General features: G+C 44.1%; 1 protein-coding gene across 2 annotated transcripts; it reads right to left on the reverse strand.

The window, feature by feature from the left end:
- Positions 1–9700: 9700 nt before the first annotated feature.
- LOC126203460 (serine protease inhibitor I/II-like) lies at positions 9701–60476 on the reverse strand. Of its 2 annotated transcripts, none has more exons than XM_049937776.1 (4): positions 60341–60476; positions 41725–41826; positions 33523–33672; positions 9701–9919 (listed from the first exon to the last, which is right to left on the reverse strand). In XM_049937776.1, the coding sequence occupies exons 1-3, from the start codon at positions 60414–60416 to the stop codon at positions 33557–33559; spliced, it is 294 nt and encodes a 97-aa protein (XP_049793733.1). In that variant the 5' UTR covers positions 60417–60476; the 3' UTR covers positions 9701–9919; positions 33523–33556. The 2 variants fall into 2 exon arrangements, with proteins under 2 accessions (XP_049793733.1, XP_049793734.1); XM_049937777.1 differs by having other exon boundaries at positions 9701–9948.
- Between the last annotated feature and the right edge of the window lie 11613 nt (positions 60477–72089).

Raw genomic sequence — 72089 nt, forward strand, 5'->3', positions numbered from 1 at the left:
TGTGCCTCCATGGACCAATATCTTTCGAGAAATGCTGTTCTGAACTGTAGGTAAGACGTACAGGTAGCCGCGATCTTTTGCATTACCTCTGCTACTGTCCCTGACATGTGTACACAAATTAAGTCAAGTTTGTGAGCTACGTTCCAGTGGTTTGGTAAGCCTACTTGAAACTGGTCGATGAATGTGCGTGCATGGAAGCTACCGCCTTCTTCCTTGAAATGTTGAAATTTTCTAACTGTAAGGAAGTGGTCTGTATCATATCTACTCATAAATCCGGTTTGTGGCTGATTCATGGACTCAAATAATCTGCCACTGCTTGTGTCGTCGTGTTGATTCTCTGGTAATCTGCTGCCTGTCTGCCTATTCTCAATTTCATGACTCATATCCGCGTCTTATCGCATCACTGGTGAACAAGAGTGCTGTTCGTGTGTTTCTACTCTCGTCGTTCGCGGTATAGTACCTGTGCTGTTCAGTTGCCTGTCTTTCGATTGGTATCGGCTGAATGTATGTGTTGCGTTTTTCTAGATAATGTGCCTGGTCCTGTGGCATGTCACGTATTACTTTAATCGGGGTTTTCTGTTTCGATTTCTGCACGAGTGTTACGTCTAGCCTTGGTTCTACTTGAACTTTCTTAGACGGCGCGTGTTCGTGTACTGAATTAATGCTTGACGTGTCAGTTGTTTCGCTACAGGTGTAATCGGTCTCGATATTTTCTTCGATAGTTCGTATCAACTCTGTTCGAAGCTTTTCAAACTGATCTTTGTTTCTAAATTCTATTTTATTGATCCGCTGATCATATTTTTTCAGTGCAACCTTTGCGACCTTGTTTTGAATTGGCTTTTTTCGTAAAACGTTCCACCATTTTGTCAACGTTTCCGATGTCCAATTGGACCTTGTCCAGCGTAATTGCTGCTGACCTTGTGTTAGTACCTGAATTCTCTCTCTAGATTCTTTCGTCTCTTTCTTTATCTGAGTGATCTGACTATAAATTCTAACGATCCCTTCTTCCATCTCAATTTTGGCCCTCTTGAATCTGTGTCTTAATAGCCTGATTATACTGTTTCAATTCCTGATACTGTTTTGTCATCTGTGTATTAATAGCCTGATTCTGTTTCGTCATACTAGCGTTAATTTTTTGTAACATCTCCATAATCGCGTCCTGTCCTGTAATACTCCCTTCTGCTGAACTATGTATTCTCGATCTATTGTTTTCTACTCGGTCAGTTAATTCGTTAACTGGGCTATGCTGTGGCGTTTCTTTGATAACTGCAATAACCCAAATGTCTGTGTTGAGGACTACTTGTATTTCTCATTGAACCATTGCGTGGCGCAAACAACTCCTCATTCTTCCCTCTCTGTTGTGTATGTCTTGTGTTTGCGGGTACAGATGCGTCTGTTACGGAACCTTTTCGTGGCGCTCGTAACTCCGCAAAATTCTGTGTCTGTTTTTGGGGCATATTTAGAATGTGTACGATAGGTTCGACGTATTCTAAATGTTCCCCCTCTTCCTCACTGTCTACTTCTCTTTGAACGTTAGCTAACTGCCGGTTCATTGACTGTACTGACGCGTATTCTGTCCCTGAATATGCGGCACACAAACGCGTTTCCTGTACTCGTTTCGCTTCTAATCTTTGCCATTTTCTACGTGCGCTGTTTATTTCTGGCTCAGAATGTGCCCTACCAGAAATTTCATATTCTGGAAATTCGATGTTCTCGTCCCTTTCATTCCCATCTGTCTGATCTGACTCAAATTCATACCAGTCTAACTGAGCCTGCTGATTCTGCAGCTCCCCGACTGTCCTATTCTCTAATTCACCGTGCCGGCCGCGGTGGTCTAGCGGTTCCAGGCGCTCAGTCCAGAACCGCGCGACTGGTACGGTTGCAGGTTCGAATCCTGCCTCGGGCATGGATGTTTGTGATGTCCTTAGGTTAGTTAGGTTTAAGTAGTTCTAAGTTCTAGGGGACTGATGACCACAGATGTTAAGTCCCATAGTGCTCAGAGCCATTTGAACCATTTCTAATTCACCGTGTGTCCTATTCTCAGGTTCACCTTCTGTCCTATTCTCAATAAGCTCGTTTACTTCCTGTCTAGCTGATTGATTCTCCCCCATCTGGTCTACTTGCTGTCTCTCACGTAACCTTTTGGCTTGTGCTCTCGTTAACATGCAAATTCTCCCAACACACCACAACCCTATCTACAAAACTGTACGAGCACTTACCAGTTGGTTGAACCAACAACAACAACAACGTCGTGACTTCTCGGCTAATGTCCTGTCTGCTCTGCTACAGTCTCCAATCTCCACCTGTTAGCTTGCAAAGGGAGAAAAATGTTATTTCTTAATTCTGACTTACATAATGCTGCGTCACACTGCGTCTCTGCGCCACTCTGCGTCTGTGCCTATCACCTGAAAATCCTATGCCGTAACAGCTACACAAAAATCGTAAAAAAATGCAAAAATTTCCAACACAATAACACACGCCCTTTTCCCTACAATTCTGCTTTCTTCACTAATTGTATCTATTCCGATCCCAATCTTTGCAAATAGCTATTTAATACATGAAAGAAAATTCCTCAAAGTGCTACTGCTGCAACCTGCCGTACCTAACTGTCCTGACACTTTCCTACCCTGGTAGCTTACCTATTTTACCTATCCTGGCAGGGTCGCAATTTGCTGTGAGCATGGGGGATGATCTGCTATCCTGTTATTCTGCACAACGGATTAATCTGAGATGTACCCTTTACCCTGCGGCTCCTGCAAGATGCGATTTCCACCCTCACACTACTACACAAGTCAGACAGATGCTCCTAACGTTCTAAAGAGAAATGCCTGGAAAACTTTCAGCAATAAGTATCTTCTGGAGTCGTCTGCTGTAAGGAAATGACACAAAAATTCACAACATTTCTTATGTAACTAGTGGGATACTTGGGTACTGGAGTAGTGCTAGTTAGTGTAAGAAAAACGTGAAACTAACGAAAATTATTATTTATTTTGCAAAAATTCTGAGAAATCACAATGGCACTTTTAATTATGAACTGAACGAGTTATTTCCAGGTTCTTTTTCTGGAATGTGAAGTTACCTCTTAAGGATAGGATTCGCTAATGAAATTTCTATACATTGTTTAAGATTGTCATTGACTTGGCAGAATAGTTGACAGCCGCGACTACTCAACTTGAATAATTATCTGTTAGAATGTTGCTAGGTACGGTCGAGGCTGTGAAATGCAGTGAAATATATTGTTGTGGAGGAAATATGGGGCTCGCAAGAGCTGTAGCACACAATACCATAAGCTGCGATGACTGCTGTCTGCGCCGCTCGCTGCTGATAAATAAGATAACTCTCGTTCTATCTGGATTGACCTTTGCCAATCAAACTCTCCCTATGCCTTGATGAAGTGAAGGACTCTATTCGCCACTAGTCTAACTATTGGCGTGGTACACCAGTCAGATAACCAGTCCACCGTGATGCCACTCAAAAATTCGCACGCAGGCGTTTAACTATAAATCTGTCTGTTCACAACACACAATAGGTGTGGCGGCCAACACAGCGAACAACACTTAATCACAAGGACTCAATATAGAGTTGCACTCCAATTCGCTCTCGACAAAGGTGCTCTCCCAGTGAAGTACTGAGGAGAGACTTGTTTCTCACTCTTTGAGTACACGTATGAGCGCACACGCTCTTGTTACATGTTCTCGCTCCAAGAGCAAGCACGGAACGGCCCGTCTCCACGCCAGACATGAAGGGGTATATCTTTCGGTCTGTTCCATTACTCCTTCAGCTCGAGGTGTCAGGAATATCATCTGCCAGTCAGCATTGCTCTTCTAAAACGAGAGAATGACGTTTCGTTTAAGGCAACCAATCCGGAAATCTGTAGCATTGGCGTTTGGCGTTTGTTATCACCCTGTGAAAACCTCTGAAACTGTGTGCTATTTTTGTAAAGAATGCGTAGGCTGGGCGCTCCCACACAATGTAGCGGAATTTGCTTTTAAGCCAAACACGGGGTCGTTCTCCCCTTTCACTCGGGCAAACGCTGTCCGCTCCACGGGCGGTCACCTTCCGACGTAGATAGGCTGAATCTTCCTCTGAGGGGACTGGCCTCTCGGCGTGCGGTCCACCTCTCCCAAACTAAAAGCTCTTGTGACTGTTATGTCTCGAATGTGTGTGTGTACACCAGCCTCGAGTGTCTCAACTCCGATGCGTACTTGTTATTTGTGTATCATTTACATGAATTCATACAACATTGACTTTATCTTATCGAGTTTGGTTTCGAATGAAGCGTCTTGATGTGCGGAATATGATTGTGAGGGCGGAATATGTAAGCAATGAAGGTCAGGAGACCATGACGTCTTACAGTACAAAGAAGATAACTGTGAAGACTCGGTGGGTAACAGAAAAAATACTTCACTTGATCGATGGAGGAAGGAAGATCAAATATGTTCAGGGTAATGTAGGAATAAAGAAATACAAGTTGGTGAGGAATGAAATAAATAGAAATTGCGGGAAAGTTACGATGAAATGTCTACAAGAAATATGTGAAGAAATCGAAAAAAACGATTGTCGTACGGACTAGCTCAGCACACAGAAAAGTCAAAACAACCTTCAGTGAAATTTAAAGGAAGGGTGGTAACATTAAGAGTACAATGGGAATTGCACTCTTAAATGCAGAGGCGAGAGTGGATAGGTGGAAAGAGTATATTTAAGGCCTCTATGAGGGGAAAGATTTGTCTCATGTGATAGAAGAAGAAACAGGAGTCGATATTAGAGATAGGGGATCCGGTATTATAATCAGGATTTAAAATAAGTTTGGAAAATCAAATAAGACAAAAGAGATAGATAACGTTACACCGGAAGTTTTAAATCGTTAAGGGAAGTGGCAAGAAAACGACTATTCACGTTGGTGTGTAGAATGTATGAGTCTGGTGATATACCATATGACTTTCGAAAAGATATCATCCACATCATCCACGAAATGTTGAAGACTGCAAGAGGTGACAAGTGCGTGAATTACCGCACAATCAGCTGAACAGCTCATGCATCCAAGTTGCTGAGAAGAAAAATGTACAGAAGAATGGAAAAGAAAATTGAGGGTGTGTTAGATGACGATCAGTTTCGCTTTAGGAAGGGTAACGCACCAGAGAGGCAATTATTACGTTGCGGTTCATAATGGAAGCAAAACGGAAAAAAAATTCAAGACACGTTCATGGGACTTGTTATCGCGAAAAAAGCAATTCACAATGTAAAATGGTGAGAAATGTTCGAAATATTGAGGAAAACAGGGGTGAGCTATAGGGAGAGACGGGTAATATACAACATGTACAAGGGCCAAGAGGCAATACTAAGAGTGTACAACAAAGACAGAAGTGCTCGGATTAAAAAAAGTTTTAGACATGGATGTAGTTATTTGCCCCTACTGTTCGATCTGTACATCGAAAAATCAATGATAGAAATAAAGGAAAGGTTCAGGAGTAGAACTGAAATTCGAGGTGAAAATATATCAGTGATACAATTCGCTGGTGACATTGCTATCCTGAGTGAAAGTGAAGAATATTTGCGTGATCTGCTGAATGGAATGAACAATCTAATGAGTACAGAATATGGATTGATAGTAAATCAAAGAAAGTAATGAGAAGTAGTAGAAATGAGAACAGCGAGAAACTTAACATTAGAACTGATGGTCACGAAGTAGATGAAGTTAAGGAATTCTGCCACCTAGACAACGAAATAACCAATGATGGACGGAGCAAGTAGGACATCAGTTGCAGAGTAGCACTGTCGTAAGGACATTCCTGGCTAAGAGAAATCTACTAGTGTCAAATAGAGGCCTTAATTTGAGGAAGAAATTTCTGAGAATGTACGTTTGAAACACAGAACATGGACTGTGGGAAAACCGGAAAAGAAGGGAAGCGAAGAATTTGAGATATGGTGCTACAGAAGGATGTTGAAAATTAGGTGGACTGATAAGGTAAGGAATGAGGAGGTTCTGCGCAGAATCGGCGAGGAAATGAATATTTGGAAAACAGTGACAAGAAGAAGGGACAAGATGATAGGACATCTGTTAAGAGATCAAGGACATCAGGGAATAACTTCTATGATACTAGAGGGAGCTCCAGAGGGTAAAAACTGTAGAGGAAGACAGAGATTGGAATACATACAGCAAATAATTGAGGACGTGGGTTGCAAGTTCTACTCAGAGATGAAGAGGTTGCCATTGAAGAGGAATTCGTTGCAGGCCGCATCAAACAAGTCATGAGACTGATGACTCAAAATGAAAAAAAAAAAAAAGAAATTTCGTGTGAGGACCACGAAAATAAGATAAGAAAAATTAGGGCTCGTACGCTGGCATATAGATAGTCGTTTTTCACTCGCTCTGTTTGCGAGTGGCACCGGAAAGGAAATGAACAGAAATGGTACAGGGTACCCTCGGTCATACACCGTGCGTTGGCTTGCGGAGTACGAATGTAGATGTAGAAGTTTTATTACGCCAGTATGACATGGCCTTCCTTCCGAAACAACCTACTAGGAAAAGAGGGCTTGCAGTCGACCTCTGAGTTGCATAAGTAGTGGAAAACTTCAGAAAATTGTACCAGAAGCACAAACTAAAATATGACAGACGCTTCCTGTGTCCATTTATATAGTTCACAGCTATAATTAGTTACAAAAAGTTCAGAAATCGAATTCAAAGAAAACATGTATCATGTCCGAGAAATCCTAGCCTTTACATTCGTATATTTGTAAACGACACTTGGCAAAATCTCGTTTAGCGGAACCCAAAGATAACAGTATAGTTGGACGAAGCGCACTGGACTCGGAGCGAGAGGAAATAAGTCACATAAAGTATGTCAGCGAGAACAAAAAAAAAAAAAAAAACGAAAGAATGCATCCATTTGCTGATGCGTGTGAAAGTCAACGAGATATAAGACAGCTGAAAAGCTTGCAGTGATCTATCACCTTAATAGTTATTGCAGCAAAATTTGTATAACATGTGGTACTGGGAGAAAAGCTCAACGAGTTGATCGAAAGAAAAGTACCTTATTACGGTTACACATTTATCAAAAAGGAAAAATAAAAGCTAATTTTACTATAGGTGACAGGTGGTCGATATAAATTACATTTATAGAACTGACTCCAACAAACGGAACGTTGGAGAAAGAAAAATAGTATTATCCGTAATTTCTGAATAAGCGACCTGATTGTCTCTTTTTACTGCAGTCGTAGTGCATCCTCGAGCGTCTACAACGTCACGCTGCAACAGTATTACGATGAGCCTTGTGAGAGATGACTATGGTCTACGAATCTCGGTGGATACTTTTCTGCTCGTTTCCATCCATCATGGGTTAAAGATATTAAATATAACGTTATGTTACCTTTGTATTACGGCGCTTCAGGGACGTTATCACTGGCGTTAAAACTGAAGACCGCCATTACAATAACGATTGCAAAGATTCAGAACGTTGCCCCTTTGTCAGAATATTCGTGCGATTTAAGTCGTGCCAACACATCTTTAACGGTAGTATGTTAGGTTGTGGGACTGTATGCTCCAACGCTCTGCCGACCGGAGTGGCCAAGCGGTTCTAGGCGCTACAGTCTGGAACCGCGCGACCGCTACGGTCGCAGGTTCGAATCCTGCCTCGGGCATGGATGTGTGTGCTGTCCTTAGGTTAGTTAAGTTTAAGTAGTTCTGAGTTCTAGGAGACTGATGACCACAGCAGTTGACTCCCATAGTGCTCAGAACTATTTGAACCATTTATTTTGCAACGCTCTAATGTGCTTGAAATCGCGTATGTTGATACTGGTATCTGAGTTTAACTTATAAAATATTTTGGAAAGTGACAGTGGAGAATAAGTTAGAAAACAACGACTGAACAGGGGAGAAAGTTTTATATATTTATATAGTCGATATAGGTGGAAAAGTGGCGACGCTGTGTCGGATTTGCTCCGTTTTCTCTTATTCCTTTTGAGTATGAAGCCTAGGTTGGAGGCGATTTCCAACGTTAGTGGCATTTTAAGGTTTTGTCCTATGACTCAACTCCACGCCAGTCGGTGTATTTACTTTGGAGAATAAATAAGCAGTGGTCCAGTATACTCGCGTTAATATTTGCTTGTGCATTTGAGAGGATGTAACTTAGATTAAGGTGTAGCTACATCAGTAATTCATAGCAGTCAAGCGTGAATGAATTTCAAAATACAAATTAAAAATGTTATTATTTGTGCAAATTGTTGTGATGTGTAATAGCTAAACAAAAGATAACGCTCTACAGGCTAGAGGCACAAACAAAAATAGCCGCTCTCCAGAACCGAATCAGGTGTCATTGAAGTCAAATCTGTAATTTATTCACCTTTACTAAAAGAAACCAGCGCTGGTGAAAGTTTTGATGACTGTGGGTAATATGAGAACGCATAGCGCTCTGCTTATGTCGTCAATGGAGTAATAAAACAAAAAAAAATTCCAAGTGAGTTTTCCTAGAGGAATTAAGTGATTATGACTCGACGGCTGGAAGTTTAATATTTGAGGGATTTGAGATTCCTGGTCTCCATAGGCGTATCACTTACCACTTTCGAAAATATATGGGGCAAAATGTGACAGAAACTAATGCACGTATTGAATATATATATATATATATATATATATATATATATATATATATATATATATATGTGTGTGTGTGTGTGTGTGTGTGTGTGTGTGTGTGTGTGTGTGTGTGTGTGTGTGTGTGTTTGTGTGTGTGTGTGTCCAGGTCCGACAGGATTCGCGCTCTTAGAGTTCCATACAAATAATTGTGTACGAGCATATAGACAGTTAATCCAGGCCAGGAATCGGGAATTTCGACTGGCAAGACGTCAGTTCCAAGAATGGCAGGACTTTCGAGAATGTTTTAATTTTAAGAGTGAAGTCAGACAACAAATGGCAAAAGAAATATTTTTATGCATGATATAATTACAAATTAAGATATTACTGAATTTTTTCCTGTACTTGTACTGTGAAACCTTGCTTCTTGTCAACTTTCATCACTCAGGGTCAACAGTAAGTACCCGATAGGTTTTAATGACTGAGTTTGCGTGTGTCAAAATATGTGAATTAATGACCGTGTCTTTTGAGTACAATGTAATAGAAACTTACATTGATTACGCCCCCAAGGAAATGCAGACTTTAGTATGCGATATATATCTCAACTTGATACGTGTATCCGCTCCCGAGAAGGACAGACAGTCGGATAACAAATGATAAGGATTTATTTTCGTGTGGTGTGATTACAAATTAACAATTTTCGGATTTTTTTTCCTTTACTTGCAATGTGGAACCTTGCTTCTTGCCAAATTTCGTGATTCCGGGTTGACGGGAAGTTAAGCATAGATTTCATTGAGTGACTTTGCGGGTATCAAAATAAGTGACGTAAATGGCTGTATCTTTGAAATGCATTGGCTCAGAAGCTAACAGTTTAACATATGAAATCAATTTCAACTTTATACCTGTACCCGTTCCTGAGAAAAAAGTATTTCTGTCGTTGTGACAGACAGACAGACGGACAAAAAAGTAATCCTACAAGGGTTCCGCTTTTACCAGTTGAAACATGGAACCTAAAAAGCTGTTTCTCGTAGCCTCGTCACAGTGTCTCCAAAATGTTGTCGTCGTTCAACCAGAACAGGTCGTTGTTGACAGCAAATGGCAGAAAGGGAATAAATTAATAGTCCAACAGAGTTATGCTTGGCTATACTTTATTTATTTATTTATTTATTGCGACTCTGGAAACGTTATGTTCTGAGCATACACTTCAGCGTGCTACAAAGAAACACATCGCCGTACAGATCTCCCATAACTGCGACGGAAACAGGGAATGACTGCGTGAACTTCTGGCAGCACGACTGCCAACTTCTTTGGAACAACAGGTTGTTCTTGAAGATTGTGGTGCCTAGATCACTGCAGACACAATCCAGATGAAATATTATCTGTCAGTAAGGGAAAAATTATTACAAGTCGTATACATATAGACATACATATACATTAAATACAAGGAAAGAAAACATCAGAAAACATGAAATAATACGTCCGACAGCAGGGAAATTTACAGGACTGCAGAAATTAAAACTGATTTAAGTCTATGAGAGGTGTGAGAGAAGCTACGAGAATGATTTTCTTATGTACTAATGAGAATGATTTTATTGTGTACCTAAATTTTTATTTAAAAAAAAAAACAGTACTGTCCCCTTCAAAGTAGCTGCCTTCGGCAGGTAACCTCGGCGAGGTTGATATGAGTATTGGCATCGGCGCTGAAAGACTTGAAGTGGTAGAGCCTTTGGCATGGTCACATTCTTTTGAACCTTCTCCAGTCTCTCAACATGTCCTTTGGAGACTGTTCGCAATTTTGGAACTTTGATCGGTAAATAGAGGGACTGTGGAACAACAGAAATGCCTTTTGAAAATGGTGGAGTGGTAATGTAACGTGAGGTGTTCTCACGATTCAGCACCCACTTGTCTGCAATGTCCAGTCTCACTCGATTCGCCCTTTCCCCAAGCCTTTCGAAGACATCTTTGTAAAACACTTGGTTGACAGTTTGTCCTCGACGAACAGTCTCAAAGGAGCACGCAAACGTCGGTTCTTGAAGCTGAGGGTCTCCATCAGCGACGTTCATCTTTATCGTCTTCTCGGCCGTCCAAAAATTATTTGTGTAAGCGAAACACTTGTGCTGTAGGCAAGGAATGTTCCCCACAGGCCTGTTTCAACTTTTTTAAATCACGCCCTCGCGGATTCCCCAAGTTTAACACAAAGCTTGATGGCATAACGTTGCTCTAAATTCCCCTGTTCCATTTTCGTAATACGCAACAAAAACACAACTTCACTGATGGCGCTCTCAAAAAATCATGTGATGGCTGTACGAATCTGAAACTCGGGCTGCGCATCTGTAAGGGATGAACACAACGGCGTACACACATAGAAAAAAAAAAAACAGCGATGACAGATCGCTTCAATGTTGTCAGTCTGATTACTTTTCTCACACACTTGGTATGTTCGTAGTAGCTTACAGGTAAAAAAAAATTTGCTGTTTTATATTATATCAATTCACTCAATGAAGTGCACGTTTCTCTTAAACACATGTCTCATAAAACGATTTTTGCACCATATAACAATTATTCCACCCTGTAATTTATGAGGGGAGGGGGGCCCTATGTTGGGAGCACAGATTTACTTCAAACTTCGTACTCCTCTAGCAGACCATTAAAACAACATAATGTGCAAGTCATAAGGTCCACTACTCTGGAAGTTCCGAGGAAATTGCAAGAGAAGTTTCAAATGTGTATTATATCACTTATGTGTACAGGGTGGTCCATTGATAGTGACCGGGCCAAATATATCACGAAATAAGTATCAAACGAAAAAACTACAAAGAACGAAACTCGTCTATCGTGAAGGGGGAAACCAGATGGTGCTATGGTTGGCCCGCTGGATGGCGCTGCCATAGGTCAAATGGATACCAAATGCGTTTTTTTTAGATGGGAGCCCCCATTTTTATTGCATATTCGTGTAGTACTTAAAGAAATATGAATGTTTTAGTTGGACCACTTTTCTCGCTTTGTGATAGACGGCGCTGTAATAGTCACAAACGTACACTCCTGGAAATGGAAAAAAGAACACATTGACACCGGTGTGTCAGACCCACCATACTTGCTCCGGACACTGCGAGAGGGCTGTACAAGCAATGATCACACGCACGGCACAGCGGACACACCAGGAACCGCGGTGTTGGCCGTCGAATGGCGCTAGCTGCGCAGCATTTGTGCACCGCCGCCGTCAGTGTCAGCCAGTTTGCCGTGCGATACGGAGCTCCATCGCAGTCTTTAACACTGGTAACATGCCGCGACAGCGTGGACGTGAACCGTATGTGCAATTGACGGACTTTGAGCGAGGGCGTATAGTGGGCATGCGGGAGGCCGGGTGGACGTACCGCCGAATTGCTCAACACGTGGGGCGTGAGGTCTCCACAGTACATCGATGTTGTCGCCAGTGGTCGGCGGAAGGTGCACGTGCCCGTCGACCTGGGACCGGAACGGAGCGACGCACGGATGCACGCCAAGACCGTAGGATCCTACGCAGTGCCGTAGGGGACCGCACCGCCACTTCCCAGCAAATTAGGGACACTGTTGCTCCTGGGGTATCGGCGAGGACCATTCGCAACCGTCTCCATGAAGCTGGGCTACGGTCCCGCACACCGTTAGGCCGTCTTCCGCTCACGCCCCAACATCGTGCAGCCCGCCTCCAGTGGTGTCGCGACAGGCGTGAATGGAGGGACGAATGGAGACGTGTCGTCTTCAGCGATGAGAGTCGCTTCTGCCTTGGTGCCAATGATGGTCGTATGCGTGTTTGGCGCCGTGCAGGTGAGCGCCACAATCAGGACTGCATACGACCGAGGCACACAGGGCCAACATCCGGCATCATGGTGTGGGGAGCGATCTCCTACACTGGCCGTACACCACTGGTGATCGTCGAGGGGACACTGAATAGTGCACGGTAGATCCAAACCGTCATCGAACCTATCGTTCTACCATTCCTAGACCGACAAGGGAACTTGCTGTTCCAACAGGACAATGCACGTCCGCATGTATCCCGTGCCACCCAACGTGCTCTAGAAGGTGTAGGTCAACTACCCTGGCCAACAAGATCTCCGAATCTGTCCCCCATTGAGCATGTTTGGAACTGGATGAAGTGTCGTCTCACGCGGTCTGCACGTCCAGGCCGGCCGAAGTGGCCGTGAGGTTAAAGGCGCTGCAGTCTGGAACCGCAAGACCGCTACCGTCGCAGGTTCGAATCCTGCCTCGGGCATGGATGTTTGTGATGTCCTTAGGTCAGTTAGGTTTAACTAGTTCTAAGTTCTAGGGGACTAATGACCTCAGCAGTTGAGTCCCATAGTGCTCAGAGCCATTTTTTTGCACGTCCAGCACGAACGCTGGTCCAACTGAGGCGCCAGGTGGAAATGGCATGGCAAGCCGTTCCACAGGACTACATCCAGCATCTCTACGATCGTCTCCATGGGAGAATAGCAGCCTGCATTGCTGCGAAAGGTGGATATACACTGTACTAGTGCCGACATTGTGCATGCTCTGTTGCCTGTGTCTATGTGCCTGTGGTTCTGTCAGTGTGATCATGTGATGTATCTGACCCCAGGAATGTGTCAATAAAGTTTCCCCTTCCTGGGACAATGAATTCACGGTGTTCTTATTTCAATTTCCAGGAGTGTATAAATACGTGGTATCACGTAACATTTCGCCAGTGCGGACGGTATTTGCTTCGTCATATATTACCCGTGTTAAAATGGACCGTTTACCAATTGCTGGAAAGGTCGATATCGTGTTGATGTATGGCTATTGTGATCAAAATGCCCAACGGGTGTGTGCTATGTATGCTGCTCGGTATCCTGGACAACATCATTCAAGTGTTCGGACCGTTCGCTTGATAGTTACGTTATTTAAGGAAACAGGAAATGTTCAGCCACATGTGAAACGTGAACCACGACCTGCAACAAATGATGATGCCCAAGTAGGTGTTTTAGCTCCTGTCGCGGCTAATCCGCACATCAGTAGCAGACAATTTGCGCGACAATCGGAAATCTAAAAAAAGTCGTTGCTGAGAATGCTATATCAACATCGATTGCAGCCGTACCACGTTTCTAAGCACCAGCAATTGCATGGCGACGGCTTTGAACGTCGTGTTCAGTTCTGCCACTGGGCATAAGAGAAATTACGGGACGATGACAGATTTTTTGCACGCGTTCTATTTAGCGACGAAGCGTCATTCACCAACAGCGGTAACGTAAACCGACATAATATGCACTATTGGGCAACGGAAAATCCACGATGGCTGCGACAAGTGGAACATCAGCGACCTTGGCGAGTTAATGTATGGTGCGGCATTACGGGAGGAAGGATAATTGGCCCCCATTTTGTCGATGACAATGTAAATGGTCCAATGCAATGTATGCTGATTTCCTACGTAATGTTCTACCGATGTTACTACAAGATTTTTCACAGCATGAAAGAATGGCGATGTACTTCCAACATGATGGATGTCTGGCACATAGCTCGCGTGCGATTGAAGCAGTATTGAATAGCATATTTCGTGACATGTGGATTGGTCGTCGAAGCACCATACCATGGCCCGCACGTTCACCGGATCTGATGTCCCCGGATTTCTTTCTGTGGGGAAAGTTGAACGATATTTGCTGTCATGATCCACCGACAACGCCTGACAACATGCGTGAGCGCATTGTCAATGCATGTTCAAACATCACGGAAGGCGAACTACTCGCTGTTGAGAGGAATATCGTTAGATGTATTGCCAAATGCATTGAGGTTGACGGACATCATTTTGAGCATTTATTGCATTAATGTGGCATTTACAGGTAATGACGCTGTAATAGCATGCCTTCTCAGAAATGATAAGTTCACAAAGGTACATGTATCACATTGGAACAACCGAAATAAAATGTTAAAACGTACCTATTTTCGGTATTTTAATTTAAAAAACCTTCGTGTTAGCAACTGTTCGTCTAAAATTGTGAGCCATATGTTTGTGATTATTACAGGAACATCTATCACAAAGCGAAAAAAGTGGTCCAACTAAAACATCCATATTTCTTTACGTACTACACGAATATGTAATAAAAAATGGGGGTACCTATTTTAAAAAAACCAAGTTGATATCCGTTTGACCTATGGCAGCACCATCTAGCGGGCGAACCATAGCGCCATCTGGTTTCCCCCTTCAAGCTAGAAAAGTTTCGTTCTTTGCTGTTTTTTTGTTTGACGCTTATTTCGTCGGATATTTGGCCCGGTCACGATCAATGGACCACCCTGTATATTCGTAGGTCCCGGCCGTTATACACTCCTGGAAATTGAAATAAGAACACCGTGAATTCATTGTCCCAGGAAGGGGAAACTTTATTGACACATTCCTGGGGTCAGATACATCATATGATCACACTGACAGAACCACAGGCACATAGACACAGGCAACAGAGCATGCACAATGTCGGCACTAGTACAGTGTATATCCACCTTTCGCAGCAATGCAGGCTGCTATTCTCCCATGGAGACGATCGTAGAGATGCTGGATGTAGTCCTGTGGAACGGCTTGCCATGCCATTTCCACCTGGCGCCTCAGTTGGACCAGCGTTCGTGCTGGACGTGCAGACCGCGTGAGACGACGCTTCATCCAGTCCCAAACATGCTCAATGGGGGACAGATCTGGAGATCTTGCTGGCCAGGGTAGTTGACTTACACCTTCTAGAGCACGTTGGGTGGCACGGGATACATGCGGACGTGCATTGTCCTGTTGGAACAGCAAGTTCCCTTGCCGGTCTAGGAATGGTAGAACGATGGGTTCGATGACGGTTTGGATCTACCGTGCACTATTCAGTGTCCCCTCGACGATCACCAGTGGTGTACGGCCAGTGTAGGAGATCGCTCCCCACACCATGATGCCGGGTGTTGGCCCTGTGTGCCTCGGTCGTATGCAGTCCTGATTGTGGCGCTCACCTGCATGGCGCCAAACACGCATACGACCATTGTTGGCACCAAGGCAGAAGCGACTCTCATCGCTGAAGACGACACGTCTCCATTCGTCCCTCCATTCACGCCTGTCGCGACACCACTGGAGGCGGGCTGCACGATGTTGGGGCGTGAGCGGAAGACGGCCTAACGGTGTGCGGGACCGTAGCCCAGCTTCATGGAGACGGTTGCGAATGGTCCTCGCCGATACCCCAGGAGCAACAGTGTCCCTAATTTGCTGGGAAGTGGCGGTGCGGTCCCCTACGGCACTGCGTAGGATCCTACGGTCTTGGCGTGCATCCGTGCGTCGCTGCGGTCCGGTCCCAGGTCGACGGGCACGTGCACCTTCCGCCGACCACTGGCGACAACATCGATGTACTGTGGAGACCTCACGCCCCACGTGTTGAGCAATTCGGCGGTACGTCCACCCGGCCTCCCGCATGCCCACTATACGCCCTCGCTCAAAGTCCGTCAACTGCACATACGGTTCACGTCCACGCTGTCGCGGCATGCTACCAGTGTTAAAGACTGCGATGGAGCTCCGTATGCCACGGCAAACTGGCTGACACTGACGGCGGCGGTGCACAAATGCTGCGCAGCTAGCGCCATTCGACGGCCAACACCGCGGTTCCTGGTGTGTCCGCTGTGCCGTGCGTGTGATCATTGCTTGTACAGCCCTCTCGCAGTGTCCGGAGCAAGTATGGTGGGTCTGACACACCGGTGTCAATGTGTTCTTTTTTCCATTTCCAGGAGTGTAGATCATGGCAGTAAAGTGGTTGGCTTATGAGCTTCGTAGGATGACTGTGTATCACGTTAGTGTTCGGCACCCGCTCAAACATAATTTTAATCTATATTTTTTCATCACTGGTTGTATTATTTTATTTCTATGACACCTGAGAGGTAATATAATTAAAAAAACGACACGTATGTGCATGAAGTTTTAGTGAATTTCCTGTTATTTAACTACTTACTACTTTTAATCAAATTTAATTATTATAACAAATATATTTGTAACCGTCGACAAGTAAACGAAGAAATGGATACATGTTTCCTGACAATGTATGCCTGTCGTGATTTGCGAAATCCCTTGTACATGCAGTCTGGTAAGGTACCCGAAACTACACACATCAAAAGAAGTTTTGCGTCACCTCGGTTCCTAGAGTCCCGGAACCTGTACAGAAAATTGAAATATCAACATAATCATCATTTCCGCAGTTTCTATTGCTCATGAAAACCACATAATGTATGTTGTACGACCATACAGCGAGACCTTCAGATTGCTGTACACATCGGTGCCTCTAATACACAGTAGCACGTCATCTTGCAGTGATGCATGCCTGTATTCGTCGTAGCATACTATCCAACCCCCCCTTGAACCATGGACCTTGCCGTTGGTTAGGAGGCTTGCGTGCCTCAGCGATACAGATGGCCTTACCGTAGGTGCAACAACAACGGAGGGGTATCTGTTGAGAGGCCAGACAAACATGTGGTTCCTGAAGAGGGGCAGCAGCCTTTTCAGTAGTTGCAGGGGCAACAGTCTGGATGATTGACTGATCTGGCCTTGTAACATTAACCAAAACGGCCTTGCTGTACTGGTACTGCGAACGGCTGAAAGCAAGGGGAAACTACGGCCGTAATTTTTCCCGAGGAAATGCAGCTTTACTGTATGATTAAATGATAATGGCGTCCTCTTGGGTAAAATATTCCGGAGGTAAAATAGTCCCCCATTCGGATCTCCGGGAGCGGACTACTCAAGAGGACGTCGTCATCAGGAGAAAGAAAACTGGTGTTCTACGGATCGGAGCGTGGAATGTCAGATCCCTTAATCGGGCAGGTAGGTTAGAAAATTTAAAAAGGGAAATGGATAGGTTAAAGTTAGATATAGTGGGAATTAGTGAAGTTCGGTGGCAGGCGGAACAAGACTTTTGGTCAGGTGATTACAGGGTTATAAATACAAAATCAAATAGGAGTAATGCAGGAGTAGGTTTAATAATGAATAAGAAAATAGGAGTGCGCGTTAGCTACTACAAACAGTATAGTGAACGCATTATTGTGGCCAAGATAGACACAAAGTCCATGCCTACTACAGTAGTACAAGTTTATATGCCAACTAGCTCTGCAGATGATGAAGAAATAGATGAAATGTATGACGAGATAAAAGAAATTATTCAGGTAGTGAAGGGAGACGAAAATTTAATAGTCATGGGTGACTGGAATTCGTCAGTAGGAAAAGCGAGAGAAGGAAACGTAGTAGGTGAATATGGATTGGGGTGAAGAAATGAAAGAGGAAGCCGCCTTGTAGAATTTTGCACAGAGCATGACTTAATCATAGCTAACACCTGGTTCAAGAATCATAAAAGAAGGTTGTATACCTGGAAGAATCCTGGAGATACTAAGAGGTATCAGAAAGATTATATAATGGTAAGACAGAGATTTAGGAACCAGGTTTTAAATTGTAAGACATTTCCAGGGGCAGATGTGGATTCTGACCACAATCTATTGGTTATGAACTGCAGATTGAAACTGAAGAAACTGCAAAAAGGTGGGAATTTAAGGAGATGGGACCTGGATAAACTGAAAGAACCAGAGGTTGTAGAGAGTTTCAGGGAGAGCATAAGGGAACAACTGACAGGAATGGGGGAAGGAAATACAATAGAAGAAGAATGGGTAGCTCTGAGGGATGAAGTAGTGAAGGCAGCAGAGGATCAAGTAGGTAAAAAGACGAGGGCTATTAGAAATACTTGGGTAACACAAGAAATATTGAATTTAAATGATGAAAGGAGAAAATATAAAAACGCAGTAAATGAAGCAAGCAAAAGGGAATACAAACGTCTCAAAAATGAGATCGACAGGAAGTGCAAAATGGCTAAGCAGGGATGGCTAAAGGACAAATGTAAGGATGTAGAGGTTTATCTCACGAGGGGTAAGACAGATACTGCCTACAGGAAAATTAAAGAGACCTTTGGAGAAAAGAGAGCCACTTGTATGAATATCAAGAACTCAGATGGCAACCCAGTCCTAAGCAAAGAAGGGAAGGCAGAAAGGTGGAAGGAGTATATAGAGGGTTTATACAAGGGCGATGTGCTTGAGGACAATATTGTGGAAATGGAAGAGGATGTAGATGAAGACGAAATGGGAGATAAGATACTGCGTGAAGAGTTTGACAGAGCACTGAAAGACCTGAGTCGAAACAAGGCCCCGGGAGTAGACAACATTCCATTAGATCTACTGATGGCCGTGGGAGAGCCAGTCATGACAAAACTCTACCATCTGGTGAGCAAGATGTATGAGACAGGCAAAATACCCTCAGACTTCAAGAAGAATATAATAATTCCAATCCCAAAGAAAGCAGGTGTTGACAGATGTGAAAATTACCGAACTATCAGTTTAATAAGTCACAGCTGCAAAATACTACCGCGAATTCTTTACAGACGAATGGAAAAACTGGTAGAAGCGGACCTCGGGGAAGATCAGTTTGGATTCCGTAGAAATGTTGGAACACGTGAGGCAATACTAACCTTACGACATATCTTAGAAGAAAGATTAAGAAAAGGCAAACCTACGTTCCTAGCATTTGTAGACTTAGAGAAAGCTTTTGACAATGTTAACTGGAATACTCTCTTTCAAATTCTGAAGGTGGCAGGGGTAAAATACAGGGAGCGAAAGGCTATTTACAATTTGTACAGAAACCAGATGGCAGTTATAAGAGTCGAGGGGCATGAAAGGGAAGCAGTGGTTGGGAAAGGAGTGAGACAGGGTTCTAGCCTCTCCCCGATGTTATTCAATATGTATATTGAGCAAGCAGTAAAGGAAACAAAAGAAAAATTCGGAGTAGGTATTAAAATTCATGGAGAAGAAGTAAAAACTTTGAGGTTCGCCGATGACATTGTAATTCTGTCAGAGACAGCAAAGGACTTGGAAGAGCAGTTGAACGGAATGGACAGTGTCTTGAAAGGAGGATATAAGATGAACATCAACTAAACCAAAACGAGGATAATGGAATGTAGTCAAATTAAATCGGGTGATGTTGAGGGAATTAGATTAGGAAATGAGACACTTAAAGTAGTAAAGGAGTTTTGCTATTTAGGGAGTAAAATAACTGATGATGGTCGAAGTAGAGAGGATATAAAATGTAGACTGGCAATGGCAAGGAAATCGTTTCTGAAGAAGAGAAATTTGTTAACGTCGAGTATAAAGTATTTGTATGGAGTGTAGCCATGTATGGAAGTGAAACATGGACGATAACTAGTTTGGACAAGAAGAGAATAGAAGCTTTCGAAATGTGGTGCTACAGAAGAATGCTGAAGATAAGGTGGGTAGATCACGTAACTAATGAGGAGGTATTGAATAGGATTGGGGAGAAGAGAAGTTTGTGGCACAACTTGACTAGAAGAAGGGATCGGTTGGTAGGACATGTTTTGAGGCATCAAGGGATCACAAATTTAACATTGGAGGGCAGCGTGGAGGGTAAAAATCGTAGAGGGAGACCAAGAGATGAATACACTAAGCAGATTCAGAAGGATGTAGGTTGCAGTAGGTACTGGGAGATGAAGAAGCTTGCACAGGATAGATTAGCATGGACAGCTGCATCAAACCAGTCTCAGGACTGAAGACCACCACAACAACAACAATATACTATCCACAAGTTCATCAAGGCACTATTGGTCCAGATTGTCCCACTACTCAATGGTGATTCGCCTTAGATCGCTCAGAGTGGTTGGTGGGTCACGTCGGCCATAAACCGCCCTTTTCAATCTATCCCAGGCATGTTCGATGGGGTTCATGTCTGCAGAACATGCTGGCCACTCTAGTCGAGCGATGCCGTTAACCTGAAGGAAGTCATTCACAAGATGTGCACGATGGGGGCGTGAATTGTCGTCCATGAAGGCGAATGCCTGCCAATATGCTGTCGATATGGTTGCACTGTCAGTCGGAGGATGGTATTCACGTATCGTAAAGCCATTACGGCGTCTGCCATGACCACCAGCGGCTTACGTCGGCTACATACAATGCCACAACAAAACATCAGGGAACCTCCAACTAGCTGCACTCGCTGGACGGTGTGTCTAAGGCGTTGAGCCTGACCGGGTTGCCTCGAAACACGTCTCCGACGATTGTCTGGTTGAAGGCATATGCGACACTCATCTATGAAGAGAACGTGATGCCAATCCTGAGCGGTCCATTCGGCATGTTGCTGGGCCCATCTGTACTGCGCTGCATGATGTCATGGTTGTAAAGATGGAGCTCGCCATGGACGTCGGGAGTCAAGTGTCCCATCATTCAGCCTATTGCGCACAGTTTGAGTCGTAACACGACGCCCTGTGGCAGCACGACAAGCATTATTCAACATGGAGGCGTTGCTGTCAGGGTTCCTCCTAGCCATAACCCATAGTTAGCCGTCATCCATTGCAGAAGTAGCCGCTGGGCGGCGCCGGCCAGAGTGGCCGTGCGGTTCTAGGCTCTACAGTCTGGAGCCGAGCGACCGCTACGGTCGTAGGTTCGAATCCTGCCTCGGGCATGGATGTGTGTGATGTCCTTAGGTTTCATTAGTTCTAAGTTCTAGGCGACTAATGACCTCAGAAGTTAGGTCGCATAGTGCTCAGAGCCATTTGCACCATTTGAACCCGTTGGGTGGCCTGAGCGAGGAATGTCATTGACAGTTCCTGTCTCTCTGTATCTCCTCCATGTCCAAACAACATGGATCTGGTTCACTCCGAGACGCCTGGACACTTCCCTTGTTGAGAGCCCTTCCTGGCACGAAGTAAAAACACAGACGCGATCGAACCGCGGTATTGACCGTGTAGGTATGGTTGAACTACAGATAACATGAGCCGTGTACATCTTTCCTGGAGGTATGTCTGGAACTGATCGGCTGTCCGACCCCCTCCGTCTAATAGGCGCTGCTCACTCACGGTTGTTTACATCTCTGTGCGGGTTTAGTGACATCTCTGAACAGTCAAAGGGACTGTGTCTGTGATACAATATCCACAACAAACGTCTATCTTCAGGAGTTCTGTGAACCGGGATGATAGAAAACTTTTTTTGATGTGTGTACTTTGCACCTCGACGCTTCCAGCTGCAAACACAGTAGCCGTCAAAGTAACCGAACGAATAGTGTAGGTGCAATTTTTTTAATATCACAGAATTTACACTTGTATTACAAAAATGAAGACAACCTCCTGTTCTTCGACTACTGCGGATTTTGAACATCATGACGATTCGAACCGCCGCCTCGTCCACGACCCTCTTGCAAAGCGGGAACACAAACCAATTTTTTTTCTTCCATTTTGTTCGTTATTGTTAGTTGTATTTGATCGTAGCGGATGTCACATGACATCCGTTGAATTTAGTTGTTGATCCTTTCACTGAGCTTTTTTTTAATGTAAAGACCAGTCAGCTCTCTGAGCGAACACGCTGCGCTACCGTGCCGGCTCACTTGTCCACACTTACTTCGTTCGGTCGGCGCCTCCGCACAGGTACATTAATTACACAAGAGACGCATAAAACTTCTCTTACGATTTCCTCGGAATTTCCAGAATAGTGCACTTTAGTACTTGCACATTATGTTGTTTTAATGGACAACTAGAGGTGTACAAAGCTTGAAGTAAATCCGTGATCCCAACGTCATGGCCTTCCCTTGTGAGTCAACATAGATGGCTGCCATGCTGAGGACCCGGGTTCGATCACCGGTACTGATAGGGAATTTTCCATGGTGGGAGGACTGGTACCAAATGCATTCAGGCTCGAGAAGCCAATTGAGGAGCTGCGTGACGGAGTAGTATCGGCTAAACGGTGTGGAAAGCTTGAAAACATCTACGCCTACATAACTGCTCTCCATTTCACAATTGAATGCCTAGCAGAGGTTTCATCGAACCACCTTCAAGCTGTCTCTCTACCGTACCGCTCTCGAAAAACGCTGTGAGAAAACTTTACTGTGCGAGCTCAGATTTCTCTTCATTTATTACGGTGATCATTCCCCCTGATGTATCTGGGTGGTAAAAAAATATTTTTACACTCCGAGGAAAAAGCTGGTGATCGAAATTTCATGAGGAGATCCTGCCGCGACGAAAAACGCCTTTATTGTAACGATTGCCATCCCAATTCATGTATCATATCCGTAGCGCTCCCTCCCCTGTTTCGCTATAATCCAAAACGAGCTTCCCTTCTTTGAACTTTTTCGATGTCCTCCGTCGATCCTGTTGTGAATCCCACACCGCACAGCAGCACTCCAGAAGAAGACGCGCAAGCGTAGTGTTGGCAGTCTATTCAGCAGACCTGTTGCATCTCCTCAGTGTTCTCCTAATAAATTGTAGTCTTTGATTTGCTTTACGCACAACATTATGCGTGTGATAATTTCAGTTTCAGTTATTCGTAACTGTAATCCCAAAGTATTTAACTGAATTTACTGCGTGTAACGGAAATTTAGCGGATTCCTTTTCGTACTCATGTGGCTGAATTAACACTTTTCATTATTTAGTGTCGATCGCCACTTTTCGTACCATACAGATTTCTTGTTTAAATCGTTTTGCAACTTGTTTTGGTCATCTCATGACTGTATAAGGCTGTAAATGACAATGGCATCTGCAATCAATCTAAGATTGCTACTCAGATTGTCTCCTAAATCGTTTATGTGGATCAGAAACAAAAAAAGGCTCTGAACACTATGGGACTTAACTTCTGGGGTCATCAGTCCCCTAGAACTTAGAACTACTTAAACCTAACTGACCTAAGGACATCACACACATCCACACCCGAGGCAGGATTCGAACCTGCGACCGTAGTGGTCGCGCTGTTCCAGACTGAAGCGCCTAGAACAGCTCGGCCACCCCGGCCGCAGCGCGGTTCTGGACTGAATGGTTCTGGACTGAATCGGCTAGAACCGCTCGGCCACATCGACCGAAAGGCTCAGTGTTATTGTAATCGCCGGCCAAAGTGGCCGTGCGGTTAAAGGCGCTGCAGTCTGGAACTGCAGGACCGCTACGGTCGCAGGTTCGAATCCTGCCTGGGGCATGGATGTTTGTGATGTCCTTATGTTAGTTAGGTTTAACTAGTTCTAAGTTCTAGGGGACTAATGACCTCCGCAGTTGAGTCCCATAGTGCTCAGAGCCATTTGAACCATTTTTTGTTATTGTAATCTGGTGACTTACCTGGCCATGGCAGATGCGACATTTCATCAACGCGCTGACAAAAACAGCCCTGGAAGATGTGAGCTGAGTGAACAGAGATACTGTCATCTTGGAACACAGCATCATACAGTCCTCTAAAGTGATGCGACCTTGTAGAGTAACCATGGTTCCCGTTGAATACCGCGACATGGCTGCGCAAGTTATCACCGAAACCCCGCCATGTTTCACGCTTTGGACATAAACTGGGCCAGACATTTTTAACGGTGTGAGACCAGATGAATTGCTTCCATTGCTCCACAGATCAGGTTCTAAGGTTCTGACATGAAGTTTTCTGGTTACGGACATTTCCATCAAGAGCTCCCTTCGTTGTGTTTTGCTACTAACAGGGTTAGCGAGTGCAACATTGAGTTCTTGCAGTGACCTTTGCTGCTGTCGTCTTCGTCACAGTTCTCTTCAATGACCGTCTATCACTAACAATCAAAACTCAATTTCGTCCGACTTGGTAGATGATGTTTCTCCGCGATCCCTGTGTGCAGTGTAAATCTTCCATAAGGTGCCTCTGTAAACAGCAAACAAAGCTACCTTGGTTACAGACGCATCGAGTATACGAACACCGACAATTTTCCCACGTTCGAGTTCACTTATCTCCAACATAACGTACTCACTACCACGTAGAACTCTGTTCTGACCACGATTGAAACTTACAACGTATTGAAGACTTCGTACAGGTGCCGTTCGCAGTCAGATACAACAGCTAAAACTGCAGATTTGGCTAGCGTCTCTAATTATGTTCAAGCATGCATTTCTCACGGAGGTTCCAACTTTTTGTCCAGTCCTAGTAATTTCGTATCCTATAAGATTACTGGTAACTGATTTCGCCGTTTCTCATAACTACTTCCTGATTTCGGTTTGTGCTTTTCCTTTGAGGTGCTTGTGTTCGCCACAGAATTTAGTCACCGTCTTCGTAGAATTCAGATATCAATATACCTCTCAAGAGAAAGGAATCTGACAAAACCTGTTTATTATCTTTGTGAAATTTCGGATTTCTTGGACCAGTGAACGGTGACTAGTAAGACTGAAGCCAGTTTAGCGCGACGTAAATATCTCAGACTCAACCTCAGTGTGGTACTCCGCTTTTGCAACCCTTCAAGTCTGCTACACTGCCCAGTCACGATAATGTGACCACCTGTCAGAAACGTGAATAACCACCTCTCTCACAGGGCGGCCCGCTGCGAGTCCTGCAGGAATGGAGTCAGTGAAGTTCTGGAAGCCAGTGACAGGGATATGGAGCCATGCCGACTCGAGTACCGAAGGGTGAACAACCCTATCGAAGTGGTCCACAGATTCTCGACTGGATTTAAATCCGGAAAGTTTGGTGGCCGGAGGAGTAGGTAAGACTGATCCTTGAGCTCTCCAAACCACGCACATACAGTGCGAGCTGTGTGGCACGTTGAGTTTCTTGCTGGTAGGAGCCATCAAACCGACGAGAAATAAGCTGCATGATAGATATACACTACTGGCCATTAAAATTCATAAATCACGAAGATGTCGTGCTACAAACGCGAAATTTAACCGACAGGAAGAACGTGCTGTGATATGCAAATGATTAGCTTTTCAGAGCATTCACGCAAGGTTCGCGCCCATGGCGACACCTACAACGTGCTAATATGAGGAGAGTTTCCAACCGATTTCTCACACACAAACAGCAGTGACCTGGGTTGTTACCTGGTGAAAAATTGTAGTGATGCCTCGTGTAAGGAGGAGAAATGCGTACCATCACGTTTCCGACTTTGATAAAGGTCTGAATGTAGCCTATCGCGATTGCGGTTTATCGAATCGCGACATTGCTGCTCGCGTTGGCCGAGATCCAATGACTGTCATCAGAATATGGAATCGGTGGGTTCAGGAGGGTAATACGGGACGCCGTGCTGGATCCCAACGGCCTCGTATCACTAGTAGTCGAGATGACAGGCATCTTATCCGCATGGCTGTAACGGATCGTGCAGTCCCGTCTCGATCCCTGAGTCAACAGATGGGGACGTTTGCAAGGCAACAACCATCTGAACGAACAGTTCGACGATGTTTGCAGCAACATGGACTATCAGCTCGGAGACCATGGCTGCGGCTACCCTTGACGCTGCATCACAGACAGGAGCGCCTGCGATGGTGTACTCAACGATGAACCTGGGTGCACGAATGACAAAACGTCATATTTTCGGATCAATCCAGGATCTGTTTACAGCATCATCATGGTCGCATCCGTGTTTGGCGACATCGCGGGCAACGCACATTGGAAGCGTGTATTCGTCATCGCCATAATGGTGTATCACCTGGCGTGATGGTATGGGGTGCCATTGGTTACACGTCTCGGTCACCTCTTGTTCGCATTGACGGCACTATGAACAGTGGACGTTACATTTCAGATGTGTTACGACCCGTGACTCTACCCTTCATTCGCCGGCCGAAGTGGCCGTGCGGTTAAAGGCGCTGCAGTCTGGAACCGCAAGACCGCTACGGTCGCAGGTTCGAATCCTGCCTCGGGCATGGATGTTTGTGATGTCCTTAGGTTAGTTAGGTTTAACTAGTTCTAAGTTCTAGGGGACTAATGACCTCAGAAGTTGAGTCCCATAGTGCTCAGAGCCATTTGAACCATTTGTACCCTTCATTCGATCCCTGCGAAACCCTACATTTCAGCAGGATAATGCACGACCGCATGTTGCAGGTCCTGTACGGGCCTTTCTGGATACAGAAAATGTTCGACTACTGCCCTGGCCAGCACATTCTTCAGATCTCTCACCAATTGAAAACGTCTGGTCAATGGTGGCCGAGCAACTGGCTCGTCACAATACGCCACTCTTGATGAACTGTGGTATCGTGTTGGAGCTGCATGGGTAGCTGTACCTGTACACGCCATCCAAGCTCTGTTTGACTCAATTCCCAGGCGTATCAAGGCCGTTATTACGGCCAGAGGTGGTTGTTCTGGGTACTGATTTCCCAGGATCTATGCACCCAAATTGAGTGAAAATGTAATCACAAGTCAGTTCTAGTATAACATATTTGTCCAATGAATACCCGTTTATCATCTGCATTTCTTCTTGATGTAGCAATTTTAATGGCCAGTAGTGTATGTATACCTCATTCACTGTGCTTTCCACAATGACGAGAGTTCGCCCCCGGTAGCTCAGTGGTCAGCGCGACACACTCCCAATCCTAAGGGCCCGGGTTCGATTCCTGATTGGGTCGGAGATTTTCTCCGCTCAGGGACTGGGTGTTGTGTTGTCCTAATCTTCATCATTTCATCCCCATTGACGCGCAACTCGCCGAAATGGCGTCAAATCGAAGAAATAGAAACCGGTCTACCCGGCGGGAGGCCCTCGTCACACGACATTATTATATAATGACGAGATTACCCAGTGAATACCAGGAAAACATTCTCCTGACCACAACGCTCCTTCTTCCGGCGTGGCCCCTTCCCACGATTGTTGCTGGTTGTTTGCTTCCAGTCCGATAGAGCACGGAACGAGATTCGTCGGGAAATGCCACCTGTCCCCACTCAGTGGACCTCCAGTGTTGGTACAGCGTGCAAATTAAAGCCTTCCTCGTCGATGAGCAGCTGTCAGCATGGGTGTATGAACCAGGCGCCTACTGCGGAGGCCCACATGCAGCAACGTTCGCTCAACAGTCGTTCAGGAGTCACTGTTGGTAGCCCCTTGCTAATTCTGGGCGTTTAGTTGCTCAACAGCTGCCCTTTTATTCATCCCTGTCATCTATTGGCCGTGATGCAACACATTTGCCTTCGAGCTGGTTTCAGATAGCTCCATTTTGCCTTGCACGGTATACTCTAACCATGGCGGCATGCGATTAGTTTTAAAAGGTACCCGTTTCGGAAATTCTTCCAATCTGGCCCGAAAGCCAATGATCATGTCCTTTTGGACGTCATATAAATCGCTCCGTTTCCATATTACGACGACGACTGCACAGTTTTCCACGTCTTCTTGTTACGTTTTATGTACCTTCCACTGCCAATGTTGCCACGCGCCCTCTGTGAGTGGTTATTTCACGTTGACTCCGAACATAGGTGGTGGTCACATTCGTGTGACAGGACCGTGTATGACAGAGCATTGTACACTGAAGAGCCAAAGAAACTGGTACACCTGCCTGATATCGTGTAGGGCTCCCGCGAGCACGCGAAAGTGCCTCAACATGATGTGGCATGGACTCGATTAATGTCCAAAGTAGTGCTGGAGGAAACTGACACCATGAATCCTGCAAGGTTGTCCGTATATCCGTAAGAGTACGAAGGGTGGGGATCTCTCCTAAGCAACTCGTTCCAAGACATCACAGATATGCTCAATAATGTTCATGTATGGGGAGTTCGGTGGCTAGCAAAAGCGTTTAAACTCGGAAAAGTGTTCCTGAAGCCACTCTGTAGTACTTCTGGACATTTGGGATGTCGCATTGTCCTGCTGGAATCGCCCAAGTCCGTCGCAATGCGTAATGGACATGAATAGATGCAGGTGATCAGACGGGATAGTTACGTACGTGTCACCTGCACAGTCGCATCTAGACGTATCGAGGGTCCCATATCACTATAACCGAACACGTCCCACTCATTACAGAGCCTCCACCAGCTTGAACAGTCCCCTGCTGACACGCAGGGGCCACGGATTCATGAGGTTGTCTGCATACCCGTACATGTCCATCCGCTCGAAACGATTTGAAACTAGGCTCGTCCAACCAGGCAACAATCTCCCAGTTATCAACAGCCCAGTGTCGGTGGTGACTGACCCAGGAGAGGCGTACAGATTTGTGCTGTGCAGTCATCAAGGGTACACGTGTGGGCATTCGTTTTCGAAAGCCCATATCGATGATGGTTTGTTGAATGGTTACCACTCGACACTTGTTGATGGCCCAGCATTGAAATCTCCAGCAATTTGCGGAAAGGTTGCACTTCTGTCACGTTTAACGATTCTCTTCAGTCGTCGTTGGTGCCGTTCTTGCAGGATTTCCGGCCGCAGCGATGTTGGAAATTTGATATTTTATCGGACTCCTGATATTCACGATACACTCTTGAAATGATCGAATGGGAAAATCCCCACCTCGTCGTTACCTCGGAGATGCTGTGTCCCATCGTTCGTGTACCACTATGTTCAAACTCACTTAAATCTCGATATCGTTCCATTGTAGCAGCGGTAACCGATCTAACAACTGCGCCAGACACATGTTGTCTTATGTAAGGGTTGCCGACCGCAACGGTGTATTCTGCCTGATTCCATGTCTCTGTCTTTGAATAAGCGTTCCTATACCAGTTTCTTTAGCAATTCAGTGCATATCCATGGTCACCTAATGGAGTGTTATGAGACGATCATTTTGGCCACTGCAATATCTTCGGGAAAAACGTTATTACAGAGTTGTGGACAAACTCTCTTTACTCCCATTACAGTAATAGCGGTTATTAATTTTATTAATCAGGTAGTCGAATATTTCACACGACTTACTGTCAACGTAAAGACAACGCCTACAGCGTTCCCGCACGATAACCCACCAAACACCCAGGGTGTCGCACTCCAGACTTTGAAAGCGTTCTCCGATACCTACTGGCGGTGTTGCTACTGAGATTAAATGCACACAGCGCCTAAATAGACAGTGCCACGTAGGAAGCACCTCATATCCGAAGGACACTTCAAAGGCACCCTTCCTTCCAACCCAGGAAATAGTCTCTGACTTCTACCCATTAATGATTTATGTAGAAGGCAGAAGGGAATCACTGGCTAGAAATTGTATGACAGATCGGTCTGAAATCAAGAGAAAAGTCAGACGGGGTTTACCTTCATGAACTGTATTTACCATATATGTCTAAGAGTAGGTAACGAAGACGGTAGAAGTAGAGAAGAAGGCAACAAGCGTAGGAGAGCGGAAGATCAGCTGCATCAGATTTGATGATGGCATGCTGCTTTTTGGGTTTGAAACAATATCTCTTCAAAGAACACTATCAATGCTTGAAGAAGGAATGCAAGAGAATTATAATAAATGCGGTGTCAGCGCCAGACACCACACTTGCTAGGTGGTAGCCTTTAAATCGGCCGCGGTCCGTTAGTATACGTCGGACGCGCGTGTCGCCACTATCAGTGATTGCAGACCGAGCGCCGCCACACGGCAGGTCTAGTCTAGAGAGACTCCCTAGCACTCGCCCCTGTTGTACAGCCGACTTTGCTAGCGATGGTTCACTGTCTACATACGCTCTCATTTGCAGAGACGACAGTTTAGCATAGCCTTCAGCTACGTCATTTGCTACGACCTAGCAAGGCGCCATATTCAGTTACTATAATTACTATCTTCAAGAATGTATTCTGAACAGATAATATTGTGAATCATGTACCGCAAAGAGCGACGTTCATCAGTAATGAATTAAAGTTAAGTATGAAACTAATAACGCCCGCATTCTGAATTCTCTTTCCTTGTCAGGTTCCAGACCTCACGTCAGTATAGTTCTTCCCTCCTCACGCCAGCCTGCGTGAGATAAAACACGTGCATTTCGGCCTCCACTCGTAACACGGTGTTGGCTCTTCTGCTAACACAAAAATTAAAAAGAAGCTTTCCACCCTACAATACGCTTAGTATTCAGGAAAATAGGGTTAGAGTTACGGAAAAAGTTAGCTAATGAGGAAGACAGAAGTAGGCAAAATTGAAGAATTCGAAATGCGATGTTCGTAGGGAATAGTTAAAATAAAATATGTGGATAAAGCGAAGAATATTGCAGTGGTGCAGAACGAAGAATTCCCCCAAAGCATCCTTTAAAAAAGGAAAGCAAATTAGGTAGAACAAACGCTGTGATGAATGGGATTTCTAATCACAGCCGTGTAAGGTACATGAAGTAGGAAATATAAGAACAAAAATGTTGTAAGAAGTGGAGAGAGCAATATACCAGGCCACGAAGCAGTTGGCCTGGGACAGGACCATATGGAGACAGCACTGGTGTCGGGAACCTGCCAACAGCTACAACACCCTATGAAGATGATGATTACCCATTCTACCAGCTATATCGTCACCTCAAATTACGAACCCTGTAAACCTCCTAGCCTACTAACGATCGTAATACCAACTTAGTTTCTCCCCATCCCAGCCAATATACAGGGTGGTCCATTGATCGTGACCGGGCCAAATATCTCACGAAATAAGCATCAAACGAAAAAACTACAAAGAACAAAACTTGTTTTGCTTGAAGGGGGAAACCAGATGGCGCTATGATGGCCCGCTAGATGGCGCTGCCATAGGTCAAACAGATATCAACTGCGTTTTTTTTTTTTTAAATAGGATCCGCCGGCCGCGGTGACCTCGCGGTTCTAGGCGTGCAGTCCGCAACCGTGCGACTGCTACGGTCGCAGGTTCGAATCCTGCCTCGGGCATGGATGTGTGTGATGTCCTTAGGTTAGTTAGGTTTAAGTAGTTCTAAGTTCTAGGGGACTAATGACCACAGCAGTTGAGTCCCGTAGTGCTCAGAGCCATTTAAATAGGATCCCCCATTTTTATTACATATTCTTGTAGTACGTAAAGAAATATTAATTTTTTAGTTGGACCACTTTTTTCGCTTTGTGATAGATGGCGCTGTAATAGTCACAAACGTATAAGTACGAGGTATCACGTAACATTCCGCCAGTGCGGACGGTATTTGCTTCGTGACACATTACCTGTGTTAAAATGGACCGTTTACCAATTGCGGTAAAGGTCGATATCGTGTTGATGTATGGCTATTGTGATCAAAATGCCCAACGGGCGTGTTCTATGTATGCTGCTCGGTATCCTGGACAACATCACCATTGGTCCGGACCGTTCGCCGGATAGTTACGTTATTTAAGGAAACAGGAAGTGTTCAGCCACATGTGAAACATCAACCACGACCTGCCGCAAATGATGATGCTCAAGTAGGTATTTTAGCTGCTGTCGCGGCTAATCCGCACATCAGTAGCAGACAAATTGGTCGAGAATCGGGAATCTCAAACATGTCGGTGTTGAGAATGCTACATCAACATCGATTGCACCCGTTCCATATATCTCTGCACCAGGAATTGCATGGCGACGACTTTGAACGTCGTGTTCAGTTCTGCCACTAGGCACAAGAGAAATTACGGGACGATGACAGATTTTTTGCACGCGTTCTATTTAGCGACGAAGCGTCATTCACCAACAGCGGTAACGTAAACCGACATAATATGCACTATTGGGCAACGGAAAATCCACGATGGCTGCGACAAGTGGAACATCAGCGACCTTGGCGAGTTAATGTATGGTGCGGCATTACGGGAGGAAGGATAATTGGCCCCCATTTTGTCGATGACAATGTAAATGGTCCAATGCAATGTATGCTGATTTCCTACGTAATGTTCTACCGATGTTACTACAAGATTTTTCACAGCATGAAAGAATGGCGATGTACTTCCAACATGATGGATGTCTGGCACATAGCTCGCGTGCGATTGAAGCAGTATTGAATAGCATATTTCGTGACATGTGGATTGGTCGTCGAAGCACCATACCATGGCCCGCACGTTCACCGGATCTGATGTCCCCGGATTTCTTTCTGTGGGGAAAGTTGAACGATATTTGCTATCATGATCCACCGACAACGCCTGACAACATGCGTGAGCGCATTGTCAATGCATGTTCAAACATCACGGAAGGCGAACTACTCGCTGTTGAGAGGAATATCGTTAGATGTATTGCCAAATGCATTGAGGTTGACGGACATCATTTTGAGCATTTATTGCATTAATGTGGCATTTACAGGTAATGACGCTGTAATAGCATGCCTTCTCAGAAATGATAAGTTCACAAAGGTACATGTATCACATTGGAACAACCGAAATAAAATGTTAAAACGTACCTATTTTCGGTATTTTAATTTAAAAAACCTTCGTGTTAGCAACTGTTCCTCTAAAATAGTGAGCCATATCTTTGAGACTATTACAGCGCCATCTGTCACAAATCGAAAAAAGTGGTCCAACTAAAACATTCATATTTCTTTACGTACTACACGGATATGTAATAAAAAATGGGGGTTCCTTTTTTAAAAAACGCATTTGATATCCGTTTGACCTAAGGCAGCGCCATCTAGCGGGCCAACCATATAGCCATCCGGTTTCCCCCTTCAAGCTAGAAAAGTTTCGTTGTTTGTAGTGTTTTCGTTTAACGCTTATTTCGTGAGATATTTGGCCCGATCGCGATCAATGGACCACCCTGTATAAGGAATAAACACTTCCTAGCACAACATCATGCCCAACACTCCTATAATGATCCATCTATTGTCTCATTGGGCTTCATAAGTCATAACCGCGAATGGTACTCTCCAGGTTACTGGCTGTCCGAACCAGAAGTTACCGTATTGTGTGCCCAATGGATTGTAGCTTACACGGCAAACGTGTTTCCCCATTTATTTGTGCTAAGGAATCGCTTCACGTCGGGGGTAGTGTATAATAATAACGCACCTACTGAACCTGAATTATTCAGTTAGATAATAATTTCATTTATATTTCTACCAGTGTTGCTTCTTAATCAATTGAAAGTACTATATTCATTGTTTGATAGGAAAGAAATATACATCTATATTCATGAAAAGCTTGGCATTCGTGACGTTTAAGTCCGTAGGAAGAAAGAGTGTCTGTGAGAAACGTATTGTAAGGAGAAAGGAGCTACTACGCGAAAGAAAGAAAAAGCGAAAAGATGAAAAAAAGATGGAAGAAAGAAAATATGATTCCTTTCTGAGCCGAATGATGGGAAAAAAATAAAAAAGGCATAAACGCGACATAAACAAAGCTCTGAAGTTCTAGCAAAATTCTCAGTAATTGTGTTCGTGTTTACCTGTATGCATGAACGTTTCAGCCGTCTCAGCTCTTCAGGCGCTACCTGGAGGGCAAGCCTTCCTGGAGCAGAACGCCTGCTGCCCGTCGGCGCTGCAGCGGCAGGTGTTGCACTGGTTCTTGAACGTCGTGCCCGGAGTACACCTCGCCTCTGCAACAGAAAACGAGTTTATTCAGTGCTGTGAAGACTCCGCCTCTGTGAACACGCCATTGCAATAGCTTTCCGCCGAATAAAATGAAAAGATGTGTCATGTAACCGAACGGTGCACCGGTAGACGCTCTTTCCGCCTTCTATTATTTGACTTCTTTTGGTGGATGCTAACGGAATGTATTAAAGTTCTCTCTAAAAATACTGCTAACCATTATTTCTTTTGTAGCGCCCAAAATTATTTGAAAGAAAATGCACTTTACGCTCACTGTCTGTATTCATTCACTATCCTCGTAAGTTGTTGTTTACCAGTCACTAAACAACACATAAACACGAAAGGTGTTAACGTTCTGTGACTGAATTACATAAGCAAAATTTGAGCAGCGCTCTTCAAGTGTCCTCTTACGCATGATGGTAAGAACATGTTACTAATGCTCTGTATTACATTTTACTTCACATAACTAATTTTACTAAACACTTCAAACTCACTGTCAGAAATTTCACTGCATTCTGGCTGTAGCCATCAGAAACTGCTGAACGCTAATAAAATGGCTCCCTTAATCGAAACTGTATAAAACACTGTATTAATGGCCGTAGTAATCGAAGTATATAATTTCATAACTGCAATATCTTGCCACATTTTAGCAGCTTAACGGCAATGCCACACATACTTCGTCAGACTGAATCCAGTACCTGGTGCTGGAATTTGTCTCTCTAATACTTAACTTTGCCAAATACTAATTGAAAACTGATAATTTTGAAATGTATGTGGTTTTTGAGTAGAAATGACATCTACTGCTTACAAGATTATCTATTTTTCTTTTTACTAAAGAATCTCTTCACTATGGGTTAGTCTACAATAACGAAGCACCCAGTGAACCTGAATTATTCAGCTTGATAGCAATTTAGTTTACACTAAGTAATCAAAAGTATCCGGACACCCCCAAAAACATACTTTTTCATATTAGGTGCATTGCGCAGTCACCTACTGCCAGGTACTCCATATGAGCGACCTCAGTAGTCATTAGATAGAGTGAGAGAGCAGAATGGGGCGCTCCGCGGAACTCATGGACTTCGAACGTGGTCAGGTGATTGGGTGTCACTTGTGTCATACGTCTGTACACGAGATTTCCACACTCCTAAACATCCCTAGGTCCACTGTTTCTGAAGCGATAGTGAAGTGGAAACGTGAATGGACAAAAGCGTACAGGTCGACTTCGTCTGTTGACTGCTAGAGACCGCCCACACTTGAAGAGGATCGTAATGTGTAATAGGCAGACATCTATCCAGACCATCACACAGGAATTCCAAACTGCATCAGGATCCACTGCAAGTCGTACGACTATTAGGCGGGAGGTGAGAAAACATGGATTTCATGGTCTAACGGCTGCTCATAAGCCGCACATCACGCCGGTAAATGCTAAATGACACCTCGCTTTGTGTAAGGAGCGTAAACAATGGACAATTGAACAGTGGAAAAACGTTGTATGCAGTACACGGTAGACGATGTGGCGATCCGATGGCAGGGTGTGGGTATGGCTAACGCCTGGTGAACGTCATCTGCTACCGTGTGTAGGGCCAACAGTAGGATTCCGAGGCGGTGGTGTTATGGTGTGGTCGTGTTTCTCAAGGAGGGGGTTTGCAACCCTTGCTGTTTTGCGTGGCACTGTCACAGTACTGGTCTACATTGATGTTACAAGAACCTTCTTGCTTCCCACTGTTGAAGAGCAATTCGGGGATGGCGATTGTGCATCTTTCAACACAATCGAGCACCTGTTCATAATGCACGTCCTGTGGAGGACTGGTTGCACGACAACAACATCCCTGTAATGGACCTACCTCCACAGAGTCTTGACCTGAATCCTACAGAACACCTTTGGGATGTTTTGGAACGCCGACTTCGTGCCAGGCCTCACCGACCGGTATCGATACCTCTCCTCAGCGCAGCACTCCGTGAAGAATGGGCTGCCATTCGCCAAGAAACCCTCCAGCACCTGATTGAACGTATGCCTGTGATAGTGGAAAGTGTCATCAAGGCTAAGGGTGGGCCAACACCGCATTGAATTCCAGCATTACCGATGGAGGGTGCCACGAATTTGTAAGTCATTTTCAGCCAGGTGTCTGGATAGCGCAGCACTCCGTGAAGAATGGGCTGCCATTCGCCAAGAAACCCTCCAGCACCTGATTGAACGTATGCCTGTGATAGTAGAAAGTGTCATCAAGGCTAAGGGTGGGCCAACACCGCATTGAATTCCACCATTACCGTTGGAGGGTGCCACGAATTTGTAAGTCATTTTCAGCCAGGTGTCTGGATACTTTTGATCACATAGTGTCTATTTCTACTAGTGTGGGTTATTTAACAACTGCAAGTACCGACCGTATTCATCGTTTGTTAGTAAACATTAATAGTTTTGAGGAACAGTAGCACTAAAGATGCTCGCTGACATAACGTTGTGAAGATTGAATAGGCACACGGAAATAATGCGACTCTTTAGAAGCAATCTACAAGCAGTTAACAAGCATGATAAGGGCATATGACCTTAAAGATGGTTAAACGTTTTACGCTAGCCATCTATTGCAAGAGTCTACCGGATGACCACATCACCATCACAGATTGCCGCAAGCTGCTGCTTGAGGATTGCGCCATCCGTCAGGCCCCGACGTGTTAGTACTACTCCCGTTCGGGAATCAGTGGTGCTACCGAAATCCAGGATGCCACTTCAGCTTTTCTACAAAGTGATTATTTGATACTTGGGGCGTTTCCACGACAACAAGTTGTGTCAGAATGCATGTTAGTAGCACCCAGCGAGCGACCACTGTGTGCGGGCACCAACCGCTGATGCAGCCTTACGTTATAATCAGTACCAGGCGTGCTTCTGGCATCACTGAGCCTGAGGGTCGAAGTGGGAATCTGATGGGCACCGCCAGCTTACCAACTGATGTCAACAAACGCCACCAGACAGAGTTCACTTTTGGATGACACCATCTTCGTCGTAAAACTCTGAAGTTAGTGGTGCATGGCTTGTTAATAATCTGTACTTCCTCGAAGAACAAGGAATTAAGTTGAAGCGTATTGACAGGGCGATGCAGGAGAACAAATATGTTGAGGAAGGTCCTGCAGGAATAGCCATACGAGATGAAGTGGAACGTGTTTCTCTACAGCAGGGATACTTATCCGCGATACTGGTGGCTGTCACAAGTTGGGTCCATACACGAATACACGTAAGGAACGAAATGATCAACAGAAGATTCCTGTAGCTACATTTCAGAAAAGGCACAACTAACCTCACGTTTCTCAACCTGCACAGTCTTGAGCAGACATTCATGTTATCAATGAAGCCATCTGCATCGATGTACCAGTACTAGATCTTAGATGAGCATTGCTACAGGTGATCCAATTCTACGATGAATTTTGACGGCGTAAGGTCCTAGGAATTTTTCAGTCTTTTGTTGGTTCTTTTACCTCTGACAACGATCTGTTACGTGAAAAAAGCTAATTCGCACCATGTTTTGCAGTTTAGGCTTAACTATAGGTCCCACTGTTACCCTTGGGTAATTAGGTTCATAGGTTACAACAGGACCAATCCTTCTAAAATAACACGATATTCAAACCACCAGCTTTATTTTAATTGCCTATTTATACATGTAATTATTTCACCCGAGAAAATTGGGGCGTTCAGGGTCTCTCTTACCTCTAACCAAACGTCCTAAATGAGTAAACGTTACAATATGCGTAGTATACGAGGCGTACTGACTTATAATATTAATATTAATAAAAATAAGAATTATAACGAATATAAGGACTTTAAGAAATGTCCGTCTCATTCACAATCTGTAAAGCAGCTTCCTCTTTAAGCTTACTTTATTGTAGAGGCTTAATAATGATATCCAACACAAAAATATTGCATCAATACAAAAGAAATACGAGGGTTGTTCTGGAAATAATGTCCGTTTGGTCGAGAAATGGAAACCGCAACTAAAATAAAAACTTTTTATTTTTAGCTGCACCTTCCAGCTACCTCTCTAAGCCGCTCCGGGCTAGACATTTGTCGTGTCGTTGTACAAACTTTCCAGTATCCTCGTCAAAGAAAGCAGCCGCCTGCCTTTTCCGCCAATTCTCTCCGCTGGTCTGCCTTTCGTTGTTTGTGCCAAAATGTGGTCTTCATAGCCAGCGGTTCATGTGATCAGATATGAAGGGCTTATTTCAATAGTGGTACAAGTCCATTCTTGTTCATTCTGAAATACAGAGTTCTAAAGTTAAATGAGCGCTGAAAAATCTGCAGTTGAGATATCAGAAATATTCCAGTACATATATCTCAGAATGAACAAAAATGGACTTGTACCACTATTGAAATAAGCCCTTCATATGAACAATGGAGGCAGCCAATTAAGAGTTGCATTGTGGGTGATCAAACACTTCCCATCGAAAACGCTGCAGGAGCATCTTCATTGCCCGTGCAGAATGCGGCATAAAATTGTCTTGAAGAAAGAAATGCATGACATTTATTTTATGTGGGCTGCATATCTTCTGGCTTGGCGGGGGGCACTGTTGTTTTGGGCATTTCTGCGCGATCACTTTGCGATCTGAACTGAAAAAAGCGACGTGAAGCTATCGACAGGCATACTAAAGACACTGCCCAACGCATCTGGGCCAAGTTCCATTGGATTTTCACAGTGGTTTGCATTTCGCGCCTAATCGGACCTTACTTTCCGAATACGTCTCGTAAAATTTGGAAATATGTTGACTAGTCAAAGCACGAGCGAGAAACAACAGTTGGGATGTACCCAGATGGAAACTACGTCGCTGATAATACATAAAGTTTTCATGCATGGAGAAGCAGATGAAGAAATACTTAGTATTATGAAAACGTAGAAACAAGAGGTAGGACGTATCTGAAGTGGTATTGCGGTTATTGAATGAAAATACGTATTTGATACAGAGATATGAATTTGCTACTTGAGGATACCAATCGACGAAGTAAACACGGCGTGTGAAAATCATGGCATTTATCCGGTCGCGTCCATCGTCACTGTAAATAGGAAGGGCTGATGTGGCCAGAATACCGAACGTTACACATACGACTTACGCAAGTATTCATAGCTGCGAGCAGTCGTCAGAGTTTTCATTACTTGTTGAGCTGCATCACGGTAGCAAAAATGTGACAAGGCTAAAGATTGGAGTATAGTTTGTTTAAGCCGATGTGCAAATATTTGTCTAAATTTTTGGATTGCATTTTCGTAAGCAAGAGAGAAATTTTCTTCATGCTGTTTTGATTGTTCTGCTCAGTAGATATGATCATCCAAGACTACACTACGATCTTTTACCATTTATTGACCGAGCAATTGGCTACCATGAAGAAGCATTGTAGGAACTGTTTCACGAAAGTATCGGCGATCAACATGAGACTGACATATGTCCTCATAGGATTTAACTAAAAACCCAACTTTCGTGCGCGTCGTGATTCAGAACGATGGTCACCATTCATACCCGGGACAGCAGCAGCAATGTTCTTAGAGCCGACGCTCAGATGCAACCGAATATCGTCAGCATGTAAAAGGTATTTAGCAAGAGTGAAGCGCAGATGAATTATCACTGGCAGAGAACGAGAAAAGCTCTGGACCAAGGACTGCATGCTACGGGACTGCAGAGATCACATGTTTCAATGAGAATTTCTGTGGCCCACAGAAAACTCGTTTATATCTGTTTTCAAGGTAGATGAATAAAAACAGTATTGCGTAGTTTGAGAAATTCGCGTGTTTCATTTTAATCTCCATCTACATCTACATCTACATGGATACTCGCAGATCACATTTAAGTGCCTAACAGAGGATTCATCGAACCACCTTTACAAAACTCATTATTCCAATCTCGTATAGCGAGCGGAAGAAACAAATACCTATTTCTTTCCGTATGAACTCTGATTTCCGTTATTTTATCGTGGTGATCGTTTCTCCCTATGTAGGTCGGTGTCAATAAAACATTTTCGCATTCGTAGGGGAAAGTTGGTGATTGGAATTTCGTGAGAAGATTCCGTCGCAACGAAAAACCCCTTTATTTTAATGATATCCAGCCCAAATCCTGTATCATTTCTGTGACACTCTCTCCCATATTTCGCGACAATACAAAACGTGCTGCCTTTCTTTGAACTTTTTAGATGTACTCCGTCAGTCCTACCTGGTAAGGATCCAACACCGCGCAGCAGTATTCTAAAAGAGGACGGACAAGCGTAGTGTAGGCAGTCTCCTTAGTAGATCTGTTACATTTTCTAAGTGTCCTGCCAATAATACGCAGTGTTTGGTTAGCCTTCTCCACAACATTTTCTATGTGTTCCTTCCAATTTAAGTTGTTAATAAACTAAATGTCGAAATGAACAGTGTCAAATACACGTTACAACGTACGATAAATTAACTGCAAGCTGCCCAACGAACTTGCAGATGGCATGATGTATGACGAGACAACGGCAACAGAAAAAGCACAGAAAATATGCGGAAAACAGCGACAAGTCTTAAAAAGATGCTGTAACCTATAACAACCCTTTAGTGACCAGTGGCAACTATAGTTCCCACTTATTTGTTTTCGCTGTAAGTTCAGTGGTAATCCGTGTTCCCACTTCTAACTTGGGCTACCATCTCTGTTAGAGTGTGCTAACTATGTGTAGATTGTCAACGGTTAGGCGAAAGCTGTGTATTTCTACCTTGTGAGTCAATCAATGCAGAAGCGCAGTTCCCGCGTGAAAACGAGCCACTGTTTCGACCGATACAACGTTTTTTGGATAGTGTGCTTTCCTTTTGCGTGTGAAGTGACTTGTGTTGTATTTATCTACTTTTATATTTATGAGGGAGATAGTATTCGTGTATATTTGCTGGATTTGAATGATAATTACATAAATATTAGAAGGTAAGTTAGTGGAAGCAGAAGTGAAGTATTCTGCCCATTGGCTGTGGCAGAGTATAATAAAATAATGGGAGGAGCGGATAGTTTTGATCAGCTGTGTGAACGGTATGCTGTAGGCCGTCGTTCATGGAAGTGGTGGCACAAACTGTTTTTCTTTCTTGTGGATTTGACAGTTGTCAATTCCTACGTTATTTGGAAGCTACAGAAGACAGAAGCAGACCAGCTAACATTTAGATTGCACTTGGCAAGGCAGCATATCTCTGGCTTCCCAAGTCGTAAGAGAAGAGGAAGGCCTGTTCATTTTCAAACACCAAAAAGAGGTGTGTCTGGAGTACCAGATGATTGTCTGGAGAAAGTTGGAACTCATTGACCTACAAAAAGTACAACAGACAGAAGATGCCGCCAATGTAGCACCAAGAACAAAGAAAAGAGAACAAAAATAATGTGTAGCAACTGTCGTGTACCTCTGTGTGTAGCACCATGCTTCTCTAAGTTCCATAGTACATCACCTTAGTGAACTCAAAGGACAGTATGAACTAATACAAATATAAATGTAAAGTTTAACATGTTTTTGTACTAAAAAATAAAGGAAATACATTTTTTTTAAATTAGCAAGTGACTTACTGCAGAGTTCGGTGGGAACAATAGTTCCCACTAATTTTTTTATACTCGTAGGCTAAACTCTCACTTTCAAGATTTAAACTATGATTTTATGAACGGTTTCTTAGCCCAATAAAATGTTCATAAAAAGTCTGCAACTTCCAGAAATAATTTGGTCACTAACGGGATAAATAAGATAGAAAGAACCCACCGATGATGGCGATATTTTTCGCTGACAGTAGTTTGGGGAATAAGTAAATAAATAACAAAAAGTGTTTTGCATCAAGGCTGATTCACAATTCCTGTATTGTTGCTTTTCTACGCTAACACGGACCAAATGGAAGAGTTCCAAGATAAAGTTGCTGTCAAAAACCTTGCTCAAATCAAATAGTGCGGAAATTCTCGCTTCATGTTGTCCACGGCATGATTGGTGTTATCAGCATCATTAAAAGAATTAAAACGTAAACAACTGCCTCGCCTAAAGACTAAAAATTCGAGTGCCGTGTTAGTAATGAAGTGTGCATGAGTGCAAAGTGAGGTGGACATCGTCAGACACTGACCTCTCTTCCCGATGCAGCCTCTGCGCGTGCATGCCCACACTCCAGTCGGGGTGCAGAAGCACGTGTTGCACGCCTGCATCCTCTGCTGCCCAGGAAAGCACCCTGCAACACAACACAGCGGCTACGGTCACTACATGTGTAAGTGAGGTGGCCGTAACTCCGGGCTACATTCACCATCCCCACTCTGCCAGTACATCCTTATCTGTTGTACCGTAGACGCGTGGTTTGAGGCGCCATGTTACGGACAGCGCGTCCGCTCCCGCCAGAGGTTCGAGTCCTCCCTCGGTCATGGGCGTGTGTGCGTGTGTGTGTGTGTGTGTGTGTGTGTGTGTGTGTGTGTGTGTGTGTGTTGTTCTTAGTATAAGTTAGTTTATGTAGTGTGTAAGTCTAGGGACCGATGACCTCAGCAGTAAGGTCCCTTAGGAATTCACACACATATGAACATTGGTTGTACCATAATGACGCATTTCATTTCTTCAGTTTCTCGTTAACTGTTGTAAGTTACATAATCATTTAGCAGCCAACTTTATTATGAGCATCTTCTGACCACGTAGCAGTAAACCCCCCACTCCTGATCTTTAAAGAATCGAGCTCGCATACATAAAAATGAGCCGTGCTGCGGCCTGCGTTGGTGCTGTTTCTAGGTTTCCGCCCTCTGTTGCAGGCCAGACGGTATCGTTTAGTTGGCATAGTTGCCGTTGTTTGTCTTCTTCTCGTATTGACTGGCGCCACTCAGTTTCGCAAGCTTTGCCTGTCCGCTAGTGGCAGCAGCGGCGGTTATCGATATATAGTAACTGTTGCCCTCTCTTTGGGACGACGTCGTTGTTTTTCCGGGTCATGTGAGTGTGTCAGTTCGGTTGGGGACTCAGGAGGAGCCAGGTCCAAGCAGTGTGAGAACTCACCAGGACCGCTAGTAGCATGCATGGACTGCTGGATGTAATGGCTGTGGTCACGAAGGTACACGACCTTGTCATAAACCGGATCCAGCAAGCTTTAAGATGAGTGCATTTCAGTCCAAGTAGAGCGCAGTCAGTCACCCATGTGGGCCCGTAGTACGTATGTGGTGTTATGACAGATTATCATCACGCTGTCATGTACAGATTGGTGGATCTGCATATCGCTTAGTACTTGAAGACCCTACTGTGTTAAAAGCACTTGGCTCAATGATTAGACAGAGTGGTTACTCAACTGTGAATTAATGAAGCAGTGAAGAGATTTGTTTCATTCTGCCAACCGTCGTCAGGGTTGTCACAGTGTTCAATGTGCTTTTGTGTGCCTAATGAATTTGATGTCACCCAGTTGGTACCTGGTTTTGGCCTTCAGCCGTGATCACAGTGGCTTGTTTTTTTTTTAAAAAAACATAATCTGTATCTGTTTTTTATGGTGATTTGCTAAATTGTAAAGCACTGAAAACACTTTTATTTACACAATTGTTTATTCCTTCATTAAAAGTGTGGTATTTTTTATTTATTGTTGCGTCTGGAATAAATGTTTTAAAAATAAATGTGTGTAACTGTAAAACGCAACCAATAGTAACTGATTACAGCCCCGTCCACAATCGTAACCAAATCCTGCCCTCCCTTGACTACCACCAGGTTTCAAAACAGCTTCATTCTCTGATTACTTTACAAATGAGGTGATGTGTTAAATATTTCGCGACATGCATGCAAGCGAGAAAAAGTTTGTAAAAAGTTTGAAATTATGTGCACAGTTTCTTGGAAGTCGCTAAGTGTTCTCAGTCCCAGATACTGGATTAGCACAGTCTATGTAATTTCCCCGCCATCAGTTACTCATTCACAGTGCCTCACAATACAGCACACGGTTTTTAACTATAATGCTTGTCTTGCTGTATTAAACCTTTGGCATAAAATTGTACATCTTCATTGGTGAATCATCACAGCGTTTCGAATTTTTGAATTTGGCCAATTATGATATCTGGCACTGAAAATCGCATTATTGTAGTCCCTGTAAGCCACCAGATAGGCCGCCTCCAACTGTGACCGAGCACCATGAACCACATTAGGCTTTTAGTAATGTAAATAGTGAGGATTTACGACTACAGCTGTGGTAACTTGTGCTGAAAATTATCTTAATGTATGTGGTCGGTTCTGGAACAACGTTCGCTGTGCAGATGTCTTGATCATTTGACTGTTTACAGGTTTGTAAAATCTATGCAGTCATTCAATGACTTCCATTAAGGATTTATAGCGAGAAGCTTTCGTTCAAGAGGGACATTAAGGAACTTCTGGCATAATTTGACCTGATAAGAATGTTTATAAATAATAATATGAACATGTGTACGTTGAAGCGAAGTTTTCGTTAAGTATAACTTATGTGTGTTATCTTTTGTTACTGGTTATCATTCTTTCTGCAGTGGTGAATTTAAGCTACTTCGAATTTGTTAATGTTCAGGTCCCTGAAGATGTTATGAAAGACCGAAACTGGTTCTAAAATAAAAGCAATTTACGTAGCAGCTGTCGGTATATCCATACATTACGAGTTTCATACATTTCAAACAAAAATACGTTTCGTCCGTGCCAATGAGGGGACCTTCTTTTAACGCTACCTACTACTCCTCTTCAGAAAAGATATTAAGAAAAGACACTTGTTACACAACGTGTTACTTCTGCACCATTCTAGTCCCTAGTGAGATTTTCTTCACCCTCACCCTGCACCCCCATTCAAAATTAACGAAGTGAAAATATCTGCACTACTTTTATCGTTTGTAAATCACATTTGCTGGATTCCTTATCTCTGAAAAGGTAAAAATTGTAAGACTCCAAGCTTCCGATGCTTTGTGTCTGACACTGCCACTCACAATAATAATAATAATAATAATAATAATAACGCTGTGTAGGCCTTATAGCACTGTAGTGTAATTACATAGTTTCTGTTGTGCTGTGCAACCAAATCGTTTATTGTTGCGACGCGAATAATGAAGAAAATTTCTGGTCTATTTTGAGAACTACTAACAACTCGTACAGGGTATTTTAGGAGATATAGAAGCATGTGTGATCCACACTGCTTGATAGCTGCTAAGGAGGAGAGACATTGATGGAAAGGAATAATCACAGGCAATGACATATGACATGAAACACAATACATGCGCAACAGAGGTCGGATGTTACATTTACAAGGAAAATCTGTACAGATTTCACCATATGGGAAAACAAAATAACGGACATAAATAAAGCTTATGTTTAACGCATGTCATGCTCCCAACATAAAGGTCAATATCGGACTCTCAGTAAGGAATATGCCCTCCTCGGTTACTAACGCACATTTCGTTCCTCGTGTTCACAGTGGCTACAAAACCGTAGAAGAGTCTTTGCGGGATATTTTCCCACTCATCTCAGTTCTTGCACGGTCATGGGGGTGGGGAGAGGGAAACTTTCCGTTTAGTTCCACGTCTGCCAATACCATCCTAGGTAGGATCTATTGGGTTTCGGCCCGGGGAGTATGCAGACCTTTGCACACATTCAGTATCTTCAATTCTCTATGTGTCCGAGACCTGAGCGCTCATGTGTGTGTGTTTGTGTGTGTGGGTGGGTTGGGAGGGGGGAGGGGGTGGATCGTTGTAGCTCATAAACAGAAAGGCGGGACCCTTTTTTTGTTGGGTCATCAGCCTTCTGCCTGCTTTGATGCGGCCCGCCACGAATTCTCTCCTGTACCAACCTCTTCATCTCAGAGTAGCGCTTGCAACCTACGTCCTCAATTATTTGCTGGATGCATTCCAATCTCTGCCTTCATCTACTGCTTTTGCCGTCTACAGCTCCCTCCAATACCATGGAAGTCATTCCCTGATGTCTTAACAGATGTCCTATCATCCTATCCCTTCTTCTTATCAGTGTTTTCCACATACTCCTTTCGTCTCCTATTATGCGCAGAACCTTCTCAATCCTTACCTTATCAGTCCACCTAATTTTCAACATTCGCCTGTAGCACTACAATTCAAATGCTTCGATTCTCCTCTGTTATGATTTTCCCATAGTCCATGTTTCACTATCATACAACGCTGTGCTCCAGACGTACATTCTCAGAAAAGTTTTCCTAAAATTAAGGCCAATGTCTGATACTAGAATAATTCTCTTATCCAGGAGTGTCCTTCTTGACAGTGCTGGCTCCGTCCGTCATTGATTATTTTGCTGCCTAAGTAGCAGAACTCCCTAACTTCATCTACCTCGTGACCACCAATTCTGTTGTTAAGTTTCTCACTGTTCTCATTTCTACTACTTCTCATTACCTTCGTCTTTCTTCGATTCACTCTCAATCCATTTCTGTACTCGGCATATCATGTAATTCTTCTTCACTTTTACTGAGGGTAGCAATGTCATCAGCTAACCGTATCATTGATATGCTTTCACCTTGAATTTTAATTCCATTCCTGAACCTTTGTTTTATTTCTATCATTGCTTCATCGATGTGCGGATTGAACAGTAGGTAGAAAGACTACATCCTTGTCTTATACCATTTTTAATCCTAGCGCTTCGTTCTTGGTCGTCCATTCTTACTATTCCCTCTTGGCTCTTACACATATTGTATATTATTCGTCAGTCCCTATAGCTTATCCACATTTTTCTCTGACTTTCGAACATTATTATTGTCATCAACTTGGATGCATGAGCTATTAAGCTGATTGTGCGATAATTCTCGCACTTGCCAGCTCTTGCATTCTTCGGAATTGTTTGGATGGATATTTTTCCGAAAGTGAGATGGTATGTTGCCAGACTCATAAATTCTACACGTCAACGTGAATAGTCGCTTAGTTGCCATTTCCCCTAATGATTTTAGAAATTCTGATAGACTGTTTGAAATACCTGGGCTAGCAGGACGGAGCGGATGCGGTTATATTTGTGGAAAGTGGCCAAAATAAGTTACCGTCAGTTGCAATCAACATATAAACTTTATTTCTTTAAACACACAATCACACAAGCAAGAGTCAAAACTCTAAAGGTTTTAACGAAAGACCTCTTTTGTTTTAATTTAGATCGGCTGAAGGCCACATCGAAAATCCAAGGCACAAGGCCTAAGAAAGGAAATGAGGTACAGGAGTTCTTCTGGACGATTCAGTTCTTTAGAAAAAAATTTTATCTTCAATATAAATAGGCTAAAAGTCTTAGCTTAAATTATTCCCATAGAACTCGGCTGAAGGCCTCACATTAATCATGAACAGTGTTACGGCTTAAGGCCGAGACAAAGTTTTTCAATGTTTAATATAAATATGCTGAAAGCTGAAGGCCGCATATCAACAAAACCATTTAACGGCTTAAGGCCTCGGAAGAAGAGCTTTCAATTTGAAAAGGCTGAAGGCCTTATCTTAAAATACTTCGTGTGAAACTCGGCTGAAGGCCTCATACTAAAGAATAACAACCTTATGACTTAAGGGTAAGACAAGGATTTTTAATTTTTAATTTGAAAGAGACTAAAACTCGGCTGAAGGCCAGACACCATGCAGAAAACAATTTGACGGCGTAAGGCCTAAAGAGAAGAGCCAAATTTCAACTAAAGTAGACTAATGGCTTTATCCTAAAATGCTTCACATAACTGTCGGCTAAAGGCCACATACGAAACCCAAACAATCTCACGGCTTAAAGCCCAAAGAAATTTACCATTTTTAATTTAAGTTGGAAAACTCGTCTGAAGGCCACATAAAAACTAGAAAATATTTCTTACGGCTTAAGGCGTAGACAAAATTTTTCAGCTCTTGATGTGAAAAGGCTGATAACTCTGCTGAAGGCCACATACCAACTTGAAACCAATTTACAGCTTAAGGTCTAGGCACAAGGAATTTTCAATTTTAATTTTGGAAGGCTGAAACTCGGCTGAAGGCCACATACCAAACAATTTTTTTATGGCATAAGGCCTAAGAAGTAAAGCCTTACAAAGGCCACAAAGAGTACTTAAGACTAAAAAGGAAATCACTATGTAAAACACAAGGAGCGGCGCTGGGAAGATTCCAAGGATCGGCCTGGGAAGGTAACACTAACGCACGTTTAGGTGAGAAAGGTAGCCAGACCGACAGCCTCTTAATCGGAAGGCAACCCAACCGAAAGCCAGCCGACGAACCAACCAACAAGATCAGTTCTGCTCCACCCGACCAGCAAAACAACAACAAGATGTCAATGGCACAACGTTCTGGATACTGGTGCCCAATCCAGCCAAGTGAGAATAAACGCCCAAAACTACCAACAACACCTCAGCTGTCGAACTACACGCCGTGCTGGACAGCGTCAACTCGGCGAGGAAAATACACTGCCGAAAACTACGTCAACGACCAGGGCAGGTCACCGGAACGTCAACGACCACAAGGCAGAAGATACCGCTGGTACACTTCATTAATGAAGGAATGAATTAAATTGAGTTAAACACCACACAGGGAGACGGCTGCAATTCTAGCCGACTTCAATGCACACACGGTGTTGCCTTCGGGAATCTCCCAGAAAGCGACAACCAGGATCAAACGAAGGGATGTGGTAGCAGCTGAGGCTTGATAGTAGGTTAAGTGAGCCCCAGGATCGGTGGGAGACGAACTTCATAACCCTCGCAAGAGACGCCTCACAGCCGGCCGGTGTGGCCAGCGGTTCTAGGCGCTTCTGTTTGGAACCGCGCTGCTGCTACGGTCGCAGGTTCGAATCCTGCCTCGGGCATGGATGTGTGTGATGTTCTTAGGTTATTTAGATTTAAGTAGTTCTAAGTTCTAGGGGACTGATGACCTCAGATGTTAAGTCCCATGGTACTCAGAGCCATTTGAACCATTTTTGAAACGCCTCACAACTCCAACCGCCAGCGGCTGTGGCCTGACTACGCGCCACGGAGACTTCCTCGCTGCTTTGCCCCAACCGGCCGACTGCCTCACAATCGGAAACGGCCAAAAGACCAAATACACGTCGGCCGATGAGACGACCGGTGGTACGACCAACCAACGGTCGTTCCCACTCCAGTCTCCTTCAGTCGGACAGTTCATGTGTTTCCCCAGCGGTCGGCAAGTACTGTCTGTCAGCACTTCACTGGCGCTCCGTCCCCGACGCTGCTCCGTGCCCGATTGCGCCGGCCGGTGTGGCCGTGCGGTTCTAGGCGCTTCAGTCTGGAACCGCGTGACCGCTACGGTCGCAGGTTCGAATCCTGCTTCGGGCATGGATGTGTTTGATGTTCTTAGGTTAGTTAGGTTTAAGTAGTTCTAAGTTCTAGGGGATAGATGACCTCAGAAGTTAAGTCCCATAATCCTCAGAGCTATTTGAACCATTTAGTGACACCAGTAAATGCAATAAGAAAACGAGGTGGCAGTATCGTAAAAGAAGTGTGCTCCCTGCCGCCGTTGGATAAGCAGCTGCCAGCGGAAAGTCGTATACTCCTAGCTCACTCATTTGTTACATAGTTTAATTCTTAATTTCTTTGCGTGTTTTTGGTACTTGCATTGTTTAAATTCATAAATTTCGGGCGTATTACAGTATTTGAGAGTTTAGCATCGCCTTTTAGTACCTGAATAGTGTAAAATCGCGTAGTCTCCTTCCGCCGCCAAGCAGTGTGTCAGCAGTGCGCAAGTAGCAGCATTACTGCATTTACTAGGCAATCTTGTATTTTAATAACCGTTTAAATTTTGTGTCGATTTGTTTGTGCTCTCTGTAGATTAGTTCAGACGTTCTTTGCACAACAGTTTTTAGCATGGATAGGGACTGCAACTGCTGTGTTCGGATGCAGGCTGAGTTGGCATCCCTTCGCTCCCAGCTTCAGGCAGTGTTGGCTTCGGTCACACAGCTTGAGGCTGTTGCCAATGGGCATCACTGTGGGGGTCCGGATGGGGGTTTGTCGGGGACGGCCAGATCGTCCCACGCATCCTCCGATCGGACTAAGACTGTGGCTGCCCGGGATACTGCCCACATTGAGGCTGATCCCTCACCTGTGGTAGAGTGGGAGGTCATCTCGAGGTGTGCCAGGGGGCGAAAGACATTCCGGAGGGCTGAACGGAAGGACTCTCCAGTTTGTCTGACGAACCGGTTTCAGGCTCTGTCTCCGGCTGATACTGATGTTCGGCCGGAGATGGCTGCTTGTCCTGTTCCAGAGGTTGCCCCAAAGTCTGCAAGATCCGGGCAGTCGCAGGGGGTGGGCTTACTGGTAGTTGGGAGCTCCAACGTCAGGCGCGTAATGGGGCCCCTTAGGGATATGGCAGCAAGAGAGGGGATGAAAACCAATGTACACTCCGTGTGCATACCGGGGGGAGTCATTCCAGATGTGGAAAGGGTCCTTCCGGATGCCATGAAGGGTACAGGGTGCACCCATCTGCAGGTGGTCGCTCATGTCGGCACCTATGATGTGTGTCGCTATGGATCGGAGGAAATCCTCTCTGGCTTCCGGCGGCTATCTGATTTGGTGAAGACTGCCAGTCTCGCTAGCGGGATGAAAGCAGAGCTCACCATCTGCAGCATCGTCGACAGGACTGACTGCGGACCTTTGGTATAGAGCCGAGTGGAGGGTCTGAATCAGAGGCTGAAACGGTTCTGCGACCGTGTGGGCTGCAGATTCCTCGACTTGCGCCATAGGGTGGTGGGGTTTCGGGTTCCGCTGGATAGGTCAGGAGTCCACTACACGCAGCAAGCGGCTACACGGGTAGCAGGGGTTGTGTGGCGTGGACTGAGCGGTTTTTTAGGTTAGATGGCCTCGGGCAAGTACAGAAAGGGCAACAGCCTCAAAGGGTGCGGGCAAAGTCAGGAAAAAATGGTTCAAATGGCTCAGAGCACTATGGGACTCAACTGCTGAGGTCATTAGTCCCCTAGAAGCTTTCTTAAAATCTGATTGTAATACTGGATCCCCTATCTCTTCTAAATCGCTTCCTGTTTCTGTGAGGGACCTGCTTCACCTCTGAACAGACGGACATGATCTAGAAGAATCTCCCTGCAATACCGCTGTGCTGTAACGGTACCTGGCTCAGAGATATGCAGCGGTGTCTCGCCATGGTGCACAATGCCTCCTAGCACCACAGTGCCTAGGCCATGTCGATGACGTTCATGAACATTCTGTGATGTGTAGCGTATTCCCCTCTCTCTGCACACAGACTGATGGCCAGAACCACTTGCCACAGTGCAGTTACATTCGCCACAGAACGTCACTCTGGACCACTGTCCCACCCGCAACCAACACACTCCCTACACCAACAAACTTCTTCTCGACGATGGTATTGTTGAAGTGGGATCATTTAACAGACTTCAGAGCATCCATACCAGCCTGAATTAACCACTGCGAAATGGTTCTAGTCGAGACATGTCTAGCAGTAGCGGTTACTAGGTCTACAGCGATCTTCCTAGGAATGACAAGTATGTTCCTTTTCTGCACTAGGGTTTCGTATGGATCCTCTTTCAGTGTGGTGGGCCGTCTACGCTAACGGCATGCTTTTGCATAGCATTTTCACCTTCAGTGCCCTCTTTTAATCGTGAGATGGCACTGTTGAACACACCCATTACTGTGGCCATGGTAGTGTCACTCTGCACGGTTTCGGTCTGTCCAACTGCTCGTCCACGATCGTAAGCACGCAAATGACGTCTTGCAGAAACACTGCCCTGGCAAACGGCATGTTGCACTGACTGATGCCGCAACAATCTTCCTGAGTCACCGCAGTGCGTGAACTGTCGAATGCACATACAGCGTTTGTCCACAGCCTTCGCGGCATTTGACACGTCCCACCTTTACACTTCCTATTATCATCATTGATTGTGTACTCCGCAGCAATTGTAGACTGTTCTGTAGAAACTGGCAGTTGTTCCTTAGAAGTGTCAGTTGTTCCTTAGCGATTGTCAATCAGTGTCTATATCTCGGCTTTTCTACCATGGATAAAAAAATGGTTCAAATGGCTCTGAGCACTATGGGACTTAACTTCTGTGGTCATCAGTCCCCTAGAACTTAGAACTACTTAAACCTAACTAACCTGTGCACATCCATGCCCGAGGCAGGATTCGAACCTGCGACCGTAGTGTCGCGCGGTTCCGGACTGAGCGCCTTAACCCCGAGACCACCGCGGCCGGCTCTACCATGGATAAAAGTATATATAGAGTGACTGGACTTTGTGAGGAAGACGTTGCTCATACATTCGTTATGCAAGCTGTAACATCCATCACCTTGTGTCACGCGTTAATGTTAGTTATTAAATAAAAAATATAACTAATAGCACCATCTTACAAAATAGTGATAATCGTAATGATCTTTCAAAAAGTATTTGATTTCGTGACCGGAACATAACTGAAGCCTTTTTTTTACCCCTACGAAAATTTCATTTTACCGCTCAAGAGATAATTACTTCGCCGGGCGGTGTGGTTGAGCGGTTCTAGACGCTTCAGTCTGGAACCGCGCGACCGCTACGGTCGCAGGTTCGAATCCTGCCTCGGGCAAGGATGTGTGTGGTGTCCTTAGATTAGTTAGGTTTAAGTAGTTCTAGGGGACTGATGACCTCCGATGTTAAGTCCCATAGTGCTCAGAGCCATTTGAACCATTTGAGATAATTACTTCATGTTGGAAACCACTGCTCTAACATATATTTTGCTTTTTACTACATGTACATACTAGATACACGATCCAATAGATACAAGCCTTTTCCTGTTTTGCAAGTTTCTTTCCGTCTGTCTCCTATTATCGGCCTAGAAAAAATATTTTGGCAGTTTTTTACTTAAGATTCCAGATTCTTTTGCTCCATTTGCGATTTTGTGTGGCTGTTTATTCGCATATGTAACACTATGGTTATCCAACCTGTTACAGTCTAGGAGGTCCCATTATGAAAATTTGTGTGCACGTGTTTTTAGATCTAATGGTATTTCTCACTAATGTTCTTTCTTTTCATATTTGTTGACAGTGTGCGTTTACAGTCTCCAGTATTATCAATTTCAGCGATGTGTGCTGGCATAGTCATTTGTCTGCGTTATGGTTGCTACATGCAGTTCAGTTTCTGTACTTTTGTAGCGTGTGTGTACGATTGTGCGTGGTGAGGGAGGCACTTTAGCATTTGGGAGAGATGTGCCATCGTAACCTATGTGTATTTATCTATGCCTCTATGTATGTATTTATGTGTGTGTGTGTGTGTGCGTGTGTGTATGTGTGTGTGTGTGTGTGTGTGTGTTTGTGCTTGTCTATATGTGTATTTTCTGTTGATAAGAATGTAAACTGTTGTGATAGACATAATGGATGAGTTATCGCTTAGTATGCCTCTGTTCTGTACCTCTGTTCGCTATTGTTTCAGTAGCTGCCACAATCTGAGCCTTGATGTTTGTATTAATTTTGTCATTCATGACTTCCTTAAATCATTTCAGATACGACATTCTCAGAATTTCTATGAACACTCATGAGCGATAAAATGTGAGACACCTGCTGAGTTGCGGAAAGAGCTCTTCGCTGGGAACAGCGAATACAGATGTAACGCCGGAAATGCATATCCTCCTATTTCCATCTATTGCACTGCAAAATTTTTTCCTTATTTTGCTACCTGAAGATATAACATTTCTGTGTCTTTGTATATTGTAATTGTTTTACTAGTTGTATATATATGCATTTATGTCGATGTATAATTGGTTTGTTTTGTGAATATTATTTGTATTTACACGCTGGGTCTGGCCTAGGGAAAACTATGCTATCGAACGAATACATCGATAGGTTGTGTGGAGAACGAAAGTGTTTAGGATCTTTGGTAGTGTTAACTCTGCCGCGTGGAGCGCGGGCTGAGCAGAGGGGTCTGGCTGGAGTAGTGCAGTGGAGCAGGTGCGTTGTGTGAAGCTCCCGCGAGTTGCCGCGCTTTCGGGGTTTGGCAGCATGTAATTGCGCTCGACTTGCGATGATAGTTTCTGACATGGTGTCGCGGACGGGAATCATTAGCTGGTGCACATCAAGAGCCCGTTTCGTCTGGTGACCGTGTCGAGAAGAAGGCGCGCCAACATCCAGCTTCTGCAACAGCGACGGCCGACAATGAGTGACTGTCGCCACCTCCTCGATCGACAGCTTCAAACCTTCAATCAACCAACAAGGAAGACTGGAAGCACGTAAAGTTTTAGAACTGTATGGCAGACCTCAGCTTTTCAAACTTTTAAAATTGTTGCATCACAAAATTATAGCAACTTAGCATGAACCTTTGTTGCTCATTGTCCAAATTGCATTGCCAAGCAGGGTCCCTTCCTTTTCCGAAATGAACCCGAGTGTCGTTGAAATTCAAACGCCAGCATTAAAATAATATAATTCGATTTCACTGCTTTAATTTCAAAGTTCAGTTAAGGTATTCATAGCTGGGTACAATATTTAGATTACACGAGCACAAATTAAGAGTGCGAGTTTTGTTAGCATATTTTAGCTCACCTGTGACTGCAGCTCAGCTTGGTACGTACTAAATTTTACTATTGTTAATTGTTCAGAATCATTTAATTCAAGTTCGAAGTTAAATCTCTTATTTCTAAATTGCGTAGATTCAAGTAGCTTTTGAAATGATTGTTGAGGTAGCCCAAGACTAACTGTATGTTACTGAATTTCGATATGCTTCAGAAACAAAGGTCACTATTAATTTCAGTCACTAAACTAACTTTCAATTTTCCAGTTTTATTAATTCTTTTGCTAAATTAAGTCAGAGTGCAGCGAAATTTATTACTTCTGACAAACTTTCAGTTTTCGCACTACACGTGTCAACCTTCAGTTGCCACGCTTCTAGTGCTAATTATATGTGTAATAACCTTTCTTTTTCAGTTACTATAGTAATTGTCCTTAGGACTGGCGACCGTGATTTCCCCCAAATCTCAAATATCTAATTACCGTTAGTTAATTGTGAACGTAACGGCCGCACATTTACTTCCTTTATTAACTTTACCCCTTTTCAAAATTAATTTCCACCAGTTTCATTTGCATTTTTCCTTTCATTTAGATGTAACCCTTTCCTCCCTCTTTACCGACAGATTAACTTCGGTGACGATTCCTTTCCCCAAATTTCCATTAGGTACACGCGGTTTAATTTTTCACTGTCATTAAGGTCGATAAGTGAGGGGGAGGTTACACAGAAAGTTCAGCTTTTCATGTGACAGTGATGGCATCACACCAGATACAGTCGAGCTTGTATAGGCGAACCGAACGCTCTGGTACGGCAGATGTGGCTGGCGGTCACTCTACGCATGGTGCACTGAGTGTCAGAGGTCATGCAGCCACCACGGTTTTATCTGTAGCCGTGAACACGAGTACCTTGATTCTGCCTTCCTTCCGCCCCTCGCAGTCAGCTGCCGTGAGAAACAACGACTTCATCTGGCTGCAAGAAACCACTTTCCCGCTGAAGGGTGGACAACAACCAATGGGCAGCCATACCACCCAGAACCAGCAACCGTGCTGCATCTACCTCTCACCAGAGCTTAAAAACTACAATTTCTTTTTTTTTTAGTCATCAGTCTTCTCAGTGGTTTGATGCGGCCCGCCATGAATTTTTCTCCTGTGCCAACCTATTCATCTCAGAGGATAGCCCGGATGCAGCCGAAGCCTTTAGGCTTTGGTTCAAAAATGGTTCAAATGGCTCTGAGCACTATGGGACTCAACTGCTGTGGTTATCAGTCCCCTAGAACTTAGAACTACTTAAACCTAACTAACCTAAGGACATCACACACATCCATGCCCGAGGCAGGATTCGAACCTGCGACCGTAGCAGTCGCACGGTTCCGGACTGCGCGCCTAGAACCGCGAGACCACCGCGGCCGGCTAGGCTTTGGTTCTTTTTAGGTTTGCAGAGTGGTTCGCTCATCATTTCATAGTCCAGTGATCCCTCACTGAAAGTCTTTTTCTTGTTGAAACTTTCAGAAATGACAATAAAAAAGCTTTTAACAATACAAGTGATTTTAGAGAGTGTAGATATAGTGTTCCGTGAGGTGTTCTATTTCATTTCTTACTGATTTTTTTTTTGTTTTACTGTTTCCTATCGCACTCGTCCATTAAAAGATTGCCGACCGCGGTGGCCGAGTGGTTCTAGGCGCTTCAGTCCGGAACCACGCGGCTGCTACTGTCGCAGGTTCGAATCCTGCCTCGGGCATGGATATGTGTGATGTCCTTAGGTTAGTTAGGTTTCAGTAGTTCTAAGTCTAGGGGACTGGTGACCTCAGATGTTAGGTCCCATAGTGCTTAGAGCCCTTTGAACCATTGAAAGATTAGAGTACAGACGTTCGAGACGTGTCTGTCATAAGGTCAAACAAATATATAACAGTCATATATCCCATCAAGCAAGAGTATTAGTTGGGTACGTCAACATTACCATTCGCGAATTTCATGCTGACTTTTAGGACTTTAGAAACAATCGTATGGGAGGCAACCACAGCTAAGGAACTTGCACATAATGTGAAGGCCAATCAAACAGTTTAAAATCCAAGATGGCAAAATAGTCTACCATAAACTGAGTGAAAGTCCGCAATAGCGGTTTAATGTGTTTTTACCCATATGACTGAGCCGGTACGGCTGTTTTTTTTTCTTTTTTTAGTGGCTTGCAGTGAGATAGTTCCGGACGGTGCGTGAGGAGTGATGTCGGTGTCGGAGGGCAAGGCCGCTTGGTCGGTGGGCCCCGCAGAAGATCCTAATGCGGAGGGCCGGTGTTGTCCCGATGGCGATCATCGTGTGGTTATTCAAGAGCTGAAAAGTGATTTCTTGGTTCCGCCCTTGGATTCCAACGAAGAATTACGTAAGTTTGGTGTATGAGGTGAACATAAGAATTCCAAAAAGGTGCACGTTGGTGGAGCATATATCGGACTTGTGAGTGGTGTAAGATTTGCTTCGGTACTGCAGTGTCCAGTTAGAGCGCTGCATGGGAAGAGAGCGTTGATAGCGGCATTGCATCTATTTAGCTGCTCTAAAGTAAGTGACTGTTTGGGGTCGAAGGTGGAACCAAGTGAAGCACCGAATCACATCTTGTCTTATTAAGAAACCTAAGATGGCCCCAGAGTGTTAAACTCTGTTACCTACAGTTAAAACGAGTAACTGACACTCTGGTAGTGTCCACGAGTGAACTTTAGAGGTGCTGTTAAGTGTTTGTAGTAAGGTAAAGATTGACTGTGGAGCTTTTCAGTCGGACGCTTATGAATCGTGTAAATTGCAGTTCGCTTCTTATGGTATTTTACGGTTCTACTTGTCATGTCGAAATCGCCGATAGTATTTTCATAATTTAGCTTGTGACGTCATTCTGTGGTTTGGTGTGACCCTCCCAAGAGTTTACTGTTTGGTGCGGTGCGGTATAGTCGAAGTGTTCACTAGTACCACATCTACTCCCTCGCCCGTTTTAAGTTTTGCGAGCCTCACCCACCTCGACGTATAATCCCAGTAAGCAATTTGTGTAAGTTGGTTGCGCCCTGTTAACGTTTTGTACATAGCAGAAAATCTTTCCTGTGCCGCATGTGATCCTGAAGGAGAGCAAGGTGCACAACAGCGCACGACCACGACGAAATCAAAAGATATGTATTGTATATTTTTTTAACGGATGTAATTACTGAGTTTAAGAGTCGATTTGTGTGTTTTTTATTTGATTTCAGAGAAAAAGATGACATACCTGGTTAGTTAAAACATCTATGCTTGATTATTTGTCATAATTCGATGGTTGTAGTATGCAGCACATGTAGGGAGGTTAATGGCCTAAAGTTATAGAAGGAAGGAAAACATATTGTGATACGCTGCGCATCGTAGAGGCTACAGGGTTCGAGTGTATGTTGATAGTGATCAGATTTTATTGCACTTAAGTCGTTATAATTAAAAATGTGTAATCAATATTTTATTGCCTTTAGAGATCACAGGTGATATCTACGAAAATTTGGGTATTGCCATGTGTTGTTAGAATCTTTTATTTAGCCTTGCATTATTCAATTTGTATTTTTTTCCTTTGCTTAAAAAGGTATTTTGAGTTTTAAGCGTTGTAAATTGATTCTGAGAGCTGTTCTTTGATCTGTTAAAATAACACTTCAGGAACTTTCATTAACAAACTATATTGACGATCTTGTTGTTCACGATAACGAATGTTCATTTACTATTTTAAAATGAAGTTAAAAAAGTTGTAAAATTTTAAAGGTAAGAAAAAGGCTTTTATTCGGGAAACGGCGTCTGCCTGTACCCCCCACAACTTCGGCGCATTCAAAACATTGGCATTCGGGCGTTGTCTGATGTTTTGCCGGTATCTATCCCAGGTAACGTCTTCGAGGCCATGTCACTGACGACCGGTTTCATACCCTGGAGGTGTACCTTCATGTCATATAAAAGTAATACTTCATGGCCATGACTTCCAAGGTGCAAGCGCGCTGGAAACATTGTCACTCTTCGGTAAAACCATGAATGAACCGGCAGACGGTAGTCCGATCATTTTTCTTTTTTCTTTTTTTACTGATCATGCACGGTTTGGATCGGACGCCCACCTGACGGTTCATTCATGGTTTTACCGAGCAGTGACAATTTTTCCAGCGCGCTTGCACCTTGGAAGTCGTAGTCCATGAAGTATTAGTCTTATCTGACCCGAAGATATACCTCCAGTGTATGAAACAGGCGTCATACAGGGAAAAACACAATAAACATTTTTGGGAGATGACTGCCAGCAGCAGTTAAGTAATGTATAAAATGCATATTTGAACCATCAGCTGTTTTTATTTTAAACTCAAATTCTACCGGTTTCGATCTTGACCGTCTTCACGGATGGAGGGCTAAAATGGTTTAAGCCGCCATATTGCATTAGTCATTACTTAAAATGTGTAATGCATGCCGTGAATGTAAACATATGAGACAGGACTTTAAAAGCAAACATCCCAATTATACTGTATACATTTAGAAATCGGATGTTTGCTTTTAACGTCGTGTCCCTTATGTTTATATTCATACGATGCACTCCCCCCATGAACCATGGACGTTGCCGTTGGTGGGGAGCTTGTGTACCTCAACGATACAGATAGCGGTACCGTAGGTGCAATCACAACGGAGGGGTATCTGTTGACAGGCCAGACAAACGTGTGGTTCCTGAAGAGGGGCAGCAGTCTTTTCAGTAGTTGCAGGGGCAACAGTCTGGATGATTGACTGATCTGGCCTTGTAACACTAACCAAAATGGCATTGCTGCTCTGGTACTGACAACGGCTGAAAGCAAGGGGAAGCTACAGCCGTAATTTTTCCCGAGGCAGATTATTCAATCTGTATATTGAGCAAGCAATAAAGGAAACAAAAGAAAAGTTCGGAGTAGGTATTAAAATCCATGGAGAAGAAAGAAAAACTTTGAGGTTCGCCGATGACATTGTAATTCTGTCAGAGACAGCAAAGGACCTGAAAGAGCAGCTGAACGGAATGGACAGTGTCTTTAAAGCAAGATGTAAGATGAACAAAAGAAAAGCAAAACGAGGGTAATGGAATGTAGTCGAGTTAACTCGGGTGATGCTGCGGGAATCAGATTAGGAAATGAGACGCTTAAAGCAATAAACGAGTTTTACTGTTTGGGGAGCAAAATAACTGATGATGGTCGAAGTAGAGAGGATATAAAATGTAGAATGGCAATGGCAAGGAAAGCGTTTCTGAAGAAGTAAAATTTGTTAACATCGAATATAGATTTAAATCTCAGGAAGTCGTTTGTATGGAGTGTAGCCATGTATGGAAGTGAAACGTAAACGCTAAATAGTTTAGACAAGAAGAGAATATAAGCTTTCGAAATGTGGTGCTACAGAAGAATGCTGAAGATTAGATGGGTAGATCACATAACTAATGAGGAGGTACTGAATAGAGCTGGGGAGAAGAGGAGCTTGTGGCACAACTTGACTAGAAGAAGGGATCGGTTGGTAGGACATGGTGGTGGTGGTGGTTAGTGTTTAACGTCCCGTCGACAACGAAGTCATTAGAGACGGAGCGCAAGCTCGGGTTAGGGAAGGATTGGGAAGGAAATCGGCCGTGCCCTTTCAAAGGAACCATCCCGGCATTTGCCTGAAACGATTTAGGGAAATCACGGAAAACCTAAATCAGGATGGCCGGAGACGGGATTGAACCGTCGTCCTCCCGAATGCGAGTCCAGTGTGCTAACCACTGCGCCACCTCGCTCGGTTGGTAGGACATGTTCTGAGACATCGAGGGATCACCAATTTAGTATCGGACGGCAGCGTGGAGGGTAAAAATCGTAGAGGGAGACCAAGAGATGAATACACTAAGCAGATTCAGAAGGATGTAGGCTGCAGTAGGTACTGTGAGATGAAGAAGCTTGCACAGGATAGAGTAGTATGGAGAGCTGCATCAAACCAGTCTCAGGACTGAAGACCACAAAAACAAACCATGCACTACACATTTTAAGTAATGACTTATGCAGTATGGTGGCTTATACCATTTCAACCCTTCATCCGTGAAGATTGTCCAAGACCGAAACCGATAGAATTTGGGTTCAAAATAAAAACAGCTGATGGTGCAAAAATGCATTTTATACATAAAACCACAGTAAACCGCTGTTGCGGACTTGGACTTTCACCCTATTTATTCTCGACTATTTTAACATCTTTGATTTTAAATTCTTTGATTGTCCTTCACGTTATGCGTAGGACATTACCCTCTGAAGAAGTCGATATATTACTTCTCGGAGAGTTCTTAATTCACTTGCTTCTAGACGTTTAAATCTAGGCACGGTTCGTGAGACAGCCTCACCTCTCTGGGCTTCCACGTGCGACGAGAGCGCCAGGACGGCGAAAACGGCGACGGCCACACCTGCAGAAATCTTCATGGCGTTGCGGCCGGTGGCGGCTACGGAACACTAACAACACCTTAACGAACCGCACTCAGCGCCTTTTATATCTGGCGTCGTCAGCGCCTCTGGAGGGGGCTTGCCCGTGTCTGCAGCTGCTTACTGAGCTCACAGGGATTCCCCCCAGCCGTGGAGGCCTTCCGTTCTCAGAACTGCTGAAGTGGTGTGATGACTGGCGAAACGTCATTTTAGAGGGCTGTGCAGCGCGGCAAGCGAGTCGTCCCCCAGCTGTTTGACCAGGATACAGCACTCCACACGTCACGCTCCTTCAAAGTTGCTCCAAACGCGACTGGGAATTCCGACCGTAAGTTGCTGTCTGAAAACATCCAATCGTTCGCTGGAAGAAGGACTGCTGTATTCGGAGCTGCTTAACCTGCTGCAGCTCAGCGTGTATATGGTTAGTCCGGGACGCATAGTCTGGAAAGAGATTTCCGATTACGTTTTCCGGATATCCAGCAGTGGGAGAAAAGGATTTAACAAAAAATACGCATGTTCCAGCATGAATTCGGTACAATAAATAGATGCCTAAAAATTAGTATCAATGGCGTGCCACCTTTTCTCTGTCGATCTGAAAAATGGACATTCACAAAGACTGGTAACAACAAGGTACAAGCAACCGAAATGAGATTCTTAAGGTCAAAAAAAAAATTCTCCTTCATATAAAATTTCAGATGAAAAAACAAGGGAAGGATTAAGAATAAGCTCTTTGGGAGAAAACATTGTTAGCTACAGAAATTAGTACATAAAATATGTTGACAGAATGCCTAAGGAGAGGATCCCAATAAGAGTGTTCTACTGCATGCCTAAGAGAACAGGATGTCTGGGAACACCAAGAAACCGGTAGTCGGACATACTTTGAAGACGGAATAGGCAACATTGCCTAATCCACGGAGTGGAGAAGAAGATAGAATTGCTTAGGATCTGCTTCTCATTATCTGTTTGCACATTCTGGCACTTTTAGCAGTACTGTCATTACTTTCTCTCCTCATTGTCAACATAATTAGTGACGTTAACCGTAAGTCATCATGGTGTGTGGAAGGTTATCCGGCCACCAACTATGTACCACTAACATAAACTCAACCCCTATAACAGTGCCGACCCCGTGGAAGAAGAAGAAGAACAGTATGTCGTCGTGGCTGACCATAAAGGCATTTCCCGCTATCTGTGCTCGCACTGCGGTAACAGGGCGCTGTAGTTTGAACTGGATCGTGCGTGCATCGAGTCACTTGAACGATTTCGTTCCCACGGGACTAGGATTTAGTTTTTCGAATAACATGTCCTCAGTGAAGCGTTCAACAACAGTCCCAATAGACATCCCTAGTGAGGTCCTGAGGTACTTGGTAGACCATCTTTGTCCACATGGAAAAGAAATACACTGCCTGATAAAAAGTGAAGCGCCAGAAGGCGGGGAGGAAACGAAATGAATTCCAGTTGAGAAAGCATGTCAAGTTAATGCAGTGATTACGAAATAGAGTCAAATTTGCACATAACTTGGCAATATAAGCCCACTTAACAGTTTGATATTGCGCCCCCCCCCCCCCTCCTGGTCAGGATGCACACTCTGATTCTGTTGGAATGGGTGACATAAAGCCGTTGTATCTTCCCCTGCCGTAGGCTGCCCGATACTGGGCGCTGGGATGGACTTGGTCACTCACCTTAAATCGCAGATAACAGTGCCGACCCCGTGGAAGAAGAAGAAGAAGAAGAAGAACAGTATGTCGTCGTGGCTGACCATAAAGGCATTTCCCGCTATCTGTGCTCGCACTGCGGTAACAGGGCGCTGTAGTTTGAACTGGATCGTGCGTGCATCGAGTCACTTGAACGATTTCGTTCCCACGGGACTAGGATTTAGTTTTTCGAATAACATGTCCTTAGTGAAGCGTTCAACAACAGTCCCAATAGACATCCCTAGTGAGGTCCTGAGGTACTTGGTAGACCATCTTTGTCCACATGGAAAAGAAATACACTGCCTGATAAAAAGTGAAGCGCCAGAAGGCGGGGAGGAAACGAAATGAATTCCAGTTGAGAAAGCATGTCAAGTTAATGCAGTGATTACGAAATAGAGTCAAATTTGCACATAACTTGGCAATATAAGCCCACTTAACAGTTTGATATTGCGCCCCCCCCCCTCCTGGTCAGGATGCACACTCTGATTCTGTTGGAATGGGTGACATAAAGCCGTTGTATCTTCCCCTGCCGTAGGCTGCCCGATACTGGGCGCTGGGATGGACTTGGTCACTCACCTTAAATCGCAGATACATCTGGGGATATTGTTGGCCACTGTAGTGCGTCAGCATCGTGCGAAAAGTTCAAAAAGACACGTGCCATGTATAGACGAGCATTGTCCTATTACGAAATGGCATCGCGTTACTGTTGGATGAGATTTAACACATGACGAGGTAGATTGTCCTTGAAGTACGGTTGTGCGGGCAGAGTTCCCTTAGATGCTGCCGAGCTTGACCTGAAGTCACAGGAGATGTCTCCCCGTACCATAAAACCAGGAGTAACACCGCTGTGTTTTCCAGTACAGTGAAAGAATGGGACTTCTCTCTAGGTCTCGGCCACATTCGCCGATGATGTCATCCGGGATAGTGCAGAACCGAGGTTGACGACTGAACACACTGCAACGGCATTAAAAAAAATGGCTATGGGACTTAACTTCTGAGGTCATCAGTCCCCTAGAACTTAGAACTGCTTAAACCTAACTAACCTAAGGACATCACACACATCCATGTCCGAGGCAGGATTCGAACCTGCGACCGTAGCGGTCGAGTGGTTCCAGACTGAAGCGCCTAGAACCGCTCGACCACTCCGGCCGGCGCAAAGGTATTTAGGAGCAGTCCTTGATTCCCTGTCACGGCAGCCTACACATGGGGCGGTATTTCACTTGTATAGCTACTGCTAGTCTCCTGTGAATGGTATGGGACAACACAGAACGTTGCAGGGTGTCCATTACGTTTTCTCGGATGGCAGACGCAAATGCGAAGTTGTTACGCAGTGTTTGGAGAAATCACGAAGATCTTTCATTTTGCTGATCAGACGTGGTCGATCGGATGCTCCTCAAGTTCCCATACAGGCCAACATGGGGCCACTGTCACATCTGAATGTATCACAAATATGGTTACAGCGCTGCTCGGCCAGCCGGCCAAATGGACGTACAATGAGGCTGTTTTGATACATCTTCTTTATTCTACCAGGCCTTCTAACAACACTAAGCACGAACAAAACTAATGCACGCTGGTGGCTCTTCTATATGTAACAGAGAATTGCAATTCTAATCACTTAGATATCTGCTCATGGTGTGGACGTGTACGAAGTTACATTGTCGACCGACTATTTCATCTCAGTGCTTCACTTTTTCTGTCAAGCAGTCTACATCCAAACTTTACATTCACCGCTTTGGCTCCAGGAGGCCATTTCTAGAACCCATACCTTCATAGCGAGGCTGTATTTGTTAACAGAATGTTTAAAAAATCGTGAAACGCAGAAAGTTTCAAGTGGAGGTACCGGTGAAATTTCATCCCGGTCGCAAAAAAATCGGAGGAGACTGAAAATTTATTTCATATCTTGACGTGCTGAAGTCAATAGGCAAATTAAATTTGCTGAAAAATGTTTGTCATCGCTTTAGAATTTTTGAGTTTTGAAAAAATTATTTTTCTTTCAAACCCACACTTGGACTTGTTGGTTATTACGGTATGAATTCACAAAAATGTTTAGGGCCAAAACTTTTTAAAATTGACAGAGGAGTAACATTTTCTTGTTTCGTTCACTTTGAATTTTTCAAAGAAATTGGGATGTAGTTACCTTTCTAGTGCTACATACACGCATAAACAGTAAATCAATAATAAAAATTCTGTATTTATAATACGTGACAAGAATTGTGTTAACGTGCCACAGCAATGCCTCTGCGACGTGGTTACCGTCGTCGCTGGCGGCGCAGTGTACCGGTGTATCGCAGTTTGAAGGCGATTGATATTGACTTTGTTGGGCAGTTTAATAAACAGCAATTGATTGGAGGTCCAAATGTTTTTCGTGTTGCAGAATAATTCACTTCCGGTCGCGGCAGTCGGGACTGATAAGGCGCGCTGGCGCTGTGCTAGCGCGTGGCGACCGGAAGTTGTGGTTGCGATAAGCGCTACTGGGGTCCAGCGACTATGACATTATACAATATTTGGTCCAGTATAAAGGAAAAATAAATAAAAGACGGCTTGATACTTTTGGAAATTGTTTTCTTTGTTTTCGATTTACATATTACATCAGACATTATCGTCTCCGCTGCGTCCACATGGGTGTGTCGTCGGCCGTGGGTATTACTGGCCACGCGCAATGTAATAGGGTCTTTTCTGGCCGTCAGGCGTCGCGCTGTCATCAATTGCCACGCTTCCACGTCACGCTAGAGTTGGTAGACTGCAGGGGTATTGTCGATAGAGTGTCTGTATGTATCGTCGTATGAGTTAATTACTGTGAAGTAACCGCACTGTATTCGAATGTTGATCACTTGCTCGCCCTAAGAACCTCATATCCCGCCGTCACCCATGCTGCACCAGAAACCTTTATAAATATTTATTTTCCGGTTCGAACTGAGTCCGCCGCCAATGTAAACCCGCATGTATCGTTCATTTCGGATGATCATATAGATTGGGTACATACACAAACGTGATTACGGGTGTACATACACTTTATGAAAATATACGAACATTTTCATATAAAATTAATGTTTCTATTAAATTTATGCATTGTACATATCTATCAAGTGATAGACAACTAACTACACTTCAACTTATTTGAAAACAAAAAATCAAAATGGCCACAGTAAAAAAAACGCTACTCATCCGTCAATTTTAAACATTTTTGGGTCAAACTGTTTTTCTGCATCCATTCTGTGACAGTCAACAACTCTACGTATAGGTTTGAAAAAAAAATGATTTTTTTCAAAACTAAAAAATTCTAAAGTACTTAAAAACATTTTGTTTAGCAAATTAGATTAATCCTCTGAATTCAGCACGCCAAGATATGTTATGAAAAAAATTTTCAACCCCATGCGATATTTTTACGACAAGGTTGAAATTTCACCCGTACCTCCCCTAAAGTCTAAGAATCAAGTCTCCTCCTTGGCGCCGAAAAGTGGGTTCTCCCCCTCGGTGTTCCGTTTGAAAATTTTTGTCCAGTTGGAAAAAAATTCACAAATTACCTCCTACACACTAACGTCAGAACAGTCTGCTGTTGTTTGTTGTTGTGGTCTTCAGTCCTGGGAATGGTTTGATGCAGCTCTCCATGCTACTCTATCCTGTGCAAGCTTCTTCATCTCCCAGTACCTACTGCAACCTACATCCTTCTGAATCTGCTTAGTGTATTCATCTCTTGGTCTCCCTCTACGATTTTTACCCTCCACGCTGCCCTCCAATGCTAAATTTGTGATCCCTTGATGCCTCAAAACATGTCCTACCAACCGACCCCTTCTTCTAGTCAAGTTGTGCCACAAACTTCTCTTCTCCCCAATCCTATTCAATACCTCCTCATTAGTTACGTGATCTACCCACCTTATCTTCAGCATTCTTCTGTAGCACCACATTTCGAAAGCTTCTATTCTCTTCTTGTCCAAACTGGTTATCGTCCATGTTTCACTTCCATACATGGCTACACTCCATACAAATACTTTCAGAAACGACTTCCTGACACTTAAATCTATACTTGATGTTAACAAATTTCTCTTCTTCAGAAACGATTTCCTTGCCATTGCCAGTCTACATTTTATATCCTCTCTACTTCGACCATCATCAGTTATTTTACTCCCTAAATAGCAAAACTCCTTTACTACTTTAAGTGTCTCATTTCCTAATCTAATCCCCTCAGCATCACCCGATTTAATTTGACTACATTCCATTATCCTCGTTTTGCTTTTGTTGATGTTCACCTTATATCCTCCTTTCAAGACACTGTTCATTCCATTCAACTGCTCTTCCAAGTCCTTTGCTGTCTCTGACAGAATTACAATGTCATCAGCGAACCTCAAAGTTTTTATTTCTTCTCCATGAATTTTAATACCTACTCCGAATTTTTCTTTTGTTTCCTTTACTGCTTGCTCAACATACAGATTGAATAATATCGGGGAGAGGCTACAACCCTGTCTCACTCCTTTCCCAACTCCTGCTTCCCTTTCATGCCCCTCGACTCGTATAACTGCCATCTGGTTTCTGTACAAATTGTAAATAGCCTTTCGCTCCCTGTATTTTACCCCTGCCACCTTCAAAATTTGAAAGAGAGTATTCCAGTTAATGTTGTCAAACGCTTTCTCTAAGTCTACAAATGCTAGAAACGTAGGTTTGCCTTTTCTTAAATTTCTTCTAGGATAAGTCGTAAGGTTAGTATTGCCTCACGTGTTCCAACATTTCTACGGAATCCAAACTGATCTTCCCCGAGGTCCGCTTCTACCAGTTTTTCCATTCGTCCATAAAGAATTCGCGTTAGTATTTTGCAGCTGTGACTTATTAAACTGATAGTTCGGTAATTTTCACATCTGTCAACACCTGCTTTCTTTGGGATTGGAATTATTATATTCTTCTTGAAGTCTGTGGGTATTTCGCCTGTCTCATACATCTTGCTCACCAGATGGTAGAGTTTTGTCATGACTGGCTCTCCCAAGGCCATCAGTAGTTCTAATGGAATATTGTCTACTCCCGGGGCCTTGTTTCGACTTAGGTCTATCAGTGCTCTGTCAAACTCTTCGCGCAGTATCATATCTCCCATTTCATCTTCATCTACATCCTCTTCCATTTCCATAATATTGTCCTCAAGTACATCACCCTTGCATAAACCCTCTATATACTCCTTCCACCTTTCTGCCTTCCCTTCTTTGCTTAGAACTGGGTTGCCATCTGAGCTCTTGATATTCATACAGGTGGTTCTCTTCTCTCCAAAGGTCTCTTTAATTTTCCTGTAGGCAGTATCTATCTTACTCCTAGTGAGACAAGCCTCTACATCCTTACATTTGTCCTCTAGCCATCCCTGCTTAGCCATTTTGCACTTCCTGTCGATCTCATTTTTGAGACGTTTGTATTCCTTTTTGCCTGCTTCATTTACTGCATTTTTATATTTTCTCCTTTCATCAATTAAATTCAATATTTCTTCTGTTACCCAAGGATTTCTATTAGCCCTCGTCTTTTTACCTACTTGATCCTCTGCTGCCTTCACTATTTCATTCCTCAAAGCTACCCATTCTTCTTCTACTGTATTTCTTTCCCCCATTCCTGTCAATTGTTCCCTTATGCTCTCCCTGAAACTCTCTACAACCTCTGGTTCTTTCAGTTTATCCAGGTCCCATCTCATTAAATTCCCACCTTTTTGCAGTTTCTTCAGTTTCAATCTGCAGTTCATAACCAATAGATTGTGGTCAGAATCCACATCTGCCCCTGGAAATGTCTTACAATTTAAAACCTGGTTCCTAAATCTCTGTCTTACCATTATATAATCTATCTGATACCTTTTAGTATCTCCAGGATTCTTCCAGGTATACAACCTTCTTTTATGATTCTTGAACCAAGTGTTAGCTATGATTAAGTTATGCTCTGTGTAAAATTCTACAAGGCGGCTTCCTCTTTCATTTCTTCCCCCCAATCCATATTCACTACTATGTTTCCTTCTCTCCCTTTTCCTACTGACGAATTCCAGTCACCCATGACTATTAAATTTTCGTCTCCCTTCACTACCTGAATAATTTCTTTTATCTCGTCATACATTTAATCAATTTCTTCATCATCTGCAGAGCTAGTTGGCATATAAACTTGTACTACTGTAGTAGGCATGGGCTTTGTGTCTATCTTGGCCACAATAATGCGTTCACTATGCTGTTTGTAGTAGCTAACCCGCACTCCTATTTTTTTTATTCATTATTAAACCTACTCCTGCATTACCCCTATTTGATTTTGTATTTATAACCCTGTAATCACCTGACCAAAAGTCTTGTTCCTCCTGCCACCGAACTTCACTAATTCCCACTATATCTAACTTTAACCTATCCATTTCCCTTTTAAAATTTTCTAACCTACCTGCCCGATTATGGGATCTGACATTCCACGCTCCGATCCGTAGAATGCCAGTTTTCTTTCTCCTGATAACGACGTCCTCTAGAGTAGTCCCCGCCCGGAGATCCGATTGGGGGACTATTTTACCTCCGGAATATTTTACCCAAGAGGACGCCATCATCATTTAATCATACAGTAAAGCTGCATGTCCTCGGGAAAAATTACGGCTGTAGTTTCCCCTTGCTTTCAGCCGTTCGCAGTACCAGCAGAGCAAGGCCGTTTTGGTTAATGTTACAAGGCCAGATCAGTCTATCATCCAGACTGTTGCCCCTGCAACTACTGAAAAGGCTGCTGCCCCTCTTCAGGAACCACATGTTTGTCTGGCCTCTCAACAGATACCCCTCCGTTGTGGTTGCACCTACGGTACGGCCATCTGTATCGCTGAGGCACGCAAGCCTTCCCACCAACGGCAAGGTCCATGGTTCATGGGGGAAGTCTGCTATGGCGTAGAAATTTGGGACGGTCCCGACAACATGGTGGCTCCGCAAAAAACGTCTGACATCTTTCTGCACAGACTATGGCACGTTTGATACCTTAACCATATTTTCGTATGTAAGGACCGGACGTTGATCTAGAAATATACAAGGAAATAGGTGGTTTCTATAAACAGATCGGCAGATTCTTATACAACGATCATAGGGAGACTTCATCCAGATTTTCACTTATTTACTGTCGCCGAAGATCGTATGTATTTCCTGCTGGCAAGCGTAAAGTAAAGATTTCACACACTACGGCTAGGCTGATTGTTGACTTCAATATGTATAACGAAATAGATCAAAATTTCCTGTCAATAGTCGTATTGTATGGGGAAACAACGGATAGACCTATGACCGTAGCAGTCTGGTCCCTTTAATCCCACAAACCACCACACAAACAACGGATACAGTACATGTGTACCAACATAGGAAACAAAGCTCAGACAGAGACGAACTTCAGAGGCCGGCACGCTTCAAGCAACAAGGGTTGACTTGAGTTACTCGTCAAAGATTATGTCTACCCGGCAAACTTCAAGAAATAGCAGTGGCAGTCATTTTATATGTCGAAGGAGGAAAGGGAAGTTTGCCCGCATCTCGTGGTCGTGCGGTAGCGTTTTCGCTTCCCGCGCCCGGGTTCCCGGGTTCGATTCCCGGCGGGGTCATGGATTTTCTCTGCCTCGTGATGGCTGGGTGTTTTTGGGTGTTTTGTGCTGTCCTTAGGTTAGTTAGTTTTAAGTAGTTCTAAGTTCTAGGGGACTGATGACCATAGCTGTTAAGTCCCATAGTGCTCAGAGCCATTTGAACCATTTTTGAAAGGGAAGTTTAACAAAACAAGACGGAAAAATTAAGATCCAAGTTTACTAAGCAAGTCTTTTTTTTTTAATCTTCCTTACGTATCTTTGTTAGGTGTCAGAAAGTACATTTATTCCTTTCGTTTTTGATTATAATTCACCATAAAAGATTTTCGCAAAGACAATGTCGCCTTTATTCCAGAGATTCACATTTAGGATCCGCGAACTTCTCTGGTGCTCTACCGGACGGGCTTTAGCGAACAGTCACGATCACAGCACCGTGCCTGTGTATTCGTTCAACGACTGCCTCATGCTTCCTCCAAATGCTAAGGCACTGGTCACATTAGTGTCTTTACGCTTTGTCTTGTATGCTTTTTATAAGTTTCATCTTGTACATATGTGGAGCACTTTCCAAGAAACCTACTATCCCTACCTTCGTACAGCACGTGATGGCCGAGACCTAGAGAGATGTGTCTGCGATGGAAGGTGAGTGACCAAGCCCATCCCTGGCCCAGTATCCCGTATATCAAGGACCTGTTACAACACTTTTGAGGCAGCCTACGTCAGGGGAAGGTACAACTGCTTTATGACACCCATTCCAACAGAATCAGAGCGTGCATCCAGACCAGAGGGGGTGCAATATCAAACTATTAAGTGGGTTCACACTGCCAAGTTCTTTGTGAATTTGACTCTCTTTCGTAATCACTCCAATAACGTGACATGCATTCTCGACTGTAATTCATGTCGTTTTCTCCCCGCCTTCTGGCGCTTCACTTTTTATGTCAGGCAGTGTATTTCTTTTCCGTGTGAACAAAGATGGTCTACAAAGTAGCTCAAGGGATGTCTATTGGAACTGGTTATAAAGCATAGTCGTTGAATGCTTCGCTGAGGACATATTACTCGACAAACTGAGTCCTAGTCCCGTGGGAACGAAATCGTTCACGTGACTCGGTGCACCCACGATCCATTAACATCACTAAATATGTTGGCAATGAGGAGGGAAGTAATGACAGTACTGCTAGAAATGCCGGAATGTGCAAACAGACATTGACAAGCTGATCCTAAGCAAGTCTATCTTCTTCACCACTCCGTGGATTACGCAATGTTGCCTATTCCGTCTTCAAAGGATGTCAGACCATCGGTTTCTTGGTGTTCCCACACTTGTTCTCTTAGGCCTACGGGATCCTCTCCGTAGCCATTCTGTCAACATACACTACTGGCCATTAAAATTGCTACACCACGAAGATGACGTGCTACAGACGCGAAATTTAACCGACAGGAAGGAGATGCTGTGATATGCTAATGATTAGTTTTCAGAGCATTCACACAAGGTTGGCGCCAATGGCGAGACCTAAAACGTGCTGACATGAGGACAGTTTTCACCCGATTTCTCACACACAAATAGCAGTTGACCGGCGATGCCCGGTGAAACGTAGTTGTGATGAATCGTGTAAGGAGGAGAAATGCGTACCATCACGTTTTCGACTTTGATAAAGGTCGGATTGTAGCCTATCGCGATTGCGGGTTATCGCGACATTGCTGCTCGCGTTGGTCGAGATCAATTGACTTAGCAGAATATGGAATCCGTAGGTTCAGGAGGGTAATACGGAACGCCGTGCTGGATCCCAACGGCCTCGTATCAGTAGCACTCGAGATGACAGGCATCTTATGTGCATGGCTGTAACGGGTCGTGCAGCCACGTCTCGATCCCTGAGTCAACAGATGGGGACGTTTGCAAGACAACAACCATCTGCACGAACAGTTAGACGACGTTTGCAGCAGCATGGACTATCAGCTCGGAGACCATGGGTGCGGTTACCCTTGACGCTGCGTCACAGACAGGATCGCCTGCGATGGCGTACTCAACGACGAACCTGGGTGCACGAATGGCAAAACGTCATGTTTTCGGATGAATCCAGGTTCTGTTTACAGTATCATGATGGTCGCAACCGTGTTTGGCGATATCGCGGTGAACGCACATTGGAAGCGTGTATTCGTCATCGCCATACTGGCGTATCACCAGGAGTGATGGTATGGGGTGCCATTGGTTACACGTCTCGGTCACCTCTTGTTCGCATTAACGGCACTTTGAACAGTGGACGTTACATTTCAGATGTGTTACGACCCGTGGCTCTACCCTTCATTCGGTCCCTGCGAAACCCTACATTTCAGCAGGATAATATACGACCGCATGGTGCAGGTCCTGTACGGACCTTTCTGGATACAGAAAATGTACGACTGCTGCCCTGGCTAGCACATTCTCCAGATCTCTTAACAACTGAAAACATCTGGTCAATGGTGGCC

This window comes from Schistocerca nitens, chromosome 9 (assembly GCF_023898315.1).
Source record: "Schistocerca nitens isolate TAMUIC-IGC-003100 chromosome 9, iqSchNite1.1, whole genome shotgun sequence".
Classification (NCBI taxonomy): domain Eukaryota; kingdom Metazoa; phylum Arthropoda; class Insecta; order Orthoptera; family Acrididae; genus Schistocerca; species Schistocerca nitens.

Excerpts from the sequence above, each read along its gene's own strand:
- LOC126203460 (XM_049937776.1), bottom strand. The coding sequence starts at position 60,416 with ATGAAGATTTCTGCAGGTGTGGCCGTCGCCGTTTTCGCCGTCCTGGCG. Across the intron at positions 41,827-60,340 it reads GCACGTGGAAGCCCAGAGAG|GGTGCTTTCCTGGGCAGCAG; the intron begins GTGAGGCTGTCT and ends GTTGTGTTGCAG. Across the intron at positions 33,673-41,724 it reads AGGCTGCATCGGGAAGAGAG|AGGCGAGGTGTACTCCGGGC; the intron begins GTCAGTGTCTGA and ends TTTCTGTTGCAG.